The sequence below is a fragment of the Cupressus sempervirens genome, chromosome 11 (genome assembly GCF_028749045.1).
Source record: "Cupressus sempervirens isolate cs-2001-9-10 chromosome 11, ASM2874904v1, whole genome shotgun sequence".
Classification (NCBI taxonomy): domain Eukaryota; kingdom Viridiplantae; phylum Streptophyta; class Pinopsida; order Cupressales; family Cupressaceae; genus Cupressus; species Cupressus sempervirens.
This window is the reverse complement of record NC_143128.1, coordinates 299,812,915-299,885,003: the sequence shown is the minus strand read 5'-3', so window position 1 is coordinate 299,885,003 and position 72,089 is coordinate 299,812,915. Positions and strand designations below refer to the sequence as shown.

Here is a 72,089-nt window from a genome sequence, read left to right as displayed (position 1 = left end):
TGACCCAACCATCTCTATTTATGACCCAACCATCTCCATTTATTACTCAACCATCCCTCTTTATGGCTCAACCTCCCTCATTACTCCTTTGACCAACCCTTATCCTACCCTCTCACATCCAATCATCCTGTGACATGTGTCACTTTTCTATTGGCTCTAAACAAGCACAATCCATGTGCTCTCCTTTGAGTGCATCTTGACCCTCCCTCACCATCTTTCCATCCTTGCATCTTGACCGTTCATCCCTCTACCCCTTGGCCTATAAATAGAAGTCTCTCCCTTCACTAAAATTATCCATCCTTCATGCAAACTTATAATGCTATTTTGAGAGCCTAAAAACTACCAAAATACTATTATAATGTTGAAATACCTCCATGAATCCATTGTTGAAACCTTTCTTCATCCACTCCATCCATCCCTCTAAAGCTTGAGCGTACATGTGAGCATACATATATTAATCAGGGACAAATCCTTTGTATCATGTGTTATACCATTAGGAGCCTACCATTCTTGGTTTGCTTCCTTTTGTGGTGATAACCCTTGGTCCTATCTTAAGTGTTAGCTTGCTTAGTATTATTAATATTTTCATTTAATAGTTAGTATTCATTTTACTCTATTAAAATAGGTGATACATTTTGGCATGCCTGGTGGGACCTCACATTTGGATCAAGTTAATCAATTTCTGGGTTTTTTGTGTTAACTAACTAAACTAACCGTGTTTGCTTGTGTGTTTTTGTGATAGGTTTGTTGATTTTGTTGTAGGTACACAGGTCATCCTTTGGAAATCGTGCTTCCAGCCATCTAATCATTTTTTATTTTTAAACATTTCAAAACCATCTTGTTTTATGATCCCGCAACCTCGGGAACGCGATCCTGTGACCGCGAGAATTTGAATATTTGCAGGTGGGAACGTGAACCCACAATCACGAGTTTGCAGGTCATCCCCACCCAACTTCTGCACATGTCCTAAAATTTTCTCTACATCCCCACCAAACTATTTTCTGCGGGAATGCCGGAACCACCAGCAAGATCACTGATAATTGCTCGCAGGAACGCAACCTCAAACCAACCAAACTGTCAAACCAATTTCTAGCATTGACCAGTCAAACCTGCCACTGAATTTGTCTGCAAAAATGCTAATAAATCCCCCTGCGGGATCACTCTATGATTTTCATCCGACGGCCTCATTTTCCTGCCTTTTTTCACTAGTCCTTGTACCTCGATCCTGCAACTCTTATCCACATTCCCGTGTGCGGGATCATAGTTTCAATTACGGGATCGCAAACCCGTAGCTGCGGGATCGCGAACCCGTAGCTGCGAGATCGCGAACCCGTCGCTACGGGATCACTAACCTAAACTCATGGTATTGCTATCCTAAACTTGTGAGATCACTATTTTACCTACAGAATTGCTATCCTAACCCACAGGATTGTTGTTTTACCTACAAGATCGCTACCTAAACTCGCGGGATCGCTGTTTTACTTGTGGGATCACCATCTAAACCCGCGGGATCGCTATTTAAAACTAAATAAAAATATTTTTTAAAAAGAAAAAAAAAAGAGTATGAATCAAATTTTAACTTTTGGTGGTTATGTAGGATAGGGGTGATTTTGAGCATTTTTACACCTATCAAAATGAACAAAAAAAGTTGATTTTTTTTCCCATAGTTAAGCTTTGATTTTGGGAATTTTTGGGTGACTAATCAAATTGATCTTTTGTAGCATTGCAGGTTGGTGCATCTTACAAACCTAATCATATTTTTTGCAAGTTTTTCTTAAGAATGAACTTGAATGTTTAACCACTTGTCTTTGAATGCATGTTGCTAAAATCACTCTTGGAATGCATGATTAAAAAAAAAAATCCAATCTTGAATGCCACACATCAAATAATCATTATCATACATCACATTTCAATTTGGGGCTTAAAAAGAACTCACTCAATCTTGAATGCATAAATGAATTGAGTCATTGACTCGTTCATTATCAAATTTCTTATGTTGATGCCAATCGATTTGCTTATGTTGACAAAATTTTGATCTTTATTATGCTGATGATGTTGCCCAGTTGGAATCAACATTGTATGCTATAATCACGAGTGTATTCAATCATAGCTTACAAAATCTAAATCATCAATTGGAAACAAACAAGTGTCTTTTAAACTCAAGATCACTTATGTGGTCTTGTTTTACACTTTTTAGGAGGCTTGCTTGGGGATTTCATCACTCCTTGGGACAACCTCAACTCTAGCGTTTTGGTGGAGTATAAATATCGAGAGGTGAATCAAAAGACACCTCTCTTGGAAGCATAATCTTGTCACTTTGGCTAAGCCCCAAGGAACTTTATACCTTTGGGAATTGAAGGTGGAGATTTGGGTTACCATCTCCTTCCGGTTGAGTGGCATTATTTTCTTTCATCTACAGATTTGGGCCTCACATACCTTGCATATATCGAGGACACCCCTAGCTAAGCTTGTATATCCTAGCAAACATCTTATAGGGCTATTCGTGTGTTTGATGTGCTTGAGTGTTTGAAACCCTCCCCATGTTTCAAAAAAAATCAAGTCCTTTTGCTAAAGAGATCACTTGTTCGTCCTTTGAAACAGATGTTAGCAAGTCCATTCGCAACAACCCAACCATTGGTCAATCATTCAACCCAAATGAAAGGCATACTTAGCGTAGTCATTACCTCATTTGAGATTCATTCCAGCGTCCCAGCCTTCCTCTAGCACCATCATTCCTAAAGTCTTCCATCAAGTCTTCCTTTTTCTCTTTGTGTCTTAACCTCATAATTTCCATCCCTACCCAACTCATCATCAAAAATAAGATGTCACAATCCTATTATGATGAGTTTGGTCATCCCACCTTTTCTCCCACTCCATCCTATCCCAATGATGATGATGACCTTGTTGACTATGATGGGTATATTGAAAGCCTTAAAGAGATTGTTCCCAACATCCTCCAAAATCCAAACATTGCTCCAAATTACTCCATCATTCCTCCATCCATACCCACTAGTACTCCTTACCATGCCTTTGATAAGGGAAATCCATTATTATCCTCATCCTTACCTCCTTCCTATATCGTACCCACATATTCCCCTTATACATTTGTCATGCCTCCATCTTTCTCCCCCTTCATATCCCAATCCCCACCATTTCAGAACAATTCTAGTAGCTACATCCCTAGCCCAAGCCCACCATCCCAATATCCTCCAAACCACTTTCCAAATCCTCAAACCAATCCTAGTTATACAATGCATCACCTTAATCCCCTTACTCTTCCTAGTCCAACACACACGTCTCCAAGGAATTTTTCAAGGAAGCCCAAAGAAAATCCATCTCCTACACCCATCATTCCTCTTACATCATCCTATCACTACCATCCCTATCTCATCCACCCCACTTATCAAAACCCTTCCATCTCCTACCTCCCATCCATTGAATCCCTCAAAATCCCATCCACATCTCCTCCTCCTCGTATTACCCAAATCCCATCTACTAAACCTAATGAGTCCCTCCCCCATCAGCTCATCCCCATTAAAGAATCTCCTACCCATCCATCTACCTCACCTAAAGAAACCATTCATACTTTTCCTACCATACCATCCATTCCCATCCATTCCTATCAAGATCTTGTCCAAAAGCATGTTGAAATATCCCACGACACAAAAGAAGCTCCCACCATCCCACTTATTCCCCTCCATGATCCACTTTTACCATTCACTCCATCCAAAGAGTAATCACTATCCCCTCCTTATCCAAATCCTCCCATCATGCCTACTCCATCTCAAAATCCATTTCCACCAACCCATCCAACTCAAGATACTATCCTTCCATCTCCTCTGCTTCATGATCATACATACCCCATAATCCATGATGATAAACCCATAGAAAAAGAACTACTTATCATATCCGAAGCTAGTAATGGACTCACATCTTGTGTTCCAAATAATGAACATCATATTAAAGAAATAAATAAAAGTGTAACTCTAGATGTTGGTATCCCTTCTCTCCCTACATGATCCCAAGTCCTTCCATCTTCACCCCAAAGTTCCCATCCATCTTATTCCACATCTCTCTTGGGCCCTTATCCTACTACTTCTTTCTATCCCTCCATTTTGGGTCCGTATATCCCTTATCCAAATCCTCCACCCTTTCCATCCATTTTGGGTCCTTATATACGTAATATGAATCCTTTATCTCCTCCATCTATTTTGGGACCTACTCCTTCCTCATTTCGATCTATTTTAGGCCCATATCCTTCATTCCCTCCATCCATTTTGGCTAATTATATGCATCCATATCCTGTCTTCCAATCCGTCACTCCATCCCCTCAAATCCCTTAGCTAGATCATCAAAGACACTCATCCTTGAATCCCTTCCAACCTTCAACCTCTATCATTCCATCCACAATCCCTCCATATCCTCCATGCTCTTGTTCCCATACCATGGCTAATAGAATCAAGTTGGATACCAAAATCAAAAAGCATAAATCAAAAAATCCACAAAAATCCAAGTATCGACATGTCCCTTCTAAAATACATGTTCCAGAAGAGAAACATTTGATCCAAATCAAAGAAAAAGTCAAGAGGCCACAAAGGCCCAAGCTGCAAAAGTCAAAAAATAATGTGAATACCTAGGATGCTCATAAAAGAAATATGTCTCAAAGAAAAATCTGAATTGGCATCCATTCCCGCTTCTCAAAAAGCCTCATCCATTCCTACTTTATCCAATTCTCCATCTAAACATCCTTCATCCCCCCAATCCAATGTTACTCAATATACATTTTATCCTAGATTTCCAATCCTCTACCTTCTGACTCTACTTGTAGTCCTTATATTCCTCTTCCTCCATTTTCTCCTTAACCTCGCTCAACACCATCTTTCCCGCTACTTCATCACCTTTCAAGATGTGTGCCAATGATGATCTTTCCCTTTTCCTCATCCCTTTACCCACTAGTATTATGTCTTCCCATCCCTTATCTGCCAACTCCCACCCACCATTCCACTCATTTAATCCAACTCTTTTTCCACCCATCCTACCAACATCTATGAGTCAAAATGCATCAAAAAAGTCAAAAAACAAAAACAAAGCGTCCACTAGTGAAAACTTGGCAATTCAAGTGCCTTGGACAAGCATCCAATGGTGAAAACTTGTTAATTCAAGTGCCTTGGATAGGTACCATAATGAAAACTTGGCAAACAAGCGTCATGCGTAGTCCCTTTACCCAAATGCTCTATACACTTCGGGGCACATTCCATCACCCACCATGCCTATCTTATCCCACCATTACCAAACCCCATCTTATCCATTTCCCCCACCCTCCTTTGGATCATGATCACAATAAAGTCCACTACCAAATACATGCTTTTGGTCATCCTTTTGACATCCATTTCCCATCAAAGTTTGTATCCACCTCTCCTTTATCCACGCATTCTTCCATCCATATAATCCCTCCATCGACCTCATCCACCCGTCATACTTTCACCTCTACCTTAATCACCTTTTCCATCCTACTTGCCCTCTATCTCCCTCATCCTCTTGTTGACCAATCTTCCATCCTATCACACCCCTTATCACAATTAAATAACTGGAGGCACTATATTCCTTGGAGACTGTGTTGTGTCCATCTTTCCATCCCCCCCATTCTAGCCCTATTTTCATCTTGTCATCCCCAAAACCATTCATTTCCCAATCCCTATCTTTTCACATCCCTCTCTACCCAAATCCTTCTATCCACCATACCTCTTTTCTTCTATCCTTGCATCTCCCAACATTATCTCCATCTTTCCATCACCTAGTACATCCCTTATCATTGGTATCTAGGCCTCCGCTATCTCCTCATCCTGAGCTTTTCATCCGCTATCTCCTCATCCTAAGATTTTTATCTGCTCTCTTGAGCTTTTCCTCTATCTTCTCCTCTTGAGCTTTTCATCCACTATCTTGATCTTTTTCCTCCGCTTTCCCCTATCTTAAGCTTTTTCACCTGTTATCCTCTATCTTAAGCTTTTTCACCTACTATCTCCTCATCCTAAGCTTCTTTCGCTATGTCCTCATCTTATGTTTTTCCACTATCTCCTCATCTTGAGCTTTTTACTCCCTCTATCTTAAGCTTTTCACAAACTATCTTCACATCCCAAGCTTTTTATCCACTATCTCCTCATCCCAAATCTTTCATCCACTATCTCTTCATCTTTATCTTTCCTGTCACTATCCTACCATCTTGAGATTTTGTACAGTAATCCCCTCTAAATCCTTTGATCTTTCTGTTGTATGTTCCTTGTGCATTAGTCCTTAGATTGGTCCCATTGTATATCTCTCAACTCTTCGTGTCAGTTCATGCTTGATCGCAAATTGTAGTTCTCTTGGTTAGGTGCTTTAGTGAATCCTTGTACGAGATCCCCTATCATCAAAATGTTGTCCTAAAAAGTTATGATTTCCCATCTCATCCTAGCCCTTGATATTACTGATAGATCCTTGTAGGATGCATCCTTCCTCTTGTCTAATCTTGGTCCATCGGTATCTAGTCCTATCGATCTCTTTGGCAAAAGGTTACTTTTTCATGGATTTTTGTTTTCTTTCAATTTCTTTTCTTTTTGGGATTTCAAGCTTGGTTCTTAAAAGTATCTCTTCCAAGTGATTTGGGTTGTTTCCTCCTCAAAGTCACCACAATATTTTATATCATGGTGTGCTATGAATGGGGCAATTCAAGAGCAAGGTTTTGATCAAGTCTCTTTCATCTTCTTTTCTACTTGTGGGTTACCCAGCATCGTTTCCACTCTGATTCTTCCAAGATTCATGTGTGATGCTAGGGCAATCCTTGTGTGCTTGTTTCACGTCAGTCCTATGTAATATTGGTAAAAAACCCTTGATGTTCTTGGTAACCTTGGCATATCTCCAATATTCCTATATCAAAATTCAATGCTCAACTACATCAAGGTGCTCCCATTTGGAACACCCCCATGCTCAAGCTTCAATCAATTCCTCTCAAAACATCCCATCCTATCCAAGCATCCCATTCAATCATGATCCATCTAATCTATCAATCCCATAGTATTCCCTCCTGCATCAATCATAATCATAGCTCCTACATCATAATCTTAGTCATCACCAATCATAATCCTCAAATCATAAATCTCCCCAACCCTCCCATCATCAATAATTTATCTTAACCATTGCTTATCCTTGTGCACAAGGTTTTCCTTTGTATCATTCTCCCATAGTGAGAGTATGGTGTTCCTAAAGCCCCCTCTCTTAGCCCCTCTCAATCTTCCTGCTTGCCCTGGCTTCTTGTACTTTTCAAGAAGTTGTCAGGCCTCGCCTTCTCTCACTGCCACCTTCTTGAGGGGGCATCATGCCGTCCATTCTCTCCTCTTCTACTTGAGATTGGGGCAACCATGTTGCTTCAAAAAGTCTTCTTCGCGTCGTTTACACTCAAACTTCTTTGAAATAGTGTTGTTCCAACACTATGTCAAAGAGGGGCAAAATGTAGACACCTAAATCTGATTACATCATTAAGTAATCATATTTAGTCATCTCCTAAGACATTACTGATTAAATATTTATTATTTAATTATTTAATCATCATCCCCTAGTTAATTGATTAATTAAATTAACTATAGTCCAAATGATAACCCAAAATCAACTTATCAATTAAAACCTTATTCCTCTATTAAATTAAATAAATCCTCAAATTTATTTAATTTAATCCCACATCCCCTATTTATTAAAAAAATCATTTAATAAATTATCCCAAACCTTTAAAACATCCCTAAACCCAACCTTTACCCTTAGTCCAACCCATTCACCCATACTAACCTCACTTAGCCACCTAACTAACCCATCCTATCAAAGCCAAATCACTTACCCCCTAACCCCCCTTCTAAGCTAATCCTAATCCCTCTTCTAATCATGTGCACAACTTAAGCAAGGGTTAAGACTTGCTAACCCAAGCCAAAGTCAACAATCTCATTCTCCCCCTCACCCTCCAACATTTATGACCCAACCATCTCTATTTATGACCCAACCATCTCCATTTATTACTCAACCATCCCTCTTTATGGCTCAACCTCCCTAATTACTCCTTTGACCAACCCTTATCCTACCCTCTCACATCCAATCATCCTGTGACATGTGTCACTTTCCTATTGGCTCTAAACAAGCACAATTCATGTGCTCTCCTTTGAGTGCATCTTGACCCTCCCTCACCATCTTGCCATCCTTGCATCCTAACCGTCCATCCCTCTACCCCTTGGCCTATAAATAGAAGCCTCTCCCTTCACTAAAATTATCCATCCTTCATGCAAACTTATAATGCTATTTTGAGAGCCTAAAAACTACCAAAATACTAAATTATAATGTTGAAATACCTCCATAAATCCATTGTTGAAACCTTGCTTCATCCACTCCATCCATTCATCTAAAGCTTGAGCGTACATGTGAGCATACATATATTAATCAGGGACAAATCCTTCGTATCATGTGTTATACCATTTGGAGCCTACCATTCTTGGTCTGCTCCCTTTTGTGGTGATAACCCTCGGTCCTATCTTAAGTTTTAGCTTGCTTAGTATTGTTAATGCTTTCATTTAATAGTTAGTATTCATTTTACTCTACTAAAATAGGTGATACACCTATAACCACTACTTTGTATGTTCTCAAAATATTTTTCAATCACGCACATAGTTCTAAAAAAGAAAATTTGGCAGCATTAAGGTTCTTAGTAATGATCAACTCTACAACTTTTGCAATCTAGAGTGGGCAAAATCCAATCCTGACGTACCAGGGTTTTGACATATTCCACGAATTTAATCAATCAAAGATACTAAGGAGATCTGACAACCCAACAAAAGACTACACCTATGGGAATTTCCCCCACAAGGACATTTATATAGCGGTTGCTACTACCACATCAAAAATGGCTATTACCGCTTGAGGTACCATCCACGTGGTTGACCTAATAAAGGGAATTTCCACTACGGTTTAACCTTCTCTAATCAAAGAAGACTCACAAAGTTGTACTACATGGGGACTTGGTTTGGATTTAAGGGCTCCAAGTTTTTGATGTGCCCAAAAGAGAACATAGCATACTCCTCTAGCCTCTTTACCTTACCCAAACATAGCAAACAAGATTCTTTGACATGCTAATTTGAAATCACCTCACCAAATTTTTGAAAAATTCAACAACAAACACCACCAACCTCAAAAGAGAAAGTACTAATGGATGTTGAGGACAAACCCAAGCAGAATAGTGAGATAATGACAAATATCCTTCCCTACCTACAAGGGGATCTATCATCAAGAGGAGCTTTGCATGTAAAGCAAGTGAATGAAGCTCAGTCTCTCAAGATCTCTCAAATAGTGTTCATAGGGCCTAATTACTATGTGAAACATATATGTGTGAAAGAAAATCTAAATCTAATTTTAGAGCACTAAATGAAGTGTGAATCTATGAAAGCATGTAAAAGCACTCAAGCCAAACACATGAGATGTTCATTTTAGTTCCAAATCCAAATGTTAAAGAGATCCAACAAATACCTAGTAATCCTTACAACACGTTTTTTCTCTATTGTACCTTTTGTTTATGCTTGATCGCTCGCTCGCAATGAACAAAGCAACAAGCAAAATAAGCAACGAATAATTCATATAATTTAATTTCATCAAAGGAAATGGTGATGCAAATATCGATTCAAGCTTGAAATAAATTATGAAACCGGGGCACATAATCAAGATGATCATTTTAGGGTGCATACACTAGGATGTTGATTCTTAGTTGTTTGTTAGTTGCTAATTTATAGTGTTTTTTTCTTGTAATAGGTTCTTTAGTGGAGTTCTAGATCCCCCTCAAAATCTATTTGTAAAGGGATTGAGGTCCCTTTAAACCTATTTTCCCATAATAAAAAATATGGAATACCATCTTCATAAGCATTTAACAACTACGAGATGAGATCTTTCTCATCTATATAAAGGATAAGAACAAAAGAGTATATTCTTTAATACTAACTTGTCAATAATGACTAAGCACCAAAAATGCCCTTTATAGAATCTAAGTTATGGACTCAACATTTACTAGTCCTACTATATCCTTGTAAATTTGTAGTATTTAATCTTAGAGAGTCTCAGTCAACTCTAGGTGTTTAACAATTGACAATAAAAGTACTCAACAATTGAAGGATAATCTACAAGTTACATTATAAGCATTAATAATGTGTCCATGCATTCATTACATCTTAGCAGAAATGTGTCCCTCTTATTCATTAACTTCGTAAGACCAGGATCTAAATAATGTTGCTCACATATTGTGGCAACCCTCACACCCATCAATAACAATGACTTAATATAAGATTATATTCATTTGACAATCTCAGTGCAACCATACTCCTTGGATCACCAGAAGGGTCATCCTTTCCATGACAAAATTTACCATTAGCATCTTGATGACTAAACTCATTATAAGTAATGATGGCAATATCTGGTCTTCCATACATAACTCTAACACAAAAGTGGGTTTTACAATCCCTTTTCTTTGCAAACCTTGGTAACCTTTGCATGTCTATTTGGGGTTTTCCGCAGAATGATATATGTATATACATGTACAAATATATTTATATCAATTTATATAACAATAAATTTTTAAAAATTAGAATATTGCATGCTTAATTATTATACTAAATCTAAACAAACCTTGAATACATCTTGGTAGCATGGTTAGTAGATTTTGTCAAGTTCTTCTTGTTATGTTCTTTTCGTATGAATGTTGTTTCTATACCATCCAATAGACCTTCTCCCTTGACAAAGTGAGAACATAAATCCATAAATGCATTATGATGTCCAATAGGTGTCCACTCTAGTTGTGCACTTGAAAAATATTTTCCTTCATTGGGGACATCTTGCACAAGTAGTTTGATGAGTGATTGCTATTTAAACTTTGTATCCATTCTGAGGAATATTAATATGGTTAGCGGTCCTTAACTTGTTGAAACATGTTAAAAAAAACTAATAGGGATTATTACATATATCCTCAATAAAATAATTAGTATATCGAAATCACAATAAATACAATTATATCCTCGATATGAAATAATTTCACTATACCATCAATGAAATGATTTCTCAAAATTATATTAGAAGTTGATATTATATATTTTATTCTATATTTTCCTAATCTTGTGATCTAGTAATGAGATGCATGTTAGTGCAAGCCTAGGACACATGATGCATATTGTAAGATTAAAAGTTATTGTATATCTGTAATTTTAATGGTTCATATAAAAAATGAAGGTGTGTAAGGAGGCTATATTGGTTTAAGTTTTATCTAGCTGAGGACATAGATGTTTATGAAGTTGACATATGACTATGCATACTATTGTGTTTATAACCTAAGATATCATGAACGTTGAAGAATATGTCATAAATTTATGATATGAAATAGGATGAAAACAATAGGGGTACTATTTTTATTGAATTTTAAAAAAAAACTTACTTATTTCCTATTTCTAACTATATTTTATGCTTTATCAAATAAACAAAGTGTAGTTTGTGAACATAATTAGAAAATGTGATACAAATCATCATAGTTTATATAATTTTATATAAATGTATTCATAATTGATTAAATAATATTCATTGAAATTAGACACTATAATATATATGGCTAATTCCACCTAATCTTTTTGATAATTATTCAATGTTCAATTTATTACTACCTAAACATTTAACAAATTGGTAGATGTAATTAGAAAATGTAATACAAATCATCATAGTATATAGAATTTTATATAAATGTATTCATAATTGATTAAATAGCTTTCATTGAAATTAGACACTATTATATATATGGGCAATTCGACCTAATCTTTTTTTATAATTATTAAATGTTCAATTTATGACTACCCAAAAATTTAACAAATTGGTAGACATAATTAGAAAATGTGATACAAATCATCAAAGTTTATAGAATTTTATATAAATGTATTCATAATTGATTAAATAACATTCATTGAAATTAGACACTATAATATAGATGGGTAATTCCGCCTAATCTTTTTGATAACTATTCAATGTTCAATTTATTACTACCTAGACATTTAACAAATTGGTAGATGTAATTAGAAAATGTGATACAAATCATCATAGTTTAAATAATTTTATATAATTACGCCGAGAGGCGTTCTATACAATGGCAGCACAAATGCCCAGCACGAGAATATGCCAAGATTCCTTGTCAATTAAAAAGAATTGGGAGCAGTTACAAACATCCAAATTAAATATTAAAAAAGAATTCTCGAAATAATTGCTGGCCGAAATACTAGGAAGCCAAATGGAGGCCGAAATAATAGGCTCGAAAAAGTAGGGCCCGAAAAAGTAGGACCCGAAAAAATAGGGCCCGAAAAAATAGGGGCGAAATAATTTCAATATGATTTTTTTTTTTGTTAAATATAATTTTGCATGCACATTCATGCTTTTTTTTTTGCGGGGAGTGGGGGAATTTGAAACAAATTCGTGGAATGTGAAGAGACGTCTGTTGGGGGATATGAGGAGCCTCTCAGAAGTTATAAAACCAAGGCTCCTCATTTCATTTTCATTTTATGTTTTTGCAAGAAGGAAGAGGTGGAGGTTATTGGAGGATTAGATTGGAGTTTTTGAATAGGAGTAAATTGAAGTTTTGGAGTAACATTTTTGCAGGTGAGATTTCTATTTTTTATTTACATTTTCATTTAGATTTAGATGTAGAAGTAAATTGAAATTCAAAATTAGTTATAATATTCTACTTTGATTTATATTTTAATTTTAATTAATTTCATTTAGATTTAGAATTCTGTTCATATGACCGAAATTGAGGCCACTGGAGGACCTGTGCAGAGTTTTTCGTGGAGATAAGCATGTGGGTACTGAATCAAGGCACATTAGGCCTCTTGGAGATGTAATTGTGGTGACTTCCATGGCTTTTTGAATCGAATAGGGCAATCTAAACAATCTCAGATCTGAAATTCTTTTTTCCCTTTTCAGCCGAAGATAGAACAAAGATTGCTTGCAAGAAATTTTGCAGAATTTAAGATTTGATTGCTTATGGCCGACTATTCTTGATAACTGATATTTCTATTGTATATTCCCGTGCCCAGCATGGGAAGTTTTAATCTATACAATTTATTTTGTGCATTTAGTGCACAAACTAAAGAATGCATATGCAATCAATTTTTTTATCAATCTTTATGATAGCTTTTTTTTTAAATAGAAAATAGAAATTATTCTTTTATGTATGTAGAAAAAAATTAGAAAGATTTTATGTATGTAAAAAATTAAAAGAATTCTATATACATCTAGATTTATTGAAAAGAATTCTATTTACATCTAGATATTTTGATTGAAATAACCATAATGTAAAAACAAAATATAAAATAGAAATGTTAATATATGTATGTAGAAAAAATTAGAAAGATTGCATGCATCTAAAAAAATTCTATTTACATCTAGATTTTTTTAGAATGGAAAAAAATGGATAATAGAAATATTAGTTGCATGTTTGTAGAAATAAATTAGAAAAACATGTATCTAGAAATTAAAAAGATTCTATATGTGTCTAATTTTTAGATTTTACTTTATTCTAAACTAATTATTGATGGATATATATTTTTAAAATATTTATGTAGTTTAAAGTTTAGATTTTAATTAATTTGTATGCAAATAGGAAAAAGAATAAATATTTTATATATATGTAGATTAATTTCTATTTTTAAAATTTACAAGTAAATGAGTACTTTATTCATTTAAAGTAAACAAGTTTTTAAGTAATATATTTTTATTTTAGAAATATATTAATCATAATGTTCATTTATTATTACTTATTTAATATACTTACTCTCAAATCTAAGACAATAGAAATGATATTTTATTAACTTTGAAATAGGGAAGTGTTAAGCAAGTTCGTTTACAAAAATACCAAAAATATATTTGGTCTTTGATCAAATTGGAGTTAATATTAGAAATATAAATATGATCATTAACAATTAAGCTAAATTCAATTCAAAACAATAATATTATTTAAATTTAAATAAAATAAGCCATGTTTACTTTGAAACATCAAACAACTAATTAACTAATACAATAATTAGAATAAATGAATCTATTATGACATAGAAAAATATTTTCGAAGTATAATTTCTTTGTTTTTGAATCAATATGAGTTTTTTTTTCTACTTGAAAAGATAAACCATCCTAATTGTCATCCTTAGTTAACCCTAACAACAACCCCTACCTTAGCCCTAGCCCCAACAATGATGTACAATATAACTATAATCCAACATTAAACTATAATTATAGCACTAAAACATATCCCTATTGATATAACGAAAATCTTAGTCCAAACCATAATCTAAACCAAAAACCTACACACTAATATTGGTTATAGTCCTAACCCTAAAATCTAACCCTTAACCATAATGTAAAAAAAAACTCCAAAATATTGATCAAAATCCTAAACCTACCTATATGGATAACCATGATATTAAACTCTAAATCCAGTCCCAAGGTCCTAACCATGGTGTAAAACTATAACCAAACTCTTAAAAAATTTACTAATCCCTGATCCTAATCACATTCCCAACTTTAAACTTGAACCATAAACCATAGTTGTAACCATAATCATAAACTTAAACAAAACCCTAACCCTAAAGGTACAATCATAAAATTAATCATAGCTTAGACCCTAATCCTAGCACAAACCACAATCATGACCAAATATAAATCTTCACCTTACCCCTAATCATAATTTCAATGTTAACCCTAACATTAGTTTCAATCCTACCATGATATGAACCCTAATATAGACTTCACCTTGATCCTCACCCTAATCTTAAGTCTAATTAAACCCTGACTAAAACCTAATCTAAATGATATATCTAACTATAATCCTAACTGTAATTATCATACAACCCAATGCTAACCCTCATGTATATTTAATCCCTAATCTTAACTCTAAATATTCTATAAACTCTAGAATTGACCTTGATTCTAACCATAACCCTAAAATCTAAATTGTAACCATAGCAAAAAAGGTGGGGACCCCCGCTACATGGCACAATTATGGGTCTTGGAGCCTTGCAAAAGCACTACAGAGTGAGGAAATGTCATAAAGGTGACATGTAGTAGCATGATGCAATTTTGGGCTTTAGAGCATTGCAGAGACAATGCAGCTTAAGGAGGCGCTAGAATGGAGACTCATGGAAAGAAGAGGAAAGACATTCATGTCGCTGGCAAAAAACTATGAAAAGAGATAACATGATGTCTTAACCTCCCACAAAAAATGCAAGGTTGATCCCAAGGGGGAATTTGGTTTCCCCAAAAATGAATGATGGTCATCGATGAAGATCTTCCTCTCGAAATAGATGGCATAGATGCATCGTGAATCCTCACCAATGAAGGATTAAGTCGCAACCGTCGATGTAGATTCTCCCCTCAAAAAGGATGACTGAGATGCAACGAGGAAACTCCTCCCAATGAAGGATTAAGTCACATTCGTCGATCAAGATTGGCTTTATTTCCAATGGATGACTAAGATGTAGTGAAGAGATTCCTCCCAACAAACGAAGCAGATAGCACAAAAGGTGTGAACCCCCTCCATGTGGCACAATTTTGGGTCTTAAAGACTCATGAAAGCATTGTGGAGTGAGGAATTGTTGGAAAGGCAATGCGTGGTAGCATGATGCAATTTTGGGCTTCAGAGAATTGAAGAAACAATGTAGTATGACGATGCATCAGAATGGAGATGCATGGCAACATCTTGTGCAATTCTAGGCTTTAGAGTGTTTCGAAGACACAAGCATATAAAGAAACGTTAGAATGGGAATGCATGGCAACATCTTGCACTTTTGGGAAGATGGGAAGATAGCTCGCGAAGAAATAAGAGTTATCGAATCTCGCAGCATGAATCAACCCGACCAAGAAAAAATGATCCAGCGTGGTCAATGAAGAAATCGAGCCAACACAAAATGTTAGCCACCAACTTTAGCGATGTTAACCCTCTGCAAAGAACCTATCCCATTTAAGGTCTCTCAGATCAGACATCAGTGATGGGTTGAATAGGAGGAAAAAATAGCACACAATGCCCTCTTAAATGAAATTCTAAATGTAACACTAATAACCACAGTCCTACTTCTTTCCCTAACCTTATCCATGAGCATGGGAATATACATATTATTATATAGGGCACCTTATATAATAATAAATATAATCTAAAATCCCAACCCTTACTCCCCTCCTAACTATAACTGTGACCATAAGAAAACTTCTAAATATAACCCTTCCTCTAACTCTAACCCTAACCCTATCCCTAACTATAATTGTAACCCTATCCCTACCACTAACTGCAACCCTGAATCTAACTCTACCATAATTGGACTTTAACCCTAACTATAACTATAACCCTAAACCTAACTCTAACCTTAACCGTAACCATAATCGTAACCCAAAACCTAACCCTAATCGTAGCTAGGATTCTAATACTCTGTCTACCCCTAACTCAAACTATAGCCCTAACTATACTTCAAACTCTAACCGTAACTCATATTCTAACCCTAAACCTAACCCTAACCTTGACCCTAACCCTAACCCTAAGCCTAAGCCTAACCCTTTGTCTACCCCTATCTCTAACCCTAACCCTAAACCTAACCCTACCCCTAACTCTAACCCTAAATCTAACTCTTTCTATAAATCTAACTCTACCATAATTAGACTCTAACCCTAACCCTAACTTTAATCCTGACTGAAACCCTAACCCTAACCCTAACTCTAACCTTAACCCTGACTCAATCCCCTTACCCTAACCTTAACATTGATATAACTCTCTCTATATATAACCCTAACTCTAAATATAAACCTAACCCTAACCCTAACCCTAACCCTAACCCTAAATCTAACTCTAACCCTAACTGTAAGCGTAACCCTACCCCTACCCATAACTCTAACTGTAAATCTAACTCTACCATAATTGGATTTTAATTTTAATCCTAACCCTAACTCTAACCCTAACCTTGACTCAAAACTCTAACCCTAACCCTAACTCTAACATTAACCCAACTATAAAATTAACTCTATTGGTAACTCAAACCCTAAAACTAATCCTAATTCTAACCCTAACTCTAACTCTAGCTCTAGCTCTAACCCTAACTCTAACCATAACTCAAACTCAAACCCTAAACCTAACCCTAATCCTAACCCAAATTATAATGCTTTGTCTACCCCTAACTCAAACTATAACCCTAACCCTAACTCAAACTCTAACCCTAACTCATACTCTAACCCTAAACTTGACCCTAGCCCTAACCCTAACCTAGAACCTTACCCTAACCCTAACCCTAACCCTATCTATAACCCTAATCCTAACCCTAACTCTAATCCTAATCTTAACCCTAATTCTAATCCTAACACTAACCTTAACCCTACCCCTAACTCTAACCATAAATCTAACTTTACCATAATTAGAATCTAACCCTAACCCTAACCTTAACCCTAGCTCAAACCCTTACCCTAACTTTGTCCCTAACCATATATCTACGTATGACTATAACATTTTACATTACAATATCCCAAAAATAAAATATATATTTTTATCTAAATTAAACTCCTTATATTAAATTTAAAATAATATTTGACTCAAACCTTAACCTAAACCCTAACCTTAACCATGAGCATTACTCTAACCCTAACCTTAACCATAAACATAACTCTACACCTAACTCTAACCCTAATTCTAACTCTACCATAATTGGACTCTAATCCTATCCCTAACCCTAACTATAAGCATAACTCTAACCCTAGCCTTAACCATGAGCATAACTCTAACGTTAGCCTTACTATAACCCTAACACTAACCCTAATCATAACCATAACCATAACTCTAACCCTAACCTTAACCATGACCATAACATTAACCCTAACCTTAACCATAAACATAACTCTAATCTAAACCATAACCATAACTCTAACAATAACCATAACCATAACTCTATCCCTAACCTTAACCATAGCTCAAACCCTAACCCTAACTCCAACCCTAACTCTAATGCTAACCCTAACCCTAATTCTATCCCTAAGGTTAACATTAACTATAATGGTAACTTTGTCCCTAACCATATATCTATGTATGACTATAACATTTTACATTACAATATCCCAAAAATAAAAAATATATTTTTAATCTATATTAAACTCCTTATATTAAATTTTTAAAAATATTTTGAAGCATAATTTTATACTAACTTCATACAACTCTAATTAAAAATTAATTAACAATTTTATAGTAACCTTATCAAAATAAAAAATAAAAAGTAAATATTTTTCCTATTGCGCCGCGACTGCTACTAGCTATATATACCTCTATATATATTACGCCGAGAGTAATCGTTCTCGAGGCGCCTATTTTTATTTTCATTAATCCCAACTTCGATTAAAATAACTTTGGGATTAAATAAAAATAGGCGCCTCGAGAACGATTACTCTCGGCGTAATATATATAGAGGTATATATAGCTAGTTTTATAGTTTATATAATTTTAGAAAATGTGATACAAAGCATCATAGTTTAAAGAATTTTGTAGTTAAAAAAATTTATAAAGAAAGAAATAGTTATTAGTTTATAACATGTTCTTTTTGATATAATATTTAATAAGTTTATGTCTTACATGGTGATTGAATTAAATTGTTTGTATTTTATATATCACTTTTAGGTAAAAAAAAATTCTTTCTAGTATTTAAATTGAATATAAAATTTTATTTAAAAATATTATATATAAAATAAAGTGGCTAATAGATCATCATTATAACAAACATTGTAACAACACAAAATAATTCTACTACATCTAATAGAATATAAAAACTTAATATCTTTTTACTGTGTCTAATTTTAAATTTATCACTAGAATTTTATTGATCTCTTATGTTTTCTCTTTCTATTTAATTTACAACAAAATCAGCAAGAATACAATAGAAAATAACAACAAAAAACACACAACAAATTATTATTTCAAAGAAAAAAATTATATTCATGTATCTAACATGCTTAAATAAAACAAAAAAGAACTAAAGAACCCTAAGATTTAAAGAGATATGAAAGAACTTGTACTACTTTGCTATCCACACGATGTCGACCTTCAGCAAACAAACTAACAAAAAATATATATTTTTCTATAAAATATGTTTCCTATTTTGAGATGTTGAAATTGCTCGGTTCTTTCTCTCATCGCATATTTGGAGCTTCTTGAACTGAGCAAGGAGGCAAGGATTGTTGCACTATTTTTTATGTTATGAAGACATCATTTCTATGCTAGCAAAGAGGAGATCACTCTCATCTTTGGAGGTCTCTTACGCCTTACTATCCCCACACAAAAGTCATCGATCAACATCCAGAGCAACTAATATTCATCTAATGTTTGTCCATCTGACATGAAGGGAAGATGTAGAAGAAAAAACCTAGTAATTAATGCAGCATAAATGAAAATCATTCATAAATCTAGAGAATTAAATCATTCATAAATCTGGAGAAAAGATTTAGATCTACGACAATAGTAGATATTGGATTGTGTACTGACATAGTAGTTTGAAGTCAATAGATCTTCACATCATTGTTAGATGGAAAGGCGTTGTCGGGTTGATGGTATGGGTAGCCGATGGTATGATGGGGGGCATGCCTGTAATGGGGAGGGAGGCATCCGAGCAGTCGATCCAACTACTTGGATAGCCATTGCCTAAAGGGACTTCGAGGAAGGTGCCTCCCCTCCACTCGGTAATGGGACAGAAAGGTCTTTGCCTTTGGCAATGGCTAAAGGGTAAACTTTTTTATTTGCCCTGCCTATGCCAATGACTAGGCCTCCTACCATGCCCGTACACCATTCGCTCTGCCTTGTACCTATGCCCTATTCCTGTCATCTCATCCTTCCACTTCCATTTCCATATTTTTAATTTTTACTATTTAATAATGTTTTTTGATATATTATTAATGGAACTAAGAATGATTTAAAAAAACAAAAAAAAAAAACTATTTGTATTTATATGTATTAAATAACAATTTTTTAAGTGTATTTATAATTTGTATATTATTTTATAGTTATATAGTTAATTTAAATTATTAAATAAATATATTAAAATATATTAATTATATTATAATATTATAGTTATAAGTTTAATATATTATAATATAATTATTTAAAAGTTAAAAATTAAAATTATTATCTTTATATATATTTTTAACATAAATTGATATATTTTAGAATTATTGTCACAAAAAAGTTAAATTACATAACTAAAATCAACACACAATAGTCACAAGAAAGTTAAATTACATAATTAAAGTTAGCTTTTAATAAATCAACAAATATTTCTAGAAAGATAAATCTAATCAAACATCAAAGGAAATAAACTAAAGATCAAAACTAATTTCTAAAATAAATACTCTTATACACATCTTAAATACATCTATTTGAAAAAAATAAATTAAATATATTTTATTTACTTTAATATTATTATATTTTCATATAGAGTTGTTTGTAATGGTAATTCATTCTAACTCTATATGAAATACTCAATACTCAATGGTTACCATTACAAACAATGCTATATGAAAATATAATAATTTTCTTTTTACATAAATTTAACAATTGGTTAGAATGAATTTTAATTAGTTACATACTATAGAAATTATTTCATTTTCTAGATTTATTTAGATATAATAGATTTATGGTACACATTCTCGAGTATCATAGGAAAACAAGAGACTAAAATGAATAATGTGATGCATTGTCTCTATCAGCATAGGCAGGGCAAACAAAAAAGTTTACCTTTTACCCAATTGCCATAATGGGTTGCATTGTCTCTCTACACGCTTTAGGAAAAAGAGTAGAAATTTCCAAGGGACGTGGGACAATTTGACTTAGACATGTCTTCACGACCAAAGGCACTTATGGAAAACCCACATATGTCCACTAACGTATCACCTTAAAAAACTTGTAGACATATTGATTCCTCTCCCCTCAAAGGAAATGACTTTCCAACACGCTCGCGACTTCCGTCCGCGTAGAAAGAGTTGATGCATACGTTGATGATGGGACACAAAGTCTCTTGCACTAATTCATCATATCCCGTACGAAGGTTAAAGTGGCGAGTGATGCGACAAGAATGGCTGTAAAGTGATTTCGATGAAGGTGCCTACCCAGCGATGGGACAGAAAGGTATTATCTTTCCACCGCCACAGGAAAACAAGAGACTAAGATGATTAATGGGATGCATTGTCTCTACGCGCTTTAGGAACAAGCGAATAAACTTCCGAGGGACGTGGGACACACTGGCTTTAGCGTTACCTGTGCCCTGTTTTCCTTGAAGCTGCCTTCAGCCTTCTACTCTGAATATTACTAAACACTATTTAAAAGGAGCCTCTGCCTTCAGCTCCTCGCTGCATTTGCTCTCAGCTCCCCTCTTCTTGTATTTTTGAAGGTTTTGTTTTTCACAACTTTCTAATCTTCATCCTCTCTTACGCCTTCCATCTCCTCTACTTTCAACATGTCTTCCACGCCGTCTTCATCTTCGTCCTCTGCCCCGCCTGCCCCTGATATCATCGATAAGATTCTAAACACGAAAGCGGATAAGCCCGACTTCGATCTCAGCCGATTCGTTGCGCAGATCGATATACTCGTGGCTCACTACGAGGCTCAGCTGGTACAAATCACCCCTGCGCTTTTCTTCATTTCATTTGGGTTTTTCCATATCTTGTACTTGCTAAACACCACCACTTTGTCTAACAATTTACAGCAAAAAAAGAAGCCCATCAGAGAGAAACTGGGTGAGCTGCCCTCTGCAACAGACGCGTCTAATTTTGCAGATCAGGTGTCAACAAATGTGACACGAATTGCCAATGAGGTAGGTATAGAGTCTTGCATATATTTATTTATTTTTACCATCAATTTTTGTTATGTAAAGAGTTATTGTCAAACCGGCAAACAGTAAAAACGTGTATATGAAGTATTCATTACATTTTAGTGTAAATAACTTGTAACATTGTTATCCACTCTTTGATACGAGATTATTCTCCATCTTTTATTGATATAGGGAAAGGATCTGGTAATTATTGTGGTAATTATTGGGGGCATAATATCAGTGACCTCCTTATTCGTTTGAGCTTTTAATTATAGTCATTAAAATAGTTTCAAAAATCAATAGCTATTAACGGATGTATTAATAGGGTGGTATATTTTGGATTTTTTCGTTGGTAATTGGTCAATTTAGGTACTATTATTACAATTGTATCCAGAATAAGCATCTTTCTACAATGACTATTAGTGTCACGGGGTTGGATTTAGCTCACGTCGAGGATGAGTCTTGTCCCTTAGAATCTCCAACCATGTTTGGTATTGGCAATCACTACTTTTGACTCCCTCGTTAGTTTGACCATTTTTGTTCACTCAGACTATGTCTTACCTCCAATCTTCAGCATGTGCCCACACACCTGATTGCCTTAACATACACCCTTGCAGAATAGAAGCGCATGCCAAACTCCCATGGTTCTACTTCCTTTGTTGCACCATGCATGCATCCTTGAGCTCCTAGCTCTACCCTAGTTCAACCCAAACTAAACCCCTTACTTAAGCCCTACAGTGTCTTTGCCTCAGCGTCTCCCATAAGACAACCTTACTCCAACACTAACCATATGTGACCTCAACTCCTTTAGTCTCTTTATCACCCATGATCACCATCAAGCCACTCCTTGAATGCCCATAACTTCCACAACTCCTCTTGTTCTACTACTCCTGCTACCCAAGCTAAGTGTTGCACCACTGTACCAAGAACCACCACAACTCCCTAGATGAACATTGCATACACCCTGAGTGACTTCGACCACTGAGGCCTCCCTTGCACACTACACACACCACTCTGGCATATTTGACACCCCTAATGCACCTCAAAACATCCTAGAGTCCTCTAGTCAAAACTTGCATGCTATCCTAGCACAACCTTGTCTCCATGAGGCTTCATCATTTATTAGGCTCCCCCAACTTGCCATGAACCTTGAAGCTTAACCCTATTCCCCACAGAACTATTGACTACCTTAGCCAAGCATCGAATCCAAACACTAGACCCCGACTGCCTCGACACCGCGTCTATGTCTACATGTCCTCGTTGGTGAGAACCTTGTTACTCATGCATCCACTACACTCAAACCAACCCTTTGTGCATACACACAATCTTACTCATCTCGAATTCCTTTGCAATACATACCTACTTGAGCACCATGCCCTTGGTCTATGATTCACCCAATCCCTTGGACGTTGCACTTCCTTCCAACTCGCCTACGGTACCATAACTTCACCTATGAACCATTGAACACTCATTTCAATCATGCACCATAAGCCATCATTCATTGCCATACATCATGACCCACCTCTTCAAGCCATGCCTTGCAATCGCCTCTTTAGTTACTTTATACACATCTGCCTCATGGCCTAGCTAACCTCGAGCACTCCCCCGGAGCACCAGATGTTGATTGCCATCTTGGACCACCACAACCCTTGAGATATCTTACCCCAATGAAAATCCAACCAACCAAGCAACCTAGATGTGCACCTAGTGCACCACCCCCTTTGATATTGTTCTGCATAGATAACTAGCTCCGCCACACATCCTCCACACAACTCACCATAAGCCACCAATGCTCCTACTAGAACAAATCGTCTGCCTCCTACCACAAGACTAGGTACTCTACTTCTCCAGCTTTTAGATCTTAGACAACTCATGTTGAATCATCACCAACATTGGCTCAGCTACTTTGCTTCACTAAGTTAGGGACCCTTGCATTGTCATCAAACCTCACCACATCATGATAAGGCGATGCTACTTTGCTTCAATCCTAAAACTATACATCGCCTCTTTCCCATCCAAAGACCAGAGGGAAAGACTACTCTTCTTCATCCCTCTTGAGGGAGGTTGACCACCTAAGTCACCCTTAATGCACGTTGACACTTACCCTTCGTGGTTACACCTTAGCTTAGCTCCAAACCTTGCCTGCACCACAACCATGCTAGTGGGAACAACACACATAAAACACCCTCTCATTGAGGAAGTTTATGAAGAAAAACTCATAATAAAAAACTAAGGGCACGAGGTCTTCTATTGCTTGGACATTTTGTCGAACAATTCACAGTTAATGTTCCTCATGCGGTGGTAGAATTCAAAACATTCTTTGTTCACGTGGAATATCTAATTCAATGTAGAATAGGGTTATCAATTTCATATAACCACATGCTTTGGATTCTTTCCTCGACTGATATTTTATTGAATGGAAGTAAGCATGGGTTACCTCACCTTGAAGAGTTCCTCTGTCATAAAACAATGATATCAACTTGCTTTGGAAGGGTTGGTTTTCAAAACGTCCTCTGCCCATGTGGAATGCATGAACCATCACACATAGACATTATTGTTTTCTGACCATAATAGGCTCTGCCTTTATTCATCAATCCATCACTCAGTAACCAACAAGTTTCTTTGTCCAACATACTTTTCATTGGAGATGCCTAACACTATGGTATTAGTTGCTCAACTTCATATTCCTTCTGTGCACGATTGGGATGAAGTCACACAACCCTTGAGACTTTTAATAAAATTCTTTTATTTTGGATGGGATTTGCTATGAGGTTATCCTCATTTTCTTTGCAACATTAGTTTCAAACACTTTGCCTCTTTTCATCTACATTTTCATCTGCATTTTCAAATACACACCTAAGACTTTGAAATTTTATACTTCTTCATAAAACGACAAAATGAGGTCTTTCTAAGAGTACTCATCAAAATATCCACCATATTGATATTAATTTTACCTTTGGTATGGAGGACTCAAAAGTTTCTCAACCAAATTATTGTATTTTCAAGAACTCCAAATGAATCTCAATTGTGAAAATGACCCTACATATCATGAGCCTTGGTGATAACTAACTCTTATTGAGATTCATTAACTTCATAACTTTTAACGTCTTACATTTGGGCAAAGAGGTTAAGAATTATTTCAAAAACACGTGTTTTTGGTCTCTTGCTTAACCTTATTTATATTTGGAGGTTAAGGTTTGGTGTTCAGAATATGTGTTTGAAGTGCTTTGTCTTAACACCTTTTTGTGTAGGGGGTTAAGGATTTAAATTAAATTACATATTTTGAATCCCATTTCTTAACCTCTTAATGTCTTAAAGGTTGATATTCCGATTGAAAATACGCGTTTTGAGAGCTTTCATTAATCTGTCATAACTTGGGAGTCAGGTGGTGGATTTCAAAAATTTGAAGTGCTAGGGGGAGCTAGAGTTGAGCTGGAGGCATTAAGACCATAAAATTACTAAAGGTTCTTTTAAGGATTGAATTTTGGCACACTTGAACACTTTTTGACTCAATACAATAGAAATTTTGCATAATCTGACGATTAGGAAACCAAGGCAACAAGGTCAATTGCCTCAATATTAAGCAGTGTATCCTTTCATCTAAATTTGGGGAAAGGAAAACTAAGGAAGTTGAGAAGGTTAATGTGCAAGTTGATCTCGTGGTTCCTACTTCTACAGGTGTTAAGGAGAATCCTTATGGACCCTCTATTTGTGACCTCTGGACAAAAGATGAAAAAAAATGATGGGAGATTATTTAAATCAAAGAATGTCGAAGCCATTGAGAAGATGAGGGAGATTTAAATAGGAAGATTGGGGGTGTCGTAGACTAGAAGATTAATAATCTTGATACCACCCTACGTAAAATTTTGGAGCAAAACCATAAAGTGGTCAAGTCCTCCAAATAATATGAAAACTTTGGTTTCTAAATTGGAGAAATTCTACCATGAAAAGACCATTGTGGACCTAGAACAAGATAAATAGGTTGGTACGAAGAAAGTATCAATTCAAAGAAAGAGGACTAGGGAAAGCACAAAGAAGATGACTTCCAATCCACCTTAGAATATTCAAGAATTGAGGAATGTAGCTATGCAGATAAATTAATTGAAAGACGAAGCCATTGAGACTTTGAAGAATTTGGGCTAGTTCTGTTGTGTATGCTTTTGATGCAAGGTTTCTTGTGTTGATGTTATGTTCATTTTTTTCAGGGGTTGGGTTGGTATTTGCTTTGTGACTTTTATTCTCTATTAGTTGAGTTGTTTTTTCGGTATGTTCCGTGTTGTTGAATAATCTTTATGTTAAGGGTTTTAGCTCCCTTCAACTTTTTCCTCAATGAAAAACATAAATATAGTAGAAAAGGAGATGAAGAGAAAAAGACATTGTTATGCTTTGTTGGCGTGTAGGAACTATGTACATAAGGGTAGTGAACAGGCAAAATTGATGCTAAGAGCTTTTGCTTTGATTTGCTGCTGATATCAAGAATGTGCCTGCAAGAAAAAGATGTAGTGGTCAGAGATACACAGTAGTACAAATTCTATGATGGAATACTTTAAACATTTGAGAAGCATGAATTATTTTAGCTGTGAGACTGTTTCTATGGGGTTGTTCATTTTATCTTGCTGTGTGATGTCGTAGTTTTCCAAAATTATTCGATTGATGATTTGTTGCTTATGCACAAGATGTACAAGGCCTTCTAAAGTAGAAAGATTAGGGTCTTTCTTTAAAACATCAAACCCACATTTGTAATGGAAATTACTCTAAATAGAGAAATTTGAAAGGAGACTAGGGCAAATTTTCCTGCACAGCCCTAGTGTCTACTGTTGAAAAAGACAATGCAAATTAAGATTAGATTATTTCAGTGTAAACTAATTTGTTATGATAGACTAGAAATAATGCAGAAAGTGAAGGCTATGCATGGCATATACATACATATTGTGCAGTTCGGTAGGGGAAATTTTTGCAAAAAGAAAACTGGACCTATATATGGACTCTGGAGTGTGGCCGTCACAGAAAGAAATGGTAAAGGAAAAAATACCAAGGCATGGCTGTGCAACGTGATCTACTGATGAATCTAAGGGAATTTACCGAAGCTCCCGACTCATTCCAAGAAACCCTAACAAAACTATTTAGAAGGGCAAAATAAACAGGTACCATATTAACCCTTATACGAGATTTTCAACCATGCTTGAGAAACACTTCTTACATATGTCTAAGTTCGGCTAATTTAAGTGTGGGATATGACTACCGCCTAGTCGAAAAAGCTTTGGCCGACCCATCTACTTGAATTAACCAGTTATTGGACCTATGCTAAAAGCTGGGGTTTGGCGCCGACCCAATTCCCCTTCCTTTCAAACACATGAGCATGAAAGCAGCCAGTTTTGGCGAAACAAAACCCATTTCCCCATTGAATTTTCCATGAAAACCCAACTGTGGTTCTTAGTAAAATCCCAAAAAACAATTCAAAAAAAGGAGAACAGAAAATGAACAAAGGAAAAATCAATAATTTTTTTGTAAAAACGAATCTATAAATCACCCTACACTGTTCTGTAAATCATCATAAGCTAAACATGTATCTGCACTAATTTGAACAGTAAACACAATGCTAAACTTTATTTCTCCACAATGTCGGTTTCCTTCAAATGCATTTATTGCGTTTTTTGCCTACCGACTTATTTTCTGACAAGTAATAAATGCATATTAAAGTGAAACAGCTTGCATGTTGATTTTTTATTTATCTTAGAATTTATTTTTCGGAAAACTACAAAAACCCTGACTAAAATGCTACCGGCTAATCAGAAATTCGAAATTCGTACTCAAAAATTAGATTTTCTTAATCATAAGACAAAAACCTTACAAAAAGCAATCACCATCGAACGAAAATTAAATTTAGGGGGGGCAAAAATAACATTAGTTCCCCGCCTTTAAAAAAGGCGGGGACTAATAATTCTCTCTCTCTCTGTATATATATATACATATCACATGCACACCATTTATATTTTAACACTAAGTTTTATTATTTAATCTTCTCAATATGGCCCTGTAATTTATATTCAATTGTTTTGATTTTCTGAATTAGATTTATATTTTACTTATACTGATATCCTTCTATATATATATATAATATTTATGTAAATATATTTTGATATACTCCAATATATATCCTCTTAATATTATATTGATAAACTTGGAATTAATGAATGTCTCCAAATTTTTGCCAACTTAATATAGAAGTATTTCTACAAATCTCTAACACAATAAGCACGTGAAGGACGAACACTAACATACTCAATCATAGAACATAATTAATATTACAAAATACATGACAACTACATGAATATGAAATTATATAAATAGATAAAACTTTGATCTATAATTATAATGATTATAGATACATATATATTAGAGGACATTATATATATATATATATATCCGATTGAAGCTATAAAACATTAACACTCCCTCTTAGCAAGGTAGGATACAAGAATAAATATTACTTTAATGTAATATTACAAATAACAATTTAAGGATATCTCATTTGACATCTTATAAGATTTCTATCATTTGATATCGCATTTGATATAATGAGTAATGGTCTCTCAAAATATCAGCATCTGATATTCACTAAGTACTCAAAAGGTTTTGATATCACATTTGATATCAAGAGTATTGGCCTCCCAGAATATCAAAGATATTTACCAAGTACTCAAAAAGTTTTGATATCACATTTGATATCAAGAGTGTTGGCCTCCTAGAATATTAAAGATATTGACCAAGTACTCAGAAAGTTTTTATCACATTTGATATTAAGAGTATTGGCCTCCTAGAATATCAAAGATAGTCACCAAGTACTCAGAGTAATGGTCTCCCAGAATGTTGAGATGCAAGACATTCACCATTTACTCAATTTGTTTGATCTTGTAATACAAGTTATTGTAAGATCGTCACCTTACAATAACTTCTCCAAATACAAGTGACATCGTTTGGAAGTCGTCACTTCCTCATGATGTATACAGGGGTAGGCCCATCATTTTTATATATAGGGATGTTTTCAATTCCCTCTAAATATCAATCATTAGAGCTCCTTATAAACTCCCTCTTCCGGTAATAACATTCTCAAAATAGAAAGGTCATGGCACATAGCAATAATGATTAAAAGTAAATACACATAGATAGCATAGTACAATAATTTGATATTCTGAGACTCCATCTTAGAAATTTTAACAAGCTTATTTTACACTTCAATGAATATAAAAAGAGAACTCCCTCTTAATACATTACTTCATACATGTTAAGGATATTCAAAGTTTCTTTAGAATGGACGTTTCTCTGGATCTGTATCAAAATCACTGACTTTGGCGAAAGTTGCTTCATGTTTCAGTCTATCAGGGCATTTGAATGCTGAGTGACCATAGTTGTCACATCTAAAGCATTGCATTTTTGAGTAATCAACATGTCTTCTTTTCCTTTTGAATTTAGGTTTCTTGTTTTTATCAACTTGGGTTGTGAGAGCCTGAATATCACCTCTAATAGGAATATCACCTTGAGATATTAACATGCCCTCCTCTTGTATGCATTCATCCTTTAGTCGACCAAGTTTAGGAAGCTTTGATCGAGCACATACCCCTTGTCTGAAATATTTCCACGATGATGACAGAGCCTTGAGAGCTATCATTGTTAATTCTTTTTCATCATAGATCTGGCCAATTTTAGAGAGTTGGTTTCTTAGTTCTGTTATCCTCATGAAATATGAGGCAACAAATTCTCCTGTTTTCATTTTAATGTTGGAGATATTATCTTTCAAGGTTATAATTCTCGTTGTATTGTTTATCTCAAACATTTCTTTAAGTGTTTTAAGCATTTCGTGTGCCGCGTCTAATTCAGAGATAGTAGGGAGTAGATGATCCCTAACACCATCCATAATTAATTTCATGGCTTTTAGTGTTACTTTTTTCCATTTAATCAATTCGTCATTCCCTTTTGGTTGATTAGATTTGTCAATGAATTGCTTGAGATCATTATCTTTTAAGGTTAACTTCATTCGTAATTTCCATGCTACATAATTTGAATCACCGGCAAGTCTATCCTCCACTTTTATACCGTTCACCATTTTGAAGGAAATAAAATTGTAAATATTTTAGGGCACTTGAGTAAAATAAATCTAATCGGGATCGTCTCTTAAACCTGTTGTGATACCATGTTGATTTTTTGAATTAGATCTATATTTTAGTTATACCAATATCCTTCAATAAATAGATAAAACTTTGATCTATAAATGTAATGATTATAGATACATATATATTAGAGGACATTATAGATATAAATGTTAATACATATATCTTACAATTATATATATATATATATATATATATATATATATATATATATATATATATATATCAAAGAGTTTAACCTTTAAGCTTACACCTTATGATTTATCTGATTGAAGCTATAAAACATTAACATTATTGCATTGGATTGGCTTTCAACACATTATTTCATGGCTTTTAGAGTCTTATTTTTGACTAAAAGACTTTCCAAGGGTAAGCAATTAATCAACTAACCTACTAACTAATTATATATTCTAACAAGAGCTCTGAGAGAGTTTGAGTCCCTACCTTTTGCAAGGGTCAAGCAATAGATTGATGTCAAGATTCCTAGGTAACATGTCACAATTTCTACTTAGATGAACATCATACATACAAAATTTCATTAGAAAGCTTTGTTGTTCAAGCACGTGTCATTGCTTATTGTGAAAGCAAAAGAATTATCAAAATGTTCTTTAAAAATAAAATTACTATTTAAAAAACTATAAGATATATTTATTTAAATTTTATATAATTCTGAACAACAATTTCGAATTAGAGAGTATGTCAGCCGTGTGTTTGGAAAATTTTGTCTGCAGACAGTTTTAACAGAAGGAATTCGAAGGTCAATTTGGCTTTGGTCTGCCAAATGGTGCATTCTGCGGATTATAACGTACAGCGAGGTGCTACGAGAGTCTTTTCTATTTGTCAGCCGTAGGAATTCGAAACTGTGATGTGACAGTGTAATTAATTCAGGATTATCGCTCTGTTCTTTTTGTGATTTTAAATATTCAAAAATGAAATTAAACCCCAGGAAAATGGGCAGTAGCCAATGAAAAAATAGCAATTACTTTTTATAAATATAATTTATAAACAAGAGCTCTGTTCGAGCATGAGTCCCTGCCTATGTAGCAAATAGAAGAAAATAGATTTTTAGAATGAACCTCCTTCTTCATCAAGATTCTATAAAAATATTGACTACATCAACCGTTAGTTTTGACTCCAACTTGCAAGCTAAATTGTAGCTCGACAAAATGATGCTAGAAAAATTGCTATAACTTTGACAAATAGAATGAAAAAACAAGTCATTATGACAAAGATAACAAACTTATGCAAGAGTCTAACCACCAAAAGTGTGATGATTTTATTTGACTCTCAATAGTTGCATCACTGTGAATTTTTTTAAAATATTTTTGAATGATTTATAGGGTTCTAAATGATGATTATATTTTATAGGAAAATATTACTTTTCCTTTTCATTATTTTTTTAGCTTGGTAATATTATTTAATCTAGCAATCAATTGTATGTTATATTCTATGTTACAACTAATTCATTATGATTCAGGTAATTGAAATTGATTTAAAAAATAACTTTTAGTAATTTACATTTTTTTAAATAATATAAAACCTTCTCTAATTTGTTTTTTAAAGATATTTAGTAAATTACAATATTGTATTTTTTTATATGCTTATAGTGAAATATATGTATATCTAAGGTAAAAATTGGTATTTGACTTTTATAAATGTGAAAATTAATTACTTGAATTATGAAGAAATTAGAAAAGATGATTAATTTAATTAGTAAAAGTGAATTAAAGAATTCATATTTAAATTAAAAAAATATAAAATAGCTAAATGATAGAAATATTTGTTTAAGAAAATATATTGATAGAGAAATATGTTAATTGATACTTTAAAAACTTAATCCACCTATCTATTATTAATAATATTTTTTATTTTTTATTTTTAAAGTATAAAAATTATCAAAATATTTACAAACATATAATTAGTTTTTATAAAACAATACTTTCTAAATTAGAAACTAAGCTTAGAACATATTTATTATAATTACTACATTAAATTACAAAATGTAAATAAAAAATAATATTATTATTTTTAAATCAAATTTGAAATTTATAATTATAAATTTTTTTGGTAGAAATATCTATATACTAAAGAGGAAATTTACTACTTGTTTGAGGATGTATATAACCCCAAAAAAAGAAGCTAAAAGACTTCTAAAGAAGAATATATTTAATTTTATGATTTATATTAAATGTAATAATAAGCAAGTGTCACATAGTGACATTTCACATTACTTGTCATTATAGTTAATAAATTAATAGATATAGTCAATAGAATACATATGTAACATAATAGTACATTAGTTTTAAAAGTTTCAATAATAGATAATTAAATTGAAAATGTTATATAATTTATAGTTTATCAAATAATGATAATTTTTTAAATATTAGATTTAGGAATAGATACTATTGTAGATTTTATTAAAAGATAAAACAATTAAATTTTCATTCTATTTGTACTATTGATCTAAATAGAAGAGTAATTTATTAACTTATTTTCAATAATTTATATTTAAAATTTAATTAATTTTTGTATTAATGTTATTTTATAATAATTTATTTATAATTTATCAAATAATAATAATTTTTTAAATATAATATTTAATGTATTGAAATTTTAATATATCTTTCATAAATAGAGCGAGTGAAATAACCAGAATAAAAATTTAGGCTATCGCATTTTAAATAAGAATAATAATAAATATATCTAATTTAATCAATAAGTGATAACATTTTCTAAGCATTTTATTAATACCACTAGGTTTTAGGTTTTAGTGCGGCTTTGAATGCCATAAATTCCTATATGAGCCGTTCCACAGTAATTACCTTATTTTATTACACGTTCCAAAAGTAATGTTAACCACCACCGACATGTGGAGACGAAACCGACAACGTTTGTTCGTAATATTAATTAAATGCGCAAAATAACAATTCTTCCTTGCCATCCAAGGATTTAAATTAATTCTTTTTCCTTGATTTTCAGTGCGTTCATCATATGGAAGAATAACGTCTTGTCTTCATCATATGGAAGAATAACGTCTTGTCAAAGATTATTATTAGAATTGACAGTTAACAACTTAACAGGGCGCCGTCAATAAAATCTGTAGACAGGTGAAAGCCAAATGTGGTAAATAATTGACACAGTTATTTCTAATGAAGTACATGTTACGCATTTGTTAAGTGATGTATAAAAAACAATGCAAATCATCACTATCGTCATTTCGATATTTATTTTTATGAAAAACTAATAAAAGCACTAGGAAAATCAAACCCACTAATAGGAAAATAGAGAAAAAATTAAAAATACTTAACACTATCAACTATACCATATATTATGAAAATCAAAGTTTGAAGGGCGAATTAATCGTTTATAATTGGCATGAAAACAATAGTCTCTTCCTTTTAAAAGGCAGGGACTAATGAACACATCTAAATTTTAGACTTTTCAAACATATGTTTAATGAAAATTAATTGAAGGTGGTCAAATAAAAACAATAGTTCCCTATATAGGCGGGGACTAATAAATTAAAATATTGTACTTAATAGGGTCTAAACCCTTGCAAGGAATCAACACATTCCAATTATCAAACAAATTGTCAGATCAAAGTGAAATGATTTAAAACAAATCAAAGCCTTCTCAAACCCGAAAACTCCCAAAATCCAGATTTGAATAATTCGCCAGCAATCAAGAAACCTTAATTTGATGTTCCTTCTCTGCTACGATCAAGAAACCTGCCACGATCAAGAAGCCTGGATGGCAATTTGACCGGCATAACTTGTTCCAGAGACTTCCAGAGCTGGTTTCCCATGATGCTTCCAGAAGTCTACTGTTTTTCGATGAAGCTTCCAGAAATTCATTTATTCTAATTTTTTGAGTCAATAAATAAACATGACCGCAGTAAAATTGACCTCAGCCAATCAGAAAAGAAAAATTAATAGTGAAAAATGAATTAAAAAATATATTTGCTTTTTAACTTTAGGAATGCCCTAGATCTGATTATAAAATTTAATTGTGTGTAGCTAGTGGGAACATTTGACTAAAAATATAATAGAAATGAACTATTCTTTTAATTATACAATGTCTATTAAGAAATTTTAATTTGTTTATAAAATGTTTTAGTAATTTTTTGATTTGTTTTGATGAATGAGTTTTTTTTGTGAATAAATATTTCTATTTGTTTATTGGGTATAATTTATTTCTTTTAGAAATGGAAGAGTAAATACTAATTCTACTTATTGATGATTAATTCATTTCAATTTGTATTTGGTTTTGTAGATAAAAGCATATTCTGGAGACACACATGAAACAAGTATTAGAATATTGAATACCATTGGAAGTGTTCATTGGATTGCAGTGGGTTTCTTAATGGTGGGGGCAGTTTTGCAAATTGCAGATACAATTGAAAGGAACAAGGAAGAGTGTCTAAGACTTTTTAAATCTATGACTGATTTGTCAAAAGTAATCCTCCAACTTAAATTGGATCTTCCAAGTTCACAAAAGGAATTGCATGGTGAATTACACAAGTCTATACAATTAATAGTGGAAGCAACCATCCAATGTTGTTTGCAAAAGAAAAGGAAAGGACTTAAAAGGTGCATAATAATTTCAAGTTTGAACAATTTATTTTTAACAATGCATAAATATATTTATATTTGTCTTTCTAATTCTCTAATGTGAGGAGTAACATTTAAAGAAACAACTATAGTTTTTTAGATTAAGAGTCTAGTTTTTAAGATATTATTATTTCTATACATGAGACCATAAAATCTTTTTGTTTAATTGAATAATGTACAGCTTTTGTAAAGGTTCAAAGGATAAACAAGAGCTTCAACAACTCAGCAGAAATATAGAAGACATGCATAAGAAGCTTCATTTACAGATTAGTACCTCTACTTTCAAGGGTGTGAAAAACATAGGCAATACCTTAATCTCCTTAGTTAGTCCTCCACCCAGTATTCCCTCCCTCAACCCTGATGCAGGTAAAACATCATCAACTAATTGTTTTTGAGCTATTATTTGGTTAGTAATATAGGTGCTATATTGACATATTGTACCATTTCACATGTCCTTCTTTCTAACAGTTGGAATAGAGGATAAAATTAAAGAAGTCATTGAAGAACTTGATTGGGAGAGTGATAGTGCAACATCAGCAGTGGTATTATATGGTGTTGGTGGGTCTGGAAAGACCACACTAGCAGATGCAGTTTATTCCTCTCTAAAAGACAAGCTTCATGGTTGGAAATATTGTAGAGTTACCCTCATTCAAAGCCTAGAAAGAAACCCCGAAATAGAAAAAATTCAATCCTCAATTTTGAATGATTTGACTACCACCAAACATGATGTAAGAGATTACCAAAGTGGACAGCAGAGTCTAAAAGAAATCATAGAAAAAGAACCTGTCTTCTTGTATATTGATAATGCTTTGTATCTAGAACCACTAGAAAACCTTTTGCCCAAGGATTTCACAAGTGCAAAGAAGTTTCGATTACTTCTAACAGCTAGAGAAACAAATGTCAAAGGAACAATTGAGTATTGTAGAATTGAACCTTGCAAACTCTATGACATAGGATCTCTTTCTATTGATGGAGCTCTTGAAGTGCTATGTAGGAAAATTGACAGAAAAAAAAGAAAGGAAACTATATTGCAAGAAAGACCAAAGGTGAGGGAAATAGCAGAAAAATGCTGTTGTTGTCCATTATTTTTGGAGGTTGTTGGAGCTTATATTCATCAACGGGAGAACACAGTTGATTCTTATGACCGAGTATTGTGTTGGCTAGAATCTGGAGATAATTTTGGTGGCAGTGCGAAGTATAATTTTGATGAGTCAAGAGTTTTGTTTTCCTACGAGGGGCTTAATTCAAGTAGCAAAGAAGCATTCCTTGACATCTGCTCGTTCTTCTCTAGGCGGTGGCTGATGTGGGAGTGGGAAGAAGTTGCATACATCGTGGGAGAGGAAGAAATGAAATGCTTACAAGAAGGAGCTCTGATCAAGAGGGATGGTAAGAAGATAAAGATTCATGATCTCATTTTAGCAGCTGGTCGTAATAAATCGAAGAAGACTCGAATAAAATGTGAAGAAGATTTTTCTTTGATCTTAAAAGATGAAGAGGTATGCATAGATTTTCATTATTATATATATATTACTTCTTTTAATTTCTTTACACACAAGCTTTATCAAGCTTTATGAAAAATTCCCTCCTTGAGTTATTATAACATGCTTGAGAGTGTCTCTGAATTTCGACAGCTCCCTTCCCAAGTAATTACGGGAGTTTGGATGGAAGATCCGAGGCGTCCCTTGTTGATATCAGCAGGAAAGTTGGACGCAATGAGCCCATTCTTGAGAATATTTTATATGGGACGTGGGGCAGGCAATCTGACCGTTGTGAACGGAAAATGCAGCAAACAATTTGACCAGCTGAGATTTCTTCATGTGGGCAGTGGGATGTGCAGATTACCAATCAATATATTCAAACTCGGTCATTTGAGATACCTATCAATACATGAATCCAAGGAGGATGTCATTTTGAGTTCGTCCATGGCAAGTGGTCAATGAATTCCACATAGAAATAATTTTTTTCTTCCAAGTTTTCGTATTTTCCAAATGTTTAGCTATGAATTAGTAATAATGATGTTTAGTACTTGCAGTATGAGTAGAGAATTTAGATTCTTCATCTTCATTGCAGAATTTTCCAGAATTAAAGGTGCTCAAACTATTTGGTCGCCGAATACATGGAATTGCGGAAATCGGGCGTCTTGGTTCATTAAAGCGGCTGGAATTGGATGCATGCAATGCTGATGGAATTTCCCACTGTTTTCCAAATTTACATAACTTGCAAAGGTTGAAACTGTCCCGATGTTATGACCTAGAAGAACTGCCTGAAGCTCTTGTCAAGCTCCGATATCTGGAGAGGTTGGATCTGAGTGATTGTCGGAATCTGAAGCAGTTGCCAGCTGGATTTGGGGGGTTGACCAGTCTTACTCAGCTTAGACTGTCAGGTTGCAAAAATCTGAAGCAGTTGCCAGCTGGATTTGGGGGGTTGACCAGTCTTACTCAGCTTGACCTGTTCTATTGCTCGAGTTTGCAAGAGCTCCCGTGCGATCTGGAAAAGCTCACCTCATTAGAGTCATTGAGAATAACAGGTTGTTCCAGTCTGTTTTGTCTTCCCCATAACCTTGGCCGCTTGATGTTTGCGTTTGAATCTCATATAGATTTTCGTTTCTGTTCAAGTTTGAGTGAAGTACCAGAAGATATTTGCAACAATACAATGGCCACAAGTATTTCATTAGAGGGATGTTCTAGTTTGAAGAGGCTTCCCAGCAGGTTCGGTGAGCTCACTCGCCTGCAACTCGTAGACTTGACAAGATGTGAAAGCTTAGAAGAGCTGTGTAACGGCTTTGATTGTCTCGGAGGATTGAAAGAATTAACACTGGCTGTTTGCAAGGGCTTGTCAAGCCTGCCTCAAAATTTTGGGAAACTTAGTTCTCTAGAAACATTAGATTTGTCAGGATGTGTTAAACTGGAGGAATTGAGCAGCAACTTCCATTGCCTTGCAGCTCTAAAATACCTGAATCTGTCCGGGTGTGATAGTTTATGCAATCTTCCAGACCGTTTTGGCGAGCTTAGCTGCTTGGAAAGCTTAAATCTATCAGAGTGCTCTAGTTTAGAAAATCTTCCTGATGGATTTTGCGAGCTTAGCCGCTTGGAAAGCATAGATCTATCCAGATGCTCCAATTTAGTAAAGCTTTCTGATGATTTCCATCTTCTCACATCATTAACAAGACTGAATCTTTGCCAATGTGAGAGTTTGGGTGGTGAATGGATGGATAGTGTGGGGGATATCAGGAGCTTGTGGCGCCTCGACATTGCTGGCAGTGAAAGAATGATACAGCGTTGGATGGAAATGAAAAGGCAAAAGGAGAGCAGCCTGGTGGTGGTAACAGAGTTCCCTCAGGTATAAATTGTAATTTTGTTTAGTGCTAAGGCCCTACATATTTAATTTGGTGCAAATAATTATTCTTTGTGGAGTTCCATTATTGTTTTGGCTACCAATCTGAATTTAGAGGTGGCCTTAGATTGGATATGTTTAACTTGCAGAATCACTTCTTTTCTATTTTGGTACGAAATTTTAGACCGCATTTGCATCAACTAATTCTAAATGCATTCCAATAGCAGGGTGTAGAAGGGAGAAGGGCTCTGTTGTTGGAAGGGGTGCTAGCAAGGGTATTTTATGAGGAAGGGCTTCTGCTTGACGCAGATGAAAACCCCTTCCATCCATCCTCACTTCAACGACAAAATCCAATCATCCTCGTCATTGATATTCGCTATAGCTTTGGGTGGTACGAAGCATTAATCAGAAAGAACCTGCAGCAGCTGCAAGAGAATTCAAAAGAGTTGCAAATCATATATCTTGGGAAACATCTTAAATCATTAATATCTTCTGAGTGTGCGGCCCTCAAAATCGTGGCTCATACGCCTGATAACTTCAGGACTTCCTCATTGTATAAGAAATTGTACGCATCTTTTAAAGAAGTAGCGGGTAGCATTGTAGTTTTCCGTAGCACTCATCAATTAGATGAAAACAACTTAAATTTCCAGTCGGCGTGGGAAGACATGTCTTCTTATATGTTGGATCGAGCGGCCTTTTTAGGAAACACTCCGAGAGAGAGCAACCTTGAATTGCTAAAAGAATTGCTGGTAACTGGAGAAACAGATTATCTCTTGCTCAGTGGAAACCGTCAGGTATTGTTTTCGAGTTATTCACTTTTAATAATCTAATGTCGCTTTGATTGGGGAGAAATATTTGAGGCTATCTTGTAAGAGTAAAAGAGAATGATGATTGCAGGTAAAGGTTGCCGCTTTACAGGGAAAATTGATGTTACTGCTCATCACCTATCTTGATGTATCAATAATGCGCACCTCTTCCCTGAAAGAGATGTATGTGAAAATGCAAGAGAGTGGCTTCACTAATAACTCGGTAGAAGTAGTTTGGGTTCCATTCGTAAAATTTTTAGACACGTGGGAGGAGTTTGAGAGAGCGGCTGTTAATGCTCCGTGGCCCGTGGTACCAAATCCATGGTTGATAGAGCAGAGAACAGAGTCTTTTATTCAGGCACATGGAAAATATAGGTATGGAGGTCTTATTGAGCCATTCGTGTTTGTGGTGGACGAGAAGGGAAGGATATCAAGCAAAGATGCAATGCCGATGATAGAGAGGTGGGGAGTGGAGGCGTATCCATTTTCTGAAGCTCGTGAAGAAGAACTGATCAAGACGGAGTGGGAGACATTGAGATTCAACTCTTCATCCACTTTGCAGTTCGTCTTTCAAAATATCGAGTTTCTCTCAAACAAGGTGAGTTTAGAACAATTGTAACCTTTCAGTTCAGCTATGCGCTATAAATCTCCGAGCTTATTTATACTTGATTTCTTAATGATAAGAAATTGGAGTTTTTGGTGATAGGCCATGGAGGTGATGGATCGTGGTGGAGTTATGACGTTGTTGTGCGTGGCTACACCTGAGGAGATGATAGAGCTCGCTCCTCACTTGAATTCTGCTTTGACAACGTTGGGAATGGCATTCAATGTGCTTTATGTTGCCCTTCAGCGATATGGAATCAGTTCAGATGATTATGACAAGGCTTGTGAGAAGCTCAAAGAAAATGAGTCGGAGATGTGTGGCATAGCAACACTCTCCTTGTCTGACATCTACAGATTTTGGCGGCGTGTTAAGTATTTGCAAAAGGACTTGATGAATGGAATGGGAACAGATGAAAGGATAGTGAAGGTGAGAAGAATGGTACTGGGTCTTGCTAGCTCATGCTACCGGAAGCCTATGGTAGTGGAGCCGGGTCTTGCTAGTGCAAATAAGAACTGCTACTTGGAGCCAAGAGTAGTGGTGGTGGATAGAAATGGTGAGATTGTAAGTGGGAGGGGAATGGAAATGGTAAAAGTACTGAGTGATGGTGAAGAAGATAGCAAGGAAAAATTGGTGGAGGACATAACAAAGAGAGGAATTGGGAAAAGTATGCAGAGCAGATGGAGAGATGGAATCATCCATCCCAAACATCATCCCCAACATCCTCTGCTCAAACTACGCCCTCCTCATGAGGCCATTGGCTGCAGTTTATGCAATTCTGAAGTACATTGGAAGGGATATCAATGTAATGTATGCGAAAAATATGCAATATGTGAAGACTGTGGAAGAGGGAAGGTAAGAGATGGCATACAGTAAAGCAACGATACATTTCAATGAAGGAAAGCAATGATACATCTCAACTATCAATTGTCTACTGAGTTCCAAGACTTGTGCGTTTCTAGAGTTTATTTATTGTATATCAATTCTTAACAGTTATTTGAAAAATATAAGGTTGTGTTATTTATTTATTTGTATTAAATATAAATTAAAATATTTAATTATAAATTAATAAAAATATCTAAGAATTTAGTTTTCCACTTGAAGAAATAAAAAAGCTATACATTCAGTTATAAGAAATTTGCAATGGAAAAAATTATAGTATCTTTAGTATCTTATTTTCTTGTATATTTGATGTATAAATATGGAGATTGTTTGAAATTATTTTCATTGATATTTGGAAATTGTTTCTAAGAGTTCAAAGTACAAACAATGTCATTTTAGATAAATAATCTTATTTATATATAAAAGACATTCAAGCTAATTCATATCCAATACAAGAGTTTAGAACTTCTAATATATGAAATTGAAATCCCTTTTATAGAATAAGAGAGCAAAAAGTATTGAGCCATTAAGAATTTGATAGATTGATAGGTGATTGGTCAAGGTTATAGAGTGAAAAAATATTCCCATCAAAGAGGGGCCTCCTTGAATGTTCTTTTCATAAACATGAGTTCATCAATAACAAGACAATTACAAAGAATTGTTGCATCCTTTTCCAATGTCTTAGAAATTAGTTTTATTATCTCAACAAAATTTTAGATGAATCTCCTAGAGAACTAAATTGACCAAACAAAGATTGTTTTGCCTTTCTTGTTTTAGGAATGAGAGTCTTGTCAATTGTTTCTACTCTTTCATGATATATTTCTATAGTATTATTTAAAATTAATACGATTTGCCAAAAACCTTTTCCAAATGGAAACAATGATCTTTTGTTCTTTTGGAGTAGTTGCCAAACCAACTTGATAATCTACCACTATGGTATCAATAAATCTTGAAAATGAAACACCCATAAACCCCTAAAATATGGCACATGCATCTATCAAACCCAATGCAATTATACAAATAAATCTATCTATTGAGATACCTAGGCAGCCAATTGTTGTACTCGCTAGTTCTATAAGAATACTTTTCAGGTACATGGTTCATCAATATATCAAATCAAACTCTAGGGTGTCAGTACAACCAATAATGTACCCCTTATAACAACTTAGGTACAATATACATTTTGACTTTTCCTATTAACGAATGTGACTAACACCCAAACATCTACCCAAAATCCATAGCCTATCAATATCAGTAACCATCAATGCTTATTTTTTATGACTTCTAGGACATTATTTGGGACAAGTCTCTTATCAAAAACCATCCAAATATGATAATCAGCTTCACATAATTTAAACAACACCTATTAAGAGATATCTCAACAATACTCTTTTATATGACCAATCAACGACAACGACATAACCTTCATATTTAGATAGACACATTCTCTCATTGTCAATCCATATATTGATCTCAAATTAGAACACACATTTCAAAAGACTATTGCACCGTAACAACAACCTTTAACACATCATCTCACCACCAATTGTAACTCTATCCACCTGAGACAATCACATAAGACTCCTATAACTAATATGTGTAATAATAGAAACATTTATATGCAAGCCAAAATTCTTAAAGATTCTATTTCAAGTACCAATACATCGTACCATAATAACCATTATTCACCATTTTTGCTATTAACATATGATTAAATTGTATCAAAGCCTCATACGATAAAAAATCATAGAGAAGTGAATACTCCATTTTAAAAAAGGGACTTTTTGAGACAACATAAAACTAACATCGTCAAGGTTAACAATCTCTTTAAACGATTTTATATTATCCACTTGAAGCAAGGACACAAAAACAAAAACTAGTCTCTCAACAAAAGAACTCACTGATCTTCCAATTTTTTTGACTTTTAACTTCTTTACTGCTATGACATCACTCATGTAGTCTAACTTATTAAAAATTACAAACCTCCTTTTTTGTTCTGCAAACAACATAATTGTTACAAATAGTTACTCACGATGTGCCAGTTCCCAACTGAGAGAGTTGACAATTTTTTCTTTGTATATCTAATGCAACCAACTCAATTAAAGGGAAGCTCCAAATTCCATTGCCTATAAACAAGGAAGTGCTAGGCTATGATGCCTCAACCTTAAAAAAAAAATCTCCACAAATGAAATGGATCTTCTTCCTTTGGCTCTGATACCATGTTGAAAAAAAAGGAACAAAGGAGAAACTCATAAAAGAGCTCTATTAAAGACATTCCCAATCTATTGTATTTATAAACAAATGCATACAAATACTACTAATGATTTTTAGATAAGAAATTAATTGTGGATGGTAGAGTTGATAGCAAGACTTGGTTGTGAATGGCTAAAAACAATGCTTACACAACTTGAGTCAACAATGGTGGCTAGTTGGCCGGTGTTAGCTCTTCTATGTGCCGATAACATGTCTACATTATTATGATTAATTTAATCCTTTGAATAGATTGTTAGTGTCCAAGGCTTCCTTCACAAGTCCAAGAAAGCGATTCATAGCAAGCCCTAATATCTTACAACCAATTTCTAGAAATACTTTTCCAATGCAATGTAATACAATAAAGTTTGGAATAAATGATAAGGGCTACAATATCTAAGGTATGATATAATGTTGGGCATAAAAAAAGTTTGACAAACCAACCTATTACTCATAAATCAAACCATCAACAACCTATCATCTAGACATACAAATAGAATCACAAGAGGAAACCATGCTCATGGTAACATTAATAGTGCACAAATATACATAAAACTAATCATTGTATGGTTTGTCACATCATTAATCTTATTTTCATTTATCATAATATAATTAATTATTTATGACCATAAAAAATATCCGTTTCAAGGCTTGATTTGTTTTTCCATTTCACTTCTCAAGAAATTTGATTACGAGGAGAAAAATGTGTGCAAAAAAGGTGGGAGGTAGATCCACATTACAAAAAGTCAAGGACCCGTTTGTTTGCTGGAATTTGATTGGAACAGGAATGGAGAATTGGAATTTATTTTCAATTCTATGTTTGGTGCGTCAAAGTAGAATTGAGAATAACAATTTATTTTTAATCCTTTGTTTGGTACATCAAATTGGAATTTGGAATTACAATTTGTATTCCCAATTTAGCCCCAAAATGAGCATGTGTCCATTCTAAAATACTTGTTATTGGAATAGCTATTCCTATTCTTATTTTAACTTTTTCTTATTTGATAAAATTTTGAAGTCCGTTGCACTCCATTTCCCTATTTGATTTTGAAGTATGTTGCATGAGCTGTTAGATTGTAGTGACTGATTAGGGAAGTACTATACATACTATATCAACATTTTATGGCTGACATGTTTTAACTAATTTTAACCCTAAAGTGGAAAAAATACTTGTATAAAAGGACTTAGGGTTAGGGATTGTTTCATAAGGTGTGATGCAAAAATTGCTTCTTGTGGCAGTATTGGGCCGTAAGGGATTACAAATTGTAACTAGGTTGTAATCACTAGATCATAATAATATTGGACTTGATGTTTGGTGGACGTGGCCCAAGGATTTGATGAACCATATTAAATCTTGGTGTTTTGTGTTCTCTTCTGTGTGATCTATTATTCTTTGTGGAGTTCCATTATTGTTTTGGCTAACAATCTGAATTTAGAGGTGGCCTTAGATTGGATATGTTTAACTTGCAGAATTACTTCTTTTCTATTTGGTACGAAATTTTATACCACATTGCATCAACTAATTCTAATTGCATTCCAATTGCAGGGTGAAGAAGGAAGAAGGGCTCTGTTGTTGGAAGGGGTGCTAACAAGGGTATTTTATGAGGAAGGGCTTCTGCTTGACGCAGATGAAAACCCCTTCCATCCATCCTCACTTCAACGACAAAATCCAATCATCCTCGTCATTGATATTCGCGATAGCTCTGGGCGGTACGAAGAATTAATGAGAAAGAACCTGCAGCAACTGCAAGAGAATTCAAAAGAGTTGCAAATCATATATCTTGGGATAAATTTTAAATCATTAATATCTTCTCGGAGTGCGGCCCTCAAAATCGTGGCTCATACGCCGGATAACTTCAGGACTTCCTCATTGTATAAGAAATTGGACGCATCTTTTAAAGAAGTAGCGGGTAGCATTAGAGTTTTCCGTAGCACTCATCAATTAGATGAAAACAACTTAAATTTCCAGTCGGCGTGGGAAGACATGTCTTCTTATATGTTGAATCGAGCTGCCTTTTTAGGAAACACTCCGAGAGAGAGCAACCTTGAATTGCTAAAAGAATTGCTGGTAACTGGAGAAACAGATTATCTCTTGCTCAGTGGAAACCGTCAGGTAATGTTTTCGAGTTATTCACTTTTAATAATTTAATGTCGCTTTGATTGGGAAGAAATATTTGAGGCTAGGTTGTAAGAGTAAAAGAGAATGATGATTGCAGGTAAAGGTTGCCGCTTTACAGGGAAAATTGATGTTACTGCTCATCACCTATCTTGATGTATCAATAATGCGCACCTCTTCCCTGAAAGAGATGTATGTGAAAATGCAAGAGAGTGGCTTCACAAATAACTCGGTAGAAGTAGTTTGGGTTCCATTCGTACAATTTTTAGACACGTGGGAGGAGTTTGAGAGAGCGGCTGTCAATGCTCCGTGGCCCGTGGTACCAAATCCATGGTTGATAAAGCAGAGAACAGAGTCTTTTATTCAGGCACAGGGAAAATATAGGTATGGAGATCTTATTGAGCCATTCGTGTTTGTGGTGGACGAGAAGGGAAGGATATCAAGCAAAGATGCAATGCCGATGATAGAGAGGTGGGGAGTGGAGGCGTATCCAATTTCTGAAGCTCGTGAAGAAGAACTGATCAAGACGGAGTGGGAGACATTGAGATTCAACTCTTCATCCACGTTGCAGTTCGTCTTTCAAAATATCGAGTTTCTCTCAAACAAGGTGAGTTTAGAACAATTGTAACCTTTCAGTTCAGCTATGCGCTATAAATCTCCGAGCTTATTTATACTTGATTTCTTAATGATAAGAAATTGGAGTTTTTGGTGATAGGCCATGGAGGTGATGGATCGTGGTGGAGTTATGACGTTGTTGTGCGTGGCTACACCTGAGGAGATGATAGAGCTCGCTCCTCACTTGAATTCTGCTTTGACAACGTTGGGAATGGCATTCAATGTGCTTTATGTTGCCCTTCAGCGATATGGAATCAGTTCAGATGATTATGACAAGGCTTGTGAGAAGCTCAAAGAAAATGAGTCGGAGATGTGTGGCATAGCAACACTCTCCTTGTCTGACATCTACAGATTTTGGCGGCGTGTTAAGTATTTGCAAAAGGACTTGATGAATGGAATGGGAACAGATGAAAGGATAGTGAAGGTGAGAAGAATGGTACTGGGTCTTGCTAGCTCATGCTACCGGAAGCCTATGGTAGTGGAGCCGGGTCTTGCTAGTGCAAATAAGAACTGCTACTTGGAGCCAAGAGTAGTGGTGGTGGATAGAAATGGTGAGATTGTAAGTGGGAGGGGAATGGAAATGGTAAAAGTACTGAGTGATGGTGAAGAAGATAGCAAGGAAAAATTGGTGGAGGACATAACAAAGAGAGGAATTGGGAAAAGTATGCAGAGCAGATGGAGAGATGGAATCATCCATCCCAAACATCATCCCCAACATCCCCTGCTCAAACTACGGCCTTGTCATGAGTACATTGGCTGCAGTTTATGCAATACTGAAGTATATTTGAAGGGATATCAATGTAATGTATGCGAAAAATATGCAATATGTGGAAACTGCGGAAGAGGAAAGGTAAGAGATGGCATAGAGCAAAGCAACGATACAATTCAATGAAGGAAAGCAATGATACATCTCAACTATCAATTGTCTACTCAGTTCCAAGAGTTGTGCGTTTCTAGAGTTTATTTATTGTATATCAATTCTTAACAGTCATTTGAAAAATATAAGGTTGTGTTATTTATTTATTTATTTATATTAAATATAAATTAAAATATTTAATTATAAATTAATAAAAATATCTAAGAATTTAGTTTTCCACTTGAAGAAATAAAAAAGCTATACATTCAATTATAAGAAATATGCAATGGAAAAAATTATAGTATCTTTAGTATCTTATTTTCTTGTATATTCGATGTATAAATATGGAGATTATTTGAAATTATTTTCATTGATATTTGGAAATTGTTTCAAGAGTTCAAAGTACAAATAATGTCATTTTAGATAAATAATCTTATTTATATATAAAAGACATTCAAGCTAATTCATATCCGATACAAGAGTTTAGAACTTCTAATATATGAAATTGAAATCCCTTTTATAGAATAAGAGAGCAAAAAGTATTGAGCCATTAAGAATTTGATAGATTGATAGGTGATTGGTCAAGGTCATAGAGTGAAAAAATATTCCCATCAAAGAGGGGCCTCCTTGAATGCTCTTTTCATAAACATGAGTTCATCAATAACAAGACAATTACAAAGAATTGTTGCATCCTTTTCCAATGTCTTAGAAATTAGCTTTATTAGCTCAACAAAATTTTAGATGAATCTCCTAGAGAATTAAATTGACCAAACAAAGATTGTTTTGCCTTTCTTGTTCTAGGAATGAGAGTCTTGTCAATTGTTTCTACTCTTTCATGATATATTTCTATAGTATTATTTAAAATTAATACGATTTGCCAAAAACCTTTTCCAAATGGAAACAATGATCTTTTGTTCTTTTGGAGTAGTTGCCAAACCAACTTGATAATCTACTACTATGGTATCAATAAATCTTGAAAATGAAACACCCACAAACCCTTAAAATATGGCACATGCATCTATCAAACCCAATGCAATTATACAAATAAATCTATCTATTGAGATACCTAGGTACCCAATTGTTGTACTTGCTAGTTCTATAAGAATACTTTTCAGGTACATGGTTCATCAATATATCAAATCAAACTCTAGGGTGTCGGTACAACCAATAATGTACCCCTTATAACAACTTAGGTACAATATACATTTTTACTTTTCCTATTAACAAATGTGACTAACACCCAAACATCTACCCAAAATCCATAACCTATCAATATCAATAACCATCAATGCTTATTTTTTATGACTTCTAGGACATTATTTGGGACAAGTCTCTTTTCAAAAACCATCCAAATATGATAATTAGCTTCACATAATTTAAACAACACTTATTAAGAGATATCTCAACAATACTATTTTATATGACCAATCAGTGACAACGACATAACCTTCATATTTAGATAGACACATTCTCTCATTGTCAACCCATATATTGATCTCAAATTAGAACACACATTTCAAAAGACTATTGCACCGTAACAATAACCTTTAACACATCATCTCACCACCAATTGGAACTCTATGCACCTGAGACAATCACATAAGACTCCTATAACTGATATGTGTAATACTAGAAACACTTATATGCAAGCCAAAATTCTTAAAGATTCTATTTCAAGTACCAATACATCGTACCATAATAACCATTATTCACCATTTCCGCTAGTAACATATGATTAAATTGTATCAAAGCCTCATACAATAAAAAATCATAGAGAAATGAATACTCCATTTTAAAAAAAGGACTTTTCGAGACAACATAAAACTAACATCTTCAAGGTTAACAATCTCTTTAAACGATTTTATATTATCCACTTGAAGCAAGGACACAATAACAAAACCTAATCTCTCAACAAAAGAACTCACTGATCTTCCATTTTTTTTGACTTTTAACTTCTTTACTGCTATGATATCACTCATGTAGTCTAACTTATTAAAAATTACAAACATCCTTTTTGTTCTGCAAACAACATAATTGTTGCAAATAGTTACTCACGATGTGCCAGTTCCCAACTAAGAGAGTTGGCAATTTTTTCTTTGTATATCTAATGCCACCAACTCAATTAAAGGGAAGCTCCAAATTCCATTGCCTATAAACAAGGAAGTGCTAGGCCATGATGCCTCAACCTTAAAAACAAAACCCCCACAAACGAAATGGATCTTCTTCCTTTGGCTTTGATACCATGTTGAAAAAAAAGGAACAAAGGAGAAACTCATAAAAGAGCTCTATTAAAGACATTCCCAATCTATTGTATTTATAAACAAATGCATACAAATACTACTAATGATTTTTAGATAAGAAATTAATTGTGGATGGTAGAGTTGATAGCAAGACTTGGTTGTGAATGGCTAAAAATAATGCTTACGCAACTTGAGTCAACAATGGTGGCTAGTTGGCCAGTGTTAGCTCTTCTATGTGCCGATAACCTGTCTACATTATTATGATTAATTTAATCCTTTGAATAGATTGTTAGTGTCTAAGGCTTCCTTCACAAGTCCAAGAAAGTGATTCATAGCAAGCCCTAATATCTTACAACCAATTTCTAGAAAGACTCTTCCAATGCAATGTAATACAATAAAGTTTGGAATAAATGATAAGGACTACAATATCTAAGGTATGATATAATGTTGGGCATAAAAAAAGTTTGACAAACCAACCTATTGCTCATAAATCAAACCATTAACAACCTATCATCTAGACATACAAATAGAATCACAGGAGGAAACCATGCTCATGGTAACATTAATAGTGCACAAATATACATAAAACTAATCATTGTATGGTTTGTCACATCATTAATCTTATTTTCATTTATCATAATATAATTAATTATTTATGACCATAAAAAAATTCGTTTCAAGGCTTGATTTGTTTTTCCATTTCACTTCTCAAGAAATTTGATTACGAGGAGAAAAATGTGTGGAAAAAAGGTGGGAGGCAGATCCACATTACAAAAAGCCAAGGACCCGTTTGTTTGTTGGAATTTGATTGGAACAGGAATGGAGAATTGGAATTTATTTTCAATTCTATGTTTGGTGCATCAAAGTAGAATTGAGAATAATAATTTATTTTTAATCCTTAATTTGGTACATTAAATTGGAATTTGGAATTAGAATTTTTATTCCCAATTTAGCCCCAAAATGAGCATGTGTCCATTCTAAAAATACTTTTTATTGGAATAGCTATTCCTATTCTTATTTTAACTTTTTCTTATTTGATAAAATTTTGAAGTCCGCTACACTCCATTTCCCTATTCGATTTTGAAGTATGTTGCATGAGTTGTTAGATTGTAGTGACTGATCAAGGAAGTACTATACATATTATATTGACATTTTATGGTTGACATGTTGTAACTAATTTTAACCCTAAAGTGGAAAAAATACTTGTATAAAAGGACTTAGGGCTAGGGATTGTTTCATAAGGTGTGATGCAAAAATTGCTTCTTGTGGCAGTATTGGGTTGTAAGGGATTACAAATTGTAATTAGGTTGTAATCACTAGATCATAATAATATTGAACTTGCTATTTGGTGGATGTAGCCCAAGGATTTGATGAACCACATTAAATCTTGGTATTTTGTGTTCTCTTTTGTGTGATCTATTATTTCTTGATGTTGTTTATATTTGCATGTAATTGTTATTTCTGTTTGTGGTTTTATCCTAGCATGAGCCATTGCTTGTTCGAGCTTAAATTTGCCTCACCGATTCAAATCTTTCAAACTCCCCACACTCTCAAGTAAAACTAGAGTGTTATAATTATCGACTCTATTGTTCCACACTTTATTGGTACACCATCATTTATTTGCAATGCATTGTCTATTAACAAAAGAATACACATCCTCGTTATGGTGACCCCTTAAAATGGAGACTCCCAAATGCTTGGTTGGGCCACTGTATTAATGACATCAACATAGCAGTACTCTGAGCCAAGTCCTCCAAGACTTGAATTTGTATGTTTTCACACAAGCATGCCACTAAATATGCCCAATTGGGATGTCAAAAATGGTTGTGTTGTTGTTAATCCATTTCCAAAGGCTCCAAATGGTATTAGGATGAGTTATTGACAGTTGCTACCTCTAAGAAAAAATTAATTGTCCCCTTCCTCAATTTCTTCTAATCTCTTCACTGCAGCCATGGTTTCATTTAGCAATTCACCCCTATAAACTATTCCAAACCCACCTGAACCTACCTTCTCTATAAAATTCTTTGTGCAGTGCAATAGATCTTTGTAGGAAAACTGAACTAGGGCTCTAGAGGCATAGTGATGGGGGCACAACCCAAGCACAGAATGGACACAACAGGAAAGGAAAAATTTTATTAACTGTGAAAATATGCTAGTACACTTAGTACAGAGAAACAGACTCCAAAACATGCCCTATGGGCTTACAATAGCATAAATCTGGAGATAAATTCTCTTTTCAGTACCTTCTCTCAAACACCACTCCGAACTGCCTTTTACAATGCCAGAAATATTCTTAAATAGACCCCGAAGGGTTAAGGATTAGGAATACATTCTAGAAAGTGCTAGTTGGCATCCACCAACCAAATAGAAGGCTCCAGAAGGCACATTAGAAGTCGGCACAAAATTAGAAGAATCCAGAAACGGTAATTGAACTTTCGGGACCCATAAGTTTTGAACCGTAGCTCCAATTGACGAACCGTTTACATTTTCGAAAAGCTCTTGAAGCGCTCTATAGCCCTATGGACCAGCTTTGCTCGTCCCCCATTTTTTGGCCCTTTTTGAGGTTATTTAATGCCCCTAACTTGACTTTGAAGCATTCTTAGGAGGTCTCCAGAAACTGAAAAATTGCGATAACTTTCAAACCATGGGGCCTTTTGACCTGATTCTTTTTCTGGAATGCTCTAAATTACAATTACATTCATTTGGCCAATTTAAACCCTCTAATTTACTAAAATTATGGCTCAATTACATACTCCTATTTTTCCAGCATTTACACATATCCCAAGGTGTTCAAATACTCTAACCTAGAACACTGATAGTGGAATTGTGAGAGTTGGAACCTTTATTTGACCCAAATGGGTATCTAGAAATGTAAACACATGAAATAGAAACTAAGTCTAAGTACATTTTTTTGGGTGACACAGGATTGCCCTTATACCTCTGGATGCTCCTACATCACATAGTCAATTGAAACCTCAATCTCAGCGCTACACTTTCTTCAATATGTTTGAAAGGATGATCTACCATTCTTTCTGTTTTGTTTTCATCACCATTTTCCTATTTCAAATCAGATGATTACTCAGGTTTTGTAGAACCAAATGAAGTGTAGAGTAACAAGTCCTATTCCTATTTCTATCTCTATTCCTATTCCTATTCCCCATTTTTTTTCCTTCCAAATCCTATTCTTCATTTCTATTCCTATTCCTATTCCCACAACAAAACAAGCCCTAAGACAATGGGGCCTATTAGCATTGGCTTTGCAGTTTTTTCTGGTTTGCTCCAACATGATCTGAGCTTCTGACCTGTCAATGTGATGCAATAAGACCAAGAATCTCACAACCTCCTTATATTTCTAACACAGTGAGGGGATTGAAATTTATTTTGTTAGTATGATGGGAAGTGTCTTTATATTTTGTTTCCATTAGTAGCAAGATAAGAAAACGAAATATTAGAAATAGATTTTTTTTTCAAAATTATAGATATATACTATATATATATATAAAATAGATCTTTCCCATTATTTTTACATTTCCTTAATGAGTGCAGAATTCATTTCCCTTGTTTTAGCTACCTATGAATTCACTCAAGTTCCTTCTTCAATATTTTCCTTTCTTAACTGATGCAAGTTTTTTCTTCACACATACACTTATTTGTAGTGCATTGTGTACTGTTTATTATAATATATTTATTTAATTTTATAATTGTACATCTATTAATACTATATGGACAAATATTCTAAAAGTATTTATACAAACATAAATGTCAAATCTAGGGAATAAAAGTGTAAGGTAAAAGTGTTAAATAGTCAAAACTCACTTATTTTTGCAAGCTTATTTTTTTTTCTTAGTGTATGATGTTTAAGAATAGACAACAAACAATGATTACCATATTATAAAACATCAATCTAACTTTCCCAAATAATAATAAAAATAAATAAATTTGAAAGTCTATTTAAAGAGGCTCTACATTGTCATGTAATAGGAATAAAAAAATTGATAACAATTTTTTAAAAATGCCTAAAATTAAAATCTTCCTAGCCAAAGCCTTCCAACAATTACAATACTTCTATGTTAGATGCCAACACATACTAATATCCAAATTATGAAAAAGAAGACTATAAAAACATAAATTCAATAACAGAAATAAAAACAAGCAATAAGATCCATTTCATTGGAATTGTGGCATGACAAGGCCACTATTAAGAGAATTTATAAAACTCCTTAACATCCATAAATCCTTCACCACCTTGATCATAATCTTGAAAGGCCCTTAAGATCTATACCTCTATGCCTAGCGTAAAGTAGAACAAACAAATTTGAATGCATCTTAGATCTCTATGACTTCCTCTCCATCATCCTGACAAAATAGTCACATTAAATTCTCATTAATTATTTATGGTTCAAAAACATCTTACTAATCACAAAAAACATACATAAAATTTCACGCGATTCTAAACCATCATGAGAATGAGTTGTTAAACACTTGCATCGACTTTCTAATTGTCAATTTATCATTGGGTTTCTAGAAGGCTCTGACATTATATAAAGATGAAAGCTTAATAAACCAATCTTTGAAAGAACATACATATATAAGGAGTGTGTCGATGCATTTACTCAATTATTGAGTCATGGACAAACACAACAATCAAACATTGAGGTAGAGAGTTAAAAGATCCCAAATGTTTAATTATTAATTTTATAGAAAAAAAAATAAAATAAAATAAAAAATTCATCAATAAATGTATTTCTTCAAAAAAATATTATTAAACTTTATTGTATAAATAATCATTCACTTTAATTCTTATTAATCAAAATTCGGGAATCTCAATTAGACTTGTAGAATTTTGTTGATATTTATAGAATACAATGTATTGAAATTTTTTTAGGTGGTTGAGTATAATTATTAAAAGATTTTTAAGCAAGTATTGATGAGAATTTCTAAATGATCACTTTTTTATCCTCCATACATAAGAGATCTCAAATTATACATTAATGAAATAATCACAATTAAATAATATATTAATTTTCAACGTCTAATATACTCTTAAAAATACGTGTATGCACCAAATTAGCTATACTAGATACCAGTCCTCTTAAATATATATATGAAATTACCTACCTTCCAAATTTTAAGGTATACCTCCTCCATATAATATGTATTCCCTCTTTAAAAAGCTGCATAAAAAAAGGACTTTCCTTTTGATATTGTATTAAGCATGACAAATGATTAAAGGAATTTGATAAAAGTCATTGATAGTCAACCACATATGTAGTAGTAGATTAGGAATAGAGTGATACTAATTATCATAAATAAACTACTATCTCACAAACAACATATAACCATCTGTCCAATTTGTATAGTAATAGAAAATGACTACCCAACATTCCAAAGGGCAGACAATCATAAACACAATTCTTTTGATATTATAATAGAAATAATTAGATTATTCAATATTTGTATTGTTATATAAATTTTAAACATCGATAAAAATTGAAAAGTTTATTAAATTTAACATTTTTTTTATGACATTTAAAAAAAATTGTTACTCTATCAAATGATAGAAAAATAAAATGACAAATAAGTTGGCAAAGTCTCTTACATTGATATCTTATAGTTAATGCAAAAAAATTAAGAAAAATTGATGTACTCTACATCAATATCTAATAAAAAAGTGGTTGAATATGTTATTAACAAATATAATTAAAAATAAATAATAAATATAGACTAATTCTACTCGGATCAATTAATTGGAAATATAAATATAAACAAATAATGAGCATATACTGTTTCTACCTTAGCTATTAGAAACTGAGGCCCACTTTATTATTGATTCGACAAAATGATCTGAATTCCCTCCCCAATAATTAATTACAATTCTTGGAATGCACAAGCTACACTCAGTGAGGACATGATTATTTTAAAACATTGAATGCCTCAACTTTATAAAGTTTTAACTATGGAAAATTGTTTTTTATACAAAATTTTAAAAAATTGTATAAATGGTAAGTCAACATGCACACGAGCAACTCCATGATAAACAGTTGCATTGTGAGATGATAAGGACAAAATTTTAAAACTGTGGATCTGACTAAATTTAAAAGCACCATCTTTAATTCCAAATAATATTAGGAGGGGTGGTTTTTGAAATAAGTGTTAAAAGATCACTTATGCTTATACAAATATGAGTTTATATAAATATTCAAAAAATATCAATTAGTATACATTGATGCAAACATCAAATAAAAAAATTTTGTTAAAATATTACATAATTTAATGTACTTATAAATTTAGATAGTTTGGAAATACAAATATTAGTTGAAAAATATATATATCTTATAATTATAAGATATAATTCTTGGCATCATTGAAAAGGCTCCTAAGATTTTTATTATGGAAGAACATACTTATTTTAGTTATATTCTTAAATGCATTCACTCTTCTTAAAGACATGAAGCTAAAATGTCTTTCTATCAAGAAAGGTAGAGTACAACTCCTAAGAGTTTTATTATAGATAAGATAAGATAGATAAGATAAACCTATTAATGTCCAACAAAAGACCAATAGAGGTCTATGGGACTGAGAACTTACAACCAAGAAAGCAACTAAGAGGAGGACATCAAACGACATTCGCAAAAGAACAAGAACAAAAACAAAAGAAGAAGCAAGCGAGAACCACCCCGACAAGGAGTAGGGATCCTTACTCAAAGAAAGATAGAGAGAAGAAAAGAGAGAAAGAAAGAATGAAATAAGTGCTACCACCTAGGATATGTATGTAGCCTTTAGGACCCACTTTGATCTCGACACCCAACCAACTATTTTAGCTATATTCTTAAATGCCTTCACTATTCTCAAAGACATGGTGCTAAATTATTTTTATATCAAGAAAGGGAGAATACATTTCATTATATGACTATTCTTGAACATAATCAAGCTGAATAGTCCAAGGATTATGCTTTCTCCAACAAGAAGACAAGATTTGACCGCTTTTATGTTTGATGAAATGTTAAATTATTATTAAATATTTAGTCATCCTACTAAATCATATTTGAAAAGGATAATGGTGCACAATTGATTACTTGAAAATTGTGTAATGCTCCGCCAAGGGATCCAAAGAATTAACCTAGAATTTCACTAAGTTTGGTAGCATTTTTTTTTTATACATGAAAGTAAATACCACAAATAACTTATGCACAAAAACGGAAGCAACAATAATGTCCATCTGAAAGTAAACATAACATCATAACAGATTACATTCTTTAAAGATCCCTTAAAATTGAATTACATACATGAATCCATCTAGTACACCATCCACATGAAATAATAATGATAAGTCCAATGTATATACATTACATAATTTCATATGCTTATTCATCCACTGTACATGTCACAGGGTATGACAAGCTCAAAGAATATACATATGTAGAATAAGGTACATCATCCTATTCTAATCCATGATACATCAAAGTAAAGATAATCACATGATATACATGATACATCATAGAAGACATATACATCCATCATATAGATCAAACATAATAAACTAAGTGCACGGTTCCTCCCAACCGTTAATAGCATCATTAGACCATCGTGGATCCTAGCCATCCCTCCATGCATAACATCCCAAATCACCGAAGGGATCATCGGTATTAACATAGTAGGAATGTCACTCCTAACAACATCATATGTAGAAAGTAATCTAACATAAGATAACAACATCTAACATATGCTAATCATCAATGAAAGGATACATATCCACCATCATGAAGGATGCATCAGCCACGATGTCTCAATGAATCTCAAATGATAAGAGTGGAAAATACACTACCACTCGACCACGTGGTACCTAATTGGTCCACTCCCACCGTTCTGAGGAGGTAATCTCAAGTCCCATACAGGCTATCCAAAACACATAGCACAAATCTCTATAAGTCCAGGAATCCTAAAAGTATACTAACTTAAAGGTTCCAAACACAAAATCTGACATCTAATCCCTAGAGGCACACAATGACATGTAGGAACCTACTATGCAAGCGGGAAAGTGTCATCACATTTATCATGTACAAGTTACCCTGGTAGTTAGCTAAACTCCATGGGTCCATACTGATCTCATGCGGCCACTAGTATCCTCTCATATTGACGAGGCATACTATGGAATGCAAGGTCGCAACCATGCGTTCTCACTACTCCCATCCTAGCCTATACAAGCACTCAAGGCATGGGCGAGAAACAAAACTCTTATCTTTTTAGGTTCATTTAGTTAGTATTAGGTGTGAATGTTATCACTTATTAATCCAACTTACAATGAGTTACCCTGGTAGCCTCTTAGGGCCCCAACCCCCATTGCAAACCACTTCCCATCACTACATGCAGATATCCTACCCTAAGCTCATGGAATCATAAATCTCAAAATCACAAAAGATAATCCATAATAAAATCATCAAATATGCATAAAAGCATCAAATCTCCATGAGTAAGCATCCATAGAAAATCATGATCACAACAGCTCTCTATTGGCAACTGAAGCATCACTGATAATCAAAAGTATCCAATGGTTCTCAATAACCAAAATATATCTCAATCATACTGATCGAAGAATCCAAAATGGTTGAGTCAAAACATGTCACAACATGACATCATCAAGAATAAATCCACATTTCAGTCCCATCATGGCGACTAGAAAATAACCAAGGATAACTGATCGATGACCAAAAATGGTTAAGTCAAGTGTCTCATACACAAGAATCTCAACTATAAAAATCAGTAATTACAACCAATACATAGAGGATTCCATCAAATATCCATGGTTGGGTTTATAAAGATCGAGATTAAAACATCATCATGACATCACAATCACATAACCCCTAAGCCTCTAGTAGACGTCCTATAACTGGTCAACACTAGTCAACCCAAAACAATAGCATAAAGAATACACAATGCAAACACATGTTTTGGTTTTGCTAAAATTACATACTTGAATTAAATGTGGAGGTTTTCAGTTTACGTTTTCCAATTTAGATATCAAGTGGAGAAATTTCATGTTTTACCTAACCCATGTATTTGTTTAATAGATAAAAGTTTCTCCCCAAAACCATTAGACTCAATTTTCTAATTGATCTAATAATATTTTGTTTATATAAACATTGTTTGAAAATAACATTCCCAATGATTCCAATATTATCAACAAAATCTACATATTTCAAAACTTCGATTTATAACACGTTCTAATAATCAACCTTAATTAAACTAAGTTTAATTAAGTTAATTATTAATATCTCTTTATTTTAATAATAGTTAATAAGTTATTATTCATATTTTAAAATCTTTTACAATAACTTAAATTTACATATATACATACTTACATATATACATATATATATATATATACATATTTATATATAAATAAATAAATAAATAAATATATATATATATATATATATATATACATATATATATATACATATTTATATATAAATATATATATACATACATATACAAATATATATATATATATATAAAATTATTAATATTCACATTTTTATTAAAACGAAATATAAAATCGAATTTCATATAACTTAACCAAACTTTAAAAAAAACTCGCCGTCGTATTCATGACTATCACCAATGTGACGTCTGTCGTGGGTACCCTGCTTACGCAGGTACCTTGCAACTGTTGCCTTAATGGCACCATCGTAGGTATGCTCCATAAGCAGGTACCCAACGACCATATAAAGGCGCGGGTACGGGGGGTGCGATCTGCCCCCTCCTAATATAATATAATTTATTTTAATAACATGTTCAAAATCACATTTCACAGATGCGTATGAAATTCAGATTTTTAATAAAGATTATCGACTACGATTCTATATTCAAATTTTCCAATTAAATATATATATATATGTACCAATGTATATATGTATATATATATGTGTGTGTGTGTGTGTGTGTGTGTATATATATATATATATATATATATATATATATATATATAAATATACGTAGAATTTTATAAACATATATATTTAAATACATATATGAAAATGTTTATTTATGCAGATATGAAATTATATATATATTTTTCACAAAGAATATATATACAATTTCATGAGTTTCTTATAAAATATTTACTCTCTAAATTTACTCAATAATTCATCCAATGGGTTTGGCTACAATTTAAACCCTAGCCCCGTGTTCTCTTCAAATCTATGCATACAAAGATTCTCAAATAAAATGTAACTACCCATATTGAGAATGCATACAATTAAATAGAAAAATCCTCAAAAAACATATGGAAGACACGAAGAAGACAGGGAATGCAAGATGCGGAAATAGCATAAGTAAGATCACAAGAATCTACCCAGATTCTGATGCTAATTCGCTCTTCCTCAAAAAAACCCACAGAGCAAGCTCCTCCCTTCTTCAGAGTTCCCGAGTCCTCTAATGCTCCAAAAGCTCTCCACGCTATCTCTAAGCTTCTAGGAATGCCTGAATATAAAGAGCTCTCAGGAAACATCTAGAATGCCTCTAGAAATAGCTAAAAGGTGTCACCAACTAAGCATGGGTCTTTTCCAACCTTCTAGATGAACCATAGGGTTGTAGACACCATGTGCTTAATCGATGCACAAACCTCCGTGTTGTTGACACATGAGAAATAGAAAAATGCGTTAACTCTCATGCAAGCTTATAACTCCAATTCACTTTTTATATAATTTCTATTTAAATATTTATAACTTTCATTTTTATTTTTTTATAACTTTTATTATTATTATTTATTTATTACTTTATTATTATTTTATAATTATTATTAATTTTAATTTATAATTTTCTTTTATTTAATTCCTTTTTCCCTCAATTAATTCACATTTAATTAATTATAATCAAAATATCAAAGACCATGATATTTTATATTAATTTTCTCAAATAATTAATTTATTAATTAAACCTATTTATTAAGACTTAATTAATAAAAAATTCACCATAGACCTCCAAGATAAAATATGAAAACCCATCATAGAGCAATTCACACAAAATCAGTCTAAAGGGTTAAAAATCACAAATTATGTCATCCGATACATTTGGTGGGTAGAATATCCAGATACTTGTCCTACCTCACTAGGACAAATGGCTTAAGGGTTTGGGATTTGGACTTGAGAATTTATCTCCCTTCTCTTATCATTGAGATAGTATAATAGGGTACGCTCATCTTGGCAATTCAGGGAAGTCAATACTCGGTACCTGCAACCTGCAGAAAAACCATGCATGTACATACAATATATAATGCTAAGCTAAACAGACAATGGCAAGAAGTGGTGCATCGTGTAGATCCCGACTAAGCAGGTGACTATGACTCCCTTCCTTAACCACATCAGAAATGCCATACAATAAGAAAATGCGCACACCATACACATGTAAGTATGGGGTAAGTATCCATAATAAAACACATGAGATAATAACCATCCAACTAATCATCAACAATAGCTGAAAACAATATAATGATCATCATGTATGCATGAAATGTAAAGTCTAAATGATCTCATCACATAACCACTGAATCCATAACATAATGTCTGATAGTCTCAAAACAATACCACTAATCCATCAACATAAAACTAGTCCATTATAGTCTGATAATAATAGCAACAATATGTCCAGAAAAGATGTGAATGAGGGTAGGCACTACAAATTGTATCAAAAAATAATATAACTTCTAATAATCCTTCTTAACAATTTTTTACGTATAATTTGATGTTCAACATCTTAAGTAAAAGAAGGTTTATTGTGATCTATTATAAGAATAGATCTATCTTCAACATGTGATCAAGGGCATACATTGTAGTAGCAAACAAGAAAATAATTTTCATGTAGAGCTTTAAGATGTTTATCTTTTGTCATTTTTCCTAGTAATGAGGAGCTTAAATGAAATACTATAAACAGAATAACTCAATTCAAAAATGCTCTAGGTATTGTTGAAATTGATGTAGTAGTTATGAATATAGAAATATGAAGCACATGTCTAGGAAGATACATGAGATTGAGATGCTAAAAGGAGGCTTTTTACAAGGAAGTTACAATGTTGAAGCTAGGTCCATAAGGAACAACAAGACTAAAATAGTTATGTTGAAAGTGCTTTGATGTAGTCCAAAAACAAAAAACACCAATGAGAAATTTAATCATGGAAAGAGTTATTTGATTCTAACTATATAACATTTTTATCATAGGAATCAATCATTAATGTGTATTATTTAGCCTTCTAGTGCTTTGATTTGAAACAATTATTCAGAAGGTATAGTAATAACATTTATATTGAGAAGATTATCTGAATGAAACTCTAGGGAACTGATGCAGTGAAATGAAGGAGAATCACCAAAGGAGATGTCCTAGCCCCCAAGAAATAACCACACAACGGAAACACAATAAAAAAGCAAGATTTGATATCAAATCATAACTCTTCATTCATAAAATAACTATTACATGCAATATGCCAAGCTGTAAAGCCTTCCCGGTTATGGCCAAGTACAAAGCAAGTAATAGTTCTACAAGATCCCTCAAGATCCAATCTAAATCCAAGCTAGTCTAGATCCACACTCTAGTAGAAACCTCCAAGATCTCAACTTGTGCTCGCAAGCCACCAAGCAACCTCCTTGTTTCTAAACCACAACCACTAGCTCTTCTTACAGATTCACAACTCCACCACAAACTACCTCACATTTGGCACTCTGTCCACACACTTAGGAAAACTCACTCCTTGCTTCCTCCTCCTCTCCAAGCTTCTACTAAGAAGAGATCACATTTGAAGCTTGATTAGAAATGCTCATATGCCTTGCTTAAATAGGCACTTACCACCCAAAATGTTACAAAGACAACCAATGTGGGATAAAAGGAAAATGCAACTACCTTTCAACAAATATTTAATTCCCACCCAAATACAACTAAGAACCACCACATGGCCCAACAAATATTAAATGCATGATTTAACAAATGTCCACAAACTTCTAGAATTCCACCCACACATCTCAATAAATGGAATGACAACCATTTTTATTTATTTTTCTATTTACGCCACCTATGCACCTCGAAAATAGAAATTCCTTTTTTTCTCCTTTTCCTTTTAAAAAAAAATCCTCTAATTTTCATCACTTTCTCTCTCCTCCATTAAATTTTTTTTTTCCCATGCAAGATGCTCCTGCATCAAATGCCCTAGGTAGACAAAAAAAGTGTGTCCCACACTTTGATGCCAAAAGAAAGGTCTACAACCATCTTCATCTTCACCAAAGGTTTCTACCTCAATAGGGATAAGAAAACCAATCTGCACACCATCCACATCTACATCCATATGTGATACACTAGAATTTCAACCATCCAATTAGCATGCTCACTCGCAGGAACAAACTAAACATAATACATCATCAAAAACCCTCATCCACATCAGCAACTAGTGAATCCACACCAACAACAACAAACTCCATATTAGCAACAATATGTAACTCCTCAATGACATATGCCAAACTCATAACACCAATAGTCTTATTGCTCACAATAAGATGCTTTGCAACATACAAATCATCACTAACAACAATTAGATCATCCATGATCGAGTGCTCCACAATTTCCATGTCAGACTCAACCAACTAATTATGAAAACCAATCTCCATCCCAAGATCAACAAGGTTAGAAATATCCTTAGCAACAACCATTAGTTGCTCTGTAGGTTTTGTATCAAGCTCCACAAAATGATCAACAAAACTAAACTTTTCCACCTTGACCTTGCTATGCCATCTTCTCTCATGAACAAGTCTCTTAACTGGCCATACAACTCTCTTCTAGAGCAGTAGACTCTAGCTCCACAAAAATCTATGGAATGCCTTCCTCATCATGTCCTTATCTTGATCATCCAAATTACTTTCAAACTGAGCAAACACCTTGTTAGCTTGATCAACCAAACTAGCTTCAAACTGAGTAGACATCTTAGAAAACCTCCTCTCCACCACATCATAGAGATTCACAATCATCTCACAGTCCAATCCTCTTGGAGCCATCTTCCAAGATCTTTGTAAACCCTCTACAACAAATCCTTCCCACGCTCCTTGTGAGAACCTCGAATTGTTTGCAAGTCAGATCGCAACCTGCCACCTTGCATAAAAAATTGAGAACCACATCACAAGTCTAGGACCATGGATTCATATTCTACAAACTCTTTACTATCATGCCTCAACAAGATCAATCTTCCATATTCACATCCATTTATCCATCTGTAAGCCCTCTGCAATTGCAAGTCAGAACCATGATCTACCACCTCACAACCAAGAGATCTAGGACTCTAGAAAGAAAATCTACCACCATATCAAGATCAACTCAGATCTACTTCTCTAACCCAAGTTCTAGTGCAAATTGCCACAACTTCGATGATTTGTCTACATGCTTAGGAACAACCTTCACTCTAATACCACTTGATGTAGTGCAAGGTAGGAGAATCCCCAAATGAGATTCCCTAGCCCCCAAAAAATAACCACACAATGGAAACACAATAACAAATCAAAATCTGATATCAAATCACAACTCTTCATTCATAAAATAACAGTTCCATGCAATGTGCTGGGCTATAAGGCCTTCCTGATTACGGCCAAATACAAAGCAAGTAATAGTTCTGCAAGATCTTTCAAGATCCAATCCAAACCCAATCTAGTCTAGATACACACTCTAGTAGAAACTTTTGAGATCTCAAATTGTTCTTGCAAGCCATCAAGCAACCTCCTAGTTTCTAAACTATAGCAACTAGCTCTTCTCATAGACTCACAACTCCACCACAATCCTGTTGTAAACTGCCTCACATTCGACGCTCTATCCATAGACTCAGGAAAACTCACTCCTTGCTTCCTCCTTCTCTCCAAGCTTTTACTAAGAAGAGATCACACCTTGAAGCTTGACTAGAAATGTTCATATGCCTTGCTTAAATCGACACTTACCACCCAAGATGTTACAAACACAACCAATGTGGGATAAAAGGAAAATGCAATTACCTTTCGACAAATATTTAATTCCCACCCAAATACAACTAAGCACCGCCACATGGCCCAACAAATATTAAATGCATGATTTAATAAATATCCACAAATTTCTAGAATTCCACCTACACACTTGATAAATAAAATGATAACCATTTTTATTTATTTTTCTATTTATGCCACCTATGCACCTTGAAAATAGAAATTCCTTTTTTCCTCCTTTTCCTTTTTTTTGAAATTATTTTTCCTCTAATTTTTGTCACTTTCTCTCTTCATTTTAAATTTTTTTTCCCCATGCAAGGTGCTCCTACATTAGGAACATAATGAATCTACTAAAGAATTATATAAGAAGAGTTGTGGGGAGGGTATAGAGGATGTCAATTTGTGAAGGCCACAAAAATGTTATTTCTTTGGATTGTCACAACAACTTTCTTGCAAGTTTTCTTCTTGATAAGGGCCTAACGACAACCCCTGTAAAAGGAGACACTAGGCAAAGTGAGCTATTTTTGGCTTTGTGATGGTTTTCCAAACTGTGGAAAATCTAAGACTCCAAGTCTTGTGAGAGGACTACAAATGCCAACCCTAGTTAAGGGTATCAACCATTGGAAGGTGGGGAACTAGTCATTGATAGCCCTACTTGGGTTTGTAATTGGTCATAGGAATGGCAGGATACCACTTCCAATCTTTCCACCTTGGACTAGATGAATGAATACCATGTTTGTGGAATAGATGGGGAGGCACCTTAGAAACTAGAAGATCAACTATTTGTCAATCTATATTGATAAGCTTGAACAACACTCGCATGTCCTCCCATGACTAAATGCTCATAGTAACCCTGCAAAAAAAATCTTGGGTTGTCTTGATTCCTGTTTGAAATAGACACAACACTCCAACTTCTTGAATTTTAGCCAGTGGAACACCTTGAATAGAAAACAACGGAGACCACCACAATTTTTTTTGGTTAATAGAGAGCCCATCTCTAAATCCATTTCCTGCCTAGTGAAACCATGGCTTGATGGATTCCCAGGATTTCCAAATGCTTTTAGTAACAAAGGTTCCTTGAATCGGAGCTAGTTTAGTGGTCACGAGAAGGTTTTGAAATTAAATCCCCTTCCAAGTAGGTTGGTTAACCAGAAAGCCTAAAGAAATATAATTCCATAATAAGATTTTCCAGGCCTCATCATTAGTGAGAGCCCAAATGACCCACTTAGCACAGAGGAAAATCCCTTGTTTGTGAGTGGGAAGCAGTCCAAGACCACTAGAGTCTTTGGGAAAGTAAAAAAATTCCAAGGAAGCTCTTTGAAAGTCATGATGCATAGCATCAAAGGCCTAGAGGAAATCCCTTAGGAGGCACTCAAGCTTAAGGTATGATGCTTTGGATAGGGCCCAACATGAGGAGTAGTAAACATGCATAGCAACCAGAACTTTAGAGTAAATTTGAAATTTTCCTGCAAGGGAGAGAGGCTTGGTGATCCAATAGTCGAATTTCTTCTCAATTTGTGCTAGGAAAACATTCCATAGTTTTACAGGGGAAGCTTGAAAAGAAAATGGAATGCCCAAAAAATTAAAGATTTTGCCATGCTAAACCCATTTCCACCCATAGAATTGCAGCCATTAAGGGCCTTAAAAAAGGATTGTTGATAACAAAGGGTCTTGTGTCATTGAATAATAGACCTAGAGGCAAGGAAAAAGGTATCTAAGCATTGTAAGGCATTGGCAAGAAGACAACCAAACCCTTCAGCCACCAACACATAAAGAGAAGGTGCTAAAAGACAACCTTGACAAATAGATTTGTAGAGCCAAAAAGCTTTAGATTGCTAGCTATGTATGGTAATACAAGTAGAGGCATCACCAAAGAGCATCCAAATTGATTACAGAAAGACAGGGCCAAACCCCAATTCTTGAAGCATGGCCAAAATTAAAGGTCATTTAATCTAGCTATAAGCTTTGGAAAACTCAATCTTAAGAAACAAGGTCTCTTGTTTGGACTGTCAAGCCGACTCCATAACTTTCCAAAGAAAAGAAAAAATTGTCTAGAATATATCTGGATTTAATGAAACCAATTTTTTTAGGATGAATAATTTGTGGGAGCAAATGCTAGATTTTAAGGGAGATAGCCTTGGCAATAATCCTGTAAGAAACATTCAACAAAGTGATGGGCCACCAATTGCAGATGTCCTTGGGATCACTAGCTTTAGGTATGAATTTGATATTACCTTTATTAATAATGATTCCTAGGGAATGAGAATTTTATGCTTCTTGGTACACCTAATGTAGACCAGGGCCAATATCATCCCATAAGATTTTGTAAAATTCACACAAGAAACCATCACAACCAAGGACCTTATCAATAGCCATGGAGATGATAACTTCCTTGAGGTCAGCAAGTGTGAGCTTTTGCTCACAAAAGGCATATTTCTTGGGAGAAACCCTATTGGGAGTAGCATCAATACATGCTTGTAATGTATGATCATGCACTGTAGAGGGCCCCTAGGCAGTGAAGACCTTTTCATAGTGACACAAAATCCTAAAGGATGCTAGGTAGGTCAAAAAGAACCTACTAGTCCTCCCTAATGCATTTGATGCCTATTGCTGAATGGTGATATCGCACAACTTTGAAAAATTCTTTAGAAGCCTAATTGCCAACCTCCATCCAATGGAGACAGGCTTTGATCTAAGCTCCCCTAGCAACATAGTTGTTTGCAACTTATTTCTGGTATATTATGTCTTAAAAGGGACATATCATGTTATGTTTTGTTGATAGGAAGAGTACAAGTCTCAAAATTAATATTGATTATTTGGGAGATATAAGGATTCAAAACACAATTCTTAAAAAAGTAATGTTTGCTAAAGGACACTACAAGCTTGGAATACCTAGATGCTTGAGCCAAGACCCCAAAGGCAAGCCCTAGAAAATAAAACACTAGGAAAAGTGTCCATATTACATTAAACCTATATTTCCAATTTTGTTGTGTGGACTAAAGGTGCCAATGGTGGTTGAGAGACTCAAGCATGGGCAAGTCAGGCACCAACCACAAGTATCCCATTTTAGCCTTGTAATTGACAAGAGGAGTAAATGGATACCACTTCTAGTCCATTCCACCAAGGCTTGATAGATCGAATACCTAGCTTGTCAAGCAAGCAAGGTGGAATAACAGAGACCAATAAATCAAAAGTTTGATGATCTGGGCAAGATAAATGATACTAGAGCTACATGTCTTCCCAAGATCTTATACTCATGGTAGCTCTAGAGAAATGATCTTTGGGCATCCTAATGCCACATTTGAAAAAATGTAGAGCACTAACACCTTGAATCTTGGAAAGAGGAACACCCTTTAGAACTAACAAGGGTGAACACCAAAGATTATGATGATTCATGGAGAGGTCATCTTTGAAGCCATTTCCAACCCAACGATGCTTTCTAAGTTTTCTTGACTGTGAAAGAGCCTTGAATGTCAATAAGTTCTACTGGGTGGTCATTTTACATGAGGTCAACTATAGGAATCCATTGTGTAATTCCTCTCTTGAAAAGCTAATCTTTTTGGGATCAACTCCAAGGTTCAGTATTTGTCTTGCGACATACCAAAATCTGCTTAGCTGAAGATAAATGTGATTGTTCATGAGGAGGCCTTTGCTGGTTCTATTATGATCTTGGAATGAAGTAATTTTTTTTTCTATCTCAAAATCAAACACAAAAGAACAATATTTTTGTATTTTCTGGGGTTTTAATGAATGTAATCTAACCGTGCAACTAAAATGAGTTCCTATTCTAATAAGGGGTTAGTGAAGCAAATAACATGAAATTGAAATCCTAAATAGACATAAGCTACAAAAAATAACACACTGCAAATTAAGCTTTCGAATAAATTTGTAGAAAACCAATGAAAACAGGAGCATCACTTCCTAGAATCCACTGATGCAATCATTGGTGAGAAACTTTGATAATCATATGATATTTAACCTTTCATCAAATCGCAAAGCCACAGAAAGTGCGTTCATGTGAGATAAAAGGCTATGTAGACACAATTTGATGACCTCTTCTCAAGCTTGTTACATTAGTAGAATTCATAAATTTGTAGCAAACACTAGAACTAATAGATCACACAACCAAAAACAACACAATAAACCTTTGGCTCAATCACAATCTCATGAATAAAATTCACAAAAATATGACACATTTAGGCAAGAATCACTACACTCCAAATGCAAGCACCAAAAGCATAATTTTATTGCATAATAACGACGACCCTTTTTACATTTTACAATAGGGTATTTATAAGAAATTGTCTCCTCAATTTGTGTTGAGAGTGAGAGATATCTTCATGCAAAAAAATGCTTTTAAAAGATTAAAACAAACTAAATATATATAGACTAACCATTAATCTAGTGCTTAGAGGGACTCCATCCATATTTTATTCATTAATTAGTGCATGAGCCCTTTACATTTCAAAAAAAAAGAAAACATGAGAGAGAAAGTAGGAGGAAGCTCTCAGTCAAAGTAGGAGTGTCTAGAGGTGACAAAATTAGAAGCTAGTCCTTCACTAGGTGTGTGTCGAAGTTGAATCATCATCAAAATGCATTTTCGATGTATGGAAAGCACTATTTTTGGAACAAGCAGTTAACTGTCGGTTCACCTTAGAATTGTGGAGCTATGGACCTGAGAAGCTATGCACCTACACACCTGTGCACCTTAGAAGCTCAATTTACCGAAAAATCAAAGTTCTCAATTTTGAAAATGGTTTCTAGGTTATACTCAAATGGGGTTTTAGATCACTTTTTGTGCACATACTTTTCTCCTTTATGATGATTTATACCCTTTTTATAACTAAGCACTTTCATAAACTTGAACTCCTTCTACTTCTTCAATCTAAAATCCCAAGGCACTTGCATTGAATCTTGTCATTAATAGCTACATAAGATGAGGAGTCTGTTTTGCTTTATATGTCCAACCTCTATATCTTCGACATTTGTCTTCTCTCCAATTGCCCTATCCTTCCCAGTCAGAGACCAAGTGACCCATATTATCCAAAATGATCAAATGTTTGGAACTTTTTAATACTTTTTCACAAGTTTTTCTAGGTGTTTTTCAATGGCTTTTTTGGATGTCTTCTACTAAAAATTTCAAGTGAAAACCTTCGTTAGTCCCTAAAAATAGGTAGCCGAAGGCTCGTTGTTTTAGGAACTGAAATTAGATCTTTAGTTCTTCTTTCCAATGGTGTAAACAGTTCTAAATTCTGAGCTCCGAGTCAAAAGTTATGATCTTGACAAGTTGATGATGCCTTTTTTACCTACAAAAAGAAGCAAACATTAGTTCAGAGAGATGAAAATTCTTAATTAAGACAAACACCTCTGGAAGACAAATTTTAGTGCACCTTACACACCTTGGAGGTGTGCTAGGTGTGTCCTTTTATTTTATTTTATTTTTAAAAAACATTATTTTTTAATTTTTTTAATTTTTGGCAAGGTAAGTGGGAGCATGCACATGAAGTGTTTGGCACGACATGCTTGTGGATCATGGCATGTGGCACAGCGTGGGCATGCACACAGTGGCATGACATGGCGTGTGGTGCATCGTGTGCAAGGCGCGCATGCAGATGCACGCACAATGGCATGACGTGGACGTGTAGTGCTCACAACGCATCGCACACGGGGTGCTTGCACATCGCACAACATAGACATGTGGCACACCACATATACATTGGCAAAAATGGGCGCACACACTTCCTCAAAATTTTATAATAATAATTTTTAAAAATTTTTTATTATTATTTTTTAAAATTGTTTTAAAATTTTTTTTTTTTTGAAACTTGCATTTCAATTTTTCCATTTTATAATGTTTTTGTGTTTTTTGACTTTTCTTCTTTTTTTTTAATTTTTTCAAAATTTTAAATTATTTGTGCTTTTTCAATTTTGACACTAGGACTCTAACTTTTAACCATATTTTCTTCTCCAAACTTTTGAACTATGAGTCCAGGAGTCAGAAAAAGGTAGGGGGTCCCCATTCCTAGTGAGGAATGGGGTGTGTGTTATGGACACCACAATAGGTTCAAAGCTGATGAGAAGGGTCTAAAACCCTATCCCCTTCCACTTCAATTGGTTGAAAGGAAAACTAAAGCAGATGCAATGCTAGAGAAAGATTTTCTAGCCTTGATCCCTTGAATGGGCTTTGAGAACCCACTATATGCACAAGGAAATGCCTTGTTGTTGGGTGGAAATAAGACCCATACCACTAGAATATTTGGGCAAGAAATAGTATTCCCAAGTAACTTGGTGGAAACCATGGTGTTCTGCATCAGAGACCTAGAGAAAGTCTTTGAGGAGCTTTTCAACTTAGTTTGTGAGGCTTTGGAGGAGATCCAATAGAAGAGTAATAAACATAAGTAGAAGACAAAACTTTGGAGAAAATTTGAAACTTACCAGTGAGAGACAAAGGCTTAGTAAGCCAGTAATAAATTTTTTTAGCAATTTTGTCCAAAATGACATTCCATAGATCAATTGTTGAGGCCTGAAAAGCAAAGGGGATACCCAAAAACTAAAATATTTCTCCATGATGGATCTATCTCCACTAGAATTGAGCATGGCACCTTGGAGTAGGAAGGAAGGATCGTCTATAGTAAAGAGTCTTGTGCCATTGAATGGAAGACCTAGAAGCCAAGTAGAAGGTTTCCAAACATTAAAGCACATTAATGACATTATTTTCATCCTCAATCAGGGTGAGGAAGGAGTCATCACAAAAATATCCATTGACCAGCTGAGTTGGGGACTCTAGAGGAGAGATTCAATGAACCTTACTAGAGGAGATGAAATGAGCCAATAGGTAACCAAACCCTTTAGCAGCTAGAACATAAAAGATAGGAAGTGAAGGACATTCTTGACAAATGGATCTACAGAGGCCAAAGGCCTTACAATTTTTACTAGTTATGGCGATACATGTAAAAGATTTGCTAAAGAGAATCTCCACATACTAGAGAAAAATTGGGCCAAAAATAATTGTACAAAGCATAGCTAGAATGAAAAACCATTCTATGGGATCATTTTAGCAAAATCAATTTTGAGAAAAAGAGCTTGCTTTTTAGATTGGTGGGCCCATTCCATACCTTCACATATAACAATGATGTTTTCAAGAATAGAGTGAGATTTGATGAAACCAGTCTATTCCAAATGAACAATCAAAGGCAGAAGATGTCAGATCTTGAGCAACAGGGATTTGGCTATAATTTTATAGGAGACATTCAATAAGGTGCTGGGCCACCAATTACATATGTCTTCTAAATCTCTAGTTTTACATATGAACTTTATGTTTCCTTTATTAATAATATTTCCTAAATATTTAGAATAATATGCTTCTAGGTACACTTTATGAAGATCAAGCCCAATGGAATCCCAGAAGGCTTTATGGAATTCATAAGGGAACCCATCACACCCAAGGGATTTGTCATCAACCATGGAAAAGAAAAATTTCTTGAGGTCTCCAAGGGTAAGAAATTACTCATAAAAAGCATTTTGCTCAGTCATAAGACAATTAGGAGTAACAACAATGCATTAATTCAGGGCATGCTCTTTCTTAGGAGTAAATTCCTAAGTAGTAAAGACCTTCTCATAGTGAAAAATAGTGGCTTGAAGAATTTCAGGAAGGCTGGAAAAAACCTATTGTCATTCTTTGATTCTTTTAATCCCCATTGAGGTATGACAATCTCAAAGAGATTAAAAAATTATTTTGAAGCTTGGTCAGCAACTTGGAGCTAGTAAAGGAAAGCTTTGATTTGGGCTCCCCTAGTAGCATAAGTATCAAACAAATTCTTTTGACAACAAATATTAGCAAGCAAAAGTTGCAAGTATGAATCAAATAGATTCAAGGCCAAAGCATTAGAAGTTGCACACAAATCTTTGGTGGTTATCTTATATGAGTGCTTGCGGTACAGGGCAACTTGCTTGTCATAGATCTAAATAAATTTTGTCATACGATTGATGGAATCATTCCACCATTGTATCTACCCAAATTGAGTGTGGCACCATGGCTCTAAGTTACAAACATGAAAAATATGAGCCATAGTGGTTCATGACTCAACAATGACGTGTTCAGGAAAAATTGAGTTTTAGAAGGATGCCTCTGAGCTATTTTCCAAGTGATAGTAAAGAGAATGGGGAAATGGTCTAACAAAGTCACATCTGGCAGAGGAATGATAGGTAATTCCCTTTCTTTAGAAAAAAATAATATTATGTGAATTTCATTGCATGATCAAGCCTTTTAAAAATCATGTTAGAGTTAGCTCTAAAATTAGCCCAAGTATGCCAAGTCCCTGTTGGAATAATTTAGAATAATAGGGGACACAATTTTTCATTACTCAATAAATATATATGTGCATGCATTGATTAGATCATCTAATATCTTTAAATATTTGTAGGTTATTGTCCTAGGTCAAATCAATTTTGTAGAAATGTAAACATTAAACATCACAAACTTATTCACACAATTTTACACAAGGATTTAAAGTGGAAACCCAATTTGGGAAAAACCACGAGTGACATGCTACCAATTTTCACTATTCTGAAGTGAGCTCTGTGAGGAGCCAACCCTGTTAAAGGTTACAATGCACACTGTTAAATGTGACCTTGATTAAAGGATTTCAATCACCCTATTAAAAGTGAGCCTTGTTAGAGGAGTTTAGAACATTCCATTAGAATTTCACCCTGTTAAAGGATTTACTCATGACTGT

General features: G+C 34.2%; 2 protein-coding genes across 3 annotated transcripts; both read left to right on the top strand.

The window, feature by feature from the left end:
* Positions 1-21,434: 21,434 nt before the first annotated feature.
* On the top strand, positions 21,435-40,481 carry LOC149529310 (uncharacterized). 2 transcript variants are annotated; one of them, XM_089810696.1, is made up of 10 exons: positions 21,435-21,698; positions 21,792-21,899; positions 34,337-34,653; positions 34,856-35,040; positions 35,143-36,170; positions 36,306-36,599; positions 36,745-38,013; positions 38,235-38,801; positions 38,905-39,411; positions 39,520-40,481. In XM_089810696.1, the coding sequence occupies exons 1-10, from the start codon at positions 21,543-21,545 to the stop codon at positions 40,288-40,290; spliced, it is 5,202 nt and encodes a 1,733-aa protein (XP_089666822.1). In that variant the 5' UTR covers positions 21,435-21,542; the 3' UTR covers positions 40,291-40,481. The 2 variants fall into 2 exon arrangements, with proteins under 2 accessions (XP_089666822.1, XP_089666821.1); XM_089810695.1 differs by having other exon boundaries at positions 38,232-38,801.
* A 2,768-nt stretch (positions 40,482-43,249) lies between these two features.
* Positions 43,250-45,431, top strand: LOC149529309 (protein SIEVE ELEMENT OCCLUSION B-like). Its single transcript, XM_089808131.1, has 3 exons — positions 43,250-43,369; positions 44,093-44,659; positions 44,763-45,431. Exons 1-3 carry the CDS (start codon positions 43,250-43,252, stop codon positions 45,288-45,290), a joined length of 1,215 nt encoding a protein of 404 aa, XP_089664257.1. The 3' UTR covers positions 45,291-45,431.
* The last annotated feature ends 26,658 nt before the right edge of the window (positions 45,432-72,089 follow it).

Coding starts and splice junctions, on each gene's coding strand:
- LOC149529309 (XM_089808131.1), top strand. CDS start 43,250: ATGTGTGCAAAAAAGGTGGGAGGTAGATCCACATTACAAAAAGTCAAG. Junction 43,370..44,092: donor TATTTTCAATTCTATGTTTG/GTGCGTCAAAGT, acceptor TTCCAATTGCAG/GGTGAAGAAGGAAGAAGGGC. Junction 44,660..44,762: donor TGCTCAGTGGAAACCGTCAG/GTAATGTTTTCG, acceptor TGATGATTGCAG/GTAAAGGTTGCCGCTTTACA.
- LOC149529310 (XM_089810695.1), top strand. CDS start 21,543: ATGTCTTCCACGCCGTCTTCATCTTCGTCCTCTGCCCCGCCTGCCCCT. Junction 36,600..36,744: donor TCATTTTGAGTTCGTCCATG/GCAAGTGGTCAA, acceptor TCTTCATTGCAG/AATTTTCCAGAATTAAAGGT. Junction 38,802..38,904: donor TGCTCAGTGGAAACCGTCAG/GTATTGTTTTCG, acceptor TGATGATTGCAG/GTAAAGGTTGCCGCTTTACA.